This window comes from Ixodes scapularis, unplaced genomic scaffold (genome assembly GCF_016920785.2).
Source record: "Ixodes scapularis isolate PalLabHiFi unplaced genomic scaffold, ASM1692078v2 PGA_scaffold1__304_contigs__length_218370807, whole genome shotgun sequence".
NCBI lineage: Eukaryota > Metazoa > Arthropoda > Arachnida > Ixodida > Ixodidae > Ixodes > Ixodes scapularis.
Window position 1 is genome coordinate 75,570,827 of NW_024609846.1, and position 59,354 is coordinate 75,630,180.

The following is a 59,354-nucleotide window of genomic DNA, read 5'->3' on the forward strand; positions in this document are numbered from 1 at the left end:
CGAAGGAATGGCGTATGACTGGTCTAACGATTGCGTAGCTTCCGCCGCGGTCTCAGCTTAGAGGTGACCGGAGTATGGTACCTGCAGCACCAAATCTCGCATTCCGTCCTTTTTTGGACACACACTTATAGGGCACAGGGTAAGGTAAAATATAAAAAAAATTGATTTTAGCTTTTTTCGCAATTTCATAAGTTTAGTTCTTTCGGCACATTTTCCATTGCCACAGTGTCCTTAGAAAGTTATATTTCGGGCTGAAAATCACTTCTTCCGAAAGCAAGCAGCAGGTGACCACGCCTTCTTTTGAGATACGCTCCCTGTTTATCTATGAATTTTCCAACGAAACAAATTCAACACCAGACCTAAAAGCTTGTCCGGTAACCGATAATCTAAAAAAAATTATCTGGCGACTATTGCATAGCTTTTCTAGAACCCGACAATCCCGAGACGCTGTACACGTTTTTGTTCAGGTGTGCAATCTGTACATTCAAGCGTTTGTGTTTTCGTAACGACAAAATGGCGGCATTGGATGCTGTTCTTTTATTCAATGGTGGCAGCATCGCACAAGACAATGTTTTGAAATCCTGTGGATGGAACCCTGTGTGGAACACCATCAAGTGGCTGAGGGAAGTTGACGTCACTCGAATATGCTTTACGGATCAAGCCACACGGCAGTTCACAAAAGAGGTCCGGCAAGCAAAGCGATAAGCCTAAAGGCGAAGACATGACTTTAGCGATTCCTTCCAAGCTGGCGGCTATTGCAAAAATGACACCTAGGCTGTTGGTGCCAATAGAAATTTGTTATTGACCAGATTTTTTTACTTTAAAATCAATCATCTCAAAACAGTGTTTTTTAGTACATAGGTAGCATTTTTTCCTCAACCTGACATTATAGAGGGTTGATTTATTATTCCTACCACCTGCATGGGTGTTGAAAAATACTGAATTAAAATTAAAAATATGCACCCAGCAGTTTTTGTGTTAGAAAGTTTTTAATACATGAAAAAAACTAAAATTTCAGTACGAAAATAAAAAAAAACAAAAAAAAAGCTTATTTTAGATTGGTTCAAATAATTCTAGTTCAGTAGATAAAACATAATATTTCGAACAAAAATGATATATACATGACAGGAACACTCCTAATAGTCCCCGAGAAAAATGTTCCTCAACATGGCCTCAAATGCATGGGGAGTATAGGACTTACCCTGTGCCCTTAAGCAAGTATTGGACACGAGGACTGTGCAAGCATTCGGCGTGAACTCTGCTTGGCTTGTAGCGAGAACGAATGCTGTGTCAGAGTTTGGCAAGGACTCTGATGCCATTACAGGCTTCCTGCCCAAGAAATGGTGACCACCAACGTTGCTTGTTGGGATCATAAAAGGGTCTATTACAGAAAAAAACGGCCTTATTTTAATAAACCTTATGCGAAGTTCCTTGGTGGTCTGACAACACTGAGATCGTCGCTATTTTAATGTTAGCCAGTGTTGTCGGTACACGGTGGAGGCATCGAGAACAACCGTACGGGCAGTGTGCGATGGCGTGGCAGCTGTGTTTTTCGGCTTCCAACCATAAAATTTGGACGAACAGTTTAAACAACCTACCGCACCTGTCTGACGAAACGCTAAGAGGCATGTGCCCACGTTGGAGACAACCCACACTGTGTAAGCTTCCACAGCGAAGGCGTAGGACTCGCTCCGCTGCTTCAACGAGGTTGTCGCCAGCGTGCACAGGCCTCCGAGAGTTTCATCCTACAGTCGCGGTAGGTTGTTTGAACTGTTCAACTACATTCCGTGGTCGGAAGGCGGAAAACACGGCTGCTGCGGCATTGCACACAGGCCGAACAGCTCTCTCCGATGCCTCCACCGCGCTTCGGTACCGATGACGCTTGCCAACATTATAATAGCGACGCTCTTAGTGTTGTCAGACCATCAAGCAATTTCGCATAAGGTCTATAAGCCTAATTCACTGGCTGCCATCTTTCTTTTTTTTTTTTTACACCGCATAAATTGAAAGCTTTTGACACAGTAAATCATACCAGGGTGGCCGCAAAAGTAACCGGAATGAATTTCTGAAGTGTGTCGCGGCCGACGTGAGTCCCCAGGATGGACCAGGCTCGCCTGGGGTCCAGATCCGGACGGTGCTCCGGGCAGGAATCTCAGCAGGCGACGATGCCGATAATTAAAACTCTGTTTTATTTTTTTTTATTGTTTTGTTTACATGTCCGGAGAGCAATGAGCTCTGGCCATACAGCAGCTAGCCGCAGCTATTAGTCTTGATCTTGGTAAGCTCCCTGGGCTAGGTGAGCTCAGTGCTCTTGAAGTATATCGGTTGCCATGCGGTCGATCGGCAACCACACTCTAAAAAAAATAGAGCAAAAAGGTAGCAACGTCGCGTCTTCCTCCATTCTACTAACGCGCCGCCAAGCGGACACGAGAAACAGGGAGGAACGAAACGTTTTTCTCCTTCTCCAAGCAGACGGGCGAAAGCTTTCACCCTCCCGACTAATTTTCTTTCGGTTTCCTTTTTCGAGCACGCCGCGTACGTTGTTTTAAAAATGTTGTTGAGTCGATTGAGCTTCAGCGGCAGCGAAGGCCGCCTGTAATTTCGTGTTCTAGTCCAAACGTGCAGAACATTTCGGTTGTATTGACGTTTTTATCACTAATTTTATCAAATGAGCAAACGAAGCCGCTAGAAACAGCGAAGTTCCAGAGCAGTGCCAGCAGCGCCACGTACACTGGGTAGGATGTCCGTCTCCGGATTGCAAGACTCACGTGGCACGGAACTACAGTAGCGAAACCACGCGAAACTGTGTCGACGTTTTCGACGTTATGGAAACCGCAGGAACTGCGTCCAAGACAGGCAGGTTTTGCTGCCAGCTGCCTGGGTGCCTTCCGTGCTGAGTTCGGTTCTGTTTTCCGATGCCGAGTGCAACCGGCGTTCAACATGGTTCTGTATTTGTGCGTGTCAGCAACATAGCTGCAACATCGTGATGGCACTGTTGTGGGTTGTGAATAGAAGACTGAAATTATCGCCGTTGTGACCGTGTGTTCGCGTGTCAGTGGTGTAACAACAAGATGAGATGACGTAAACTGTCGGGCATTGATGCCGCTGGTCGGGCCGTGATCGAGGGGGCGGTGCGTCGCAGGTTGACATTCCGCTTTACATTAAAAAGTTTAAGACAACTTGAGGGATTAGGCACGTGCAGTCGATTGACTTGTGGATAGTCATGTTGGAACGCTGGTCTGAACAGTAAGCTCCCGTCGTAGTGGTCATTGTGACTGTCAGTTGTCTCCTCGCCGAGAGCGATTGTGCTCTGGGGAAAGAACTGAATAGTACAAAATTATGACAGAAGTACGTATCTTTACAGTGTAGAATTTTAGCATTAAACATGGTGTAGCTCCGTACATTTAACACCTGCAGCAAGTCGCCGCTTTGACTGAATTCAGGTTGATCGAAAAGCGATTTCTCTGCCCGTGAAGCATCACTTCCAGCTGAGTGAATATCCGCTCTACAGAGATTAATTCAAGATGGCGATTGCAGCCAAATAGAAAAACAAACGCTACAATAGAAATACAGGCTACGACGTGCCGTACGGGGAAACAAACTAATGGCTTCCAACCGCATTGGAGCGGCTTGATTTATTGGCTTTCAAATACTTACGGCATGATCGATCGTTTACTTTTTAATAAGAGAATCTTCCCCTGAGTCATTCAAAATACTCTCAGGGGTATGACATTGCTGGGGAAAAATATGAACATACTGGGAATATTTTTTATTCCTTAGGGAGTCGCCGAGAAATTCCGTACGTTCAAAACGACCAGTATAAAAGATCTAGAGTTATTTCGTCTATCTAGAGTTATTTCCTCCAAGCGACGTCGTTACAAACCATGGAATAATTCTGAGCTGCGCAAGCTTAGAAATAAAAAATAAACGTGTACTGAAACAATATTGCATACGTATTGACTCCGCGTCATATAATAAACTAATAAAGGTAGGATCTATTTTTAGACGTGCAATAACTTCGTCTCGAGCAAATTATTTCGCAACGTTGAATGCCAATCTCAAACAGAATCCTAAGGAATTCTGCAAGTTCATTTGGCCTAATCGCAAGGATACTCTCGGTGTTTTGTTTTTGCTCGTGGATGGTAACCTTGCCTCTGAGGGCAACTTAAAGGCTATCACCTTCAACGATTTGTCACTACACTTACTCGGATGTTTCTGCAAGGTATCCTTAAAGTCTCGTTCTTTGCCACTTGACTGGAGGTCTGCAAATGATGTCCCGATCCACAAGTCGGGTCCCAGGAATCCGGTTGAGAACTATAGGCCTATCTCTCTCACGAGCAAATCCTGTAAAACAATTGAGCACATAATTTACAGCAATCTCATGAATCATCTAGCACTAATTAATTTTTTACTCCGGCTCAGCATGGTTTCCGTTCTGGGTCATCTTGCACCACGCAAATAACGGAATTCTATCCTGATTTAACACTATCATTCGATAAAAGTAAGCAGGTCAACTGCAGTTTGGGGGGTTTTAAAAAAGCTTTCGATATGATTCCTCATGCACTCCTCATGTTTAAACTTCAGAAGCTTAATATTGATCCTAACGTTATTTGCTGAATAGGTGATTACTTAGATTCCAGGAAACAGTCCGTGGTAAATATTAATTGCAGTCCCCGTATGTAAATGTTACTTCTAGAGTTCCTCAAGAAGCGGTGCTAGAACCGCTCTTGTTTGTCTGTTTCAATTTTTATTAACGATATAGTTGGAAATGTTTCCTCTAACATAAGATTATATGCCGATGACTGTGTTTTATACAGGGACGTTGCTTGCAACACTGACATATTTGCTCTCCAAAGCGACTTATATAAGATTAAGGCTTGGAGTTCTAAACGGAGCATGTTTTTAAATCTATCCAAATGTATTAACATCAGGTTTACTAGGAAAACTCATTGTTTTGCCTTATCATACTCTATTGGTGCGTCGCCGGTTAAACGTTTTGAGGCAAAATATTTAGGAGTTTTTTTTTTTTTCATCAGCTCTAACTTGCAACAGATATGTTGACTGCATCACTGAAAACGCTATTCGGCCACTAGGTTTCATTAAACGTAATTTTAGGTTGACTTCATTATTGCTAAAAGAAACTTTGTATTTTTTACATGTACAATCTATTATTGATTATGCGTGCACAATCTTGGACCCCTATCAAATAAATTTGGAAGCACAGATTGAAAAAAAATCCAGAATCGCGCTGCCAGGTTTATTGTGGGAAATTGTGATTTCAGAGTAAGAGTTACTATACTTAAGTCGTCGCTGGGTTGGAGGCCTCTGAGTCAGAGACGTCAATGCCTTCGTTTGAAACTTTTATTTAGCATTTTTCACGAAAATTCTTGTATCTCTAAATCAACTTATCTCCTACAGCCTGTCTACGTGTCTGTCAGAAAAGATAATTCAAAGAATATTCGCCTATATAAATGTAAAGCTGATGTCTTTAAATGTTCTTTTTTTCCCCGCGGTCAATTGATGTCTCGAATGAATTACCTAATGAGGTTGTAAAAATTTCAATTCCAGAGCTGTTTTTGACGAAGTCCAGTTGTATGTTTACATCTCATATTCATATTTGTCTAAGATTTGAATTTGTTGTGCTTCTTTTTCGCGTACAACGATGTTTCATATTTGTTATAATGTTTTGATCAATTATACTGTTCTTCTGTGCCTCCCCCCAAACTGTAATGCCTTTTTAAGCGTTGTAAGTATTCAAAGAAATAAATAAATAAATACCGTTTTCATTTCTAGAGAACGGGGAAACGTAGGGACAGGACAACACGAATAGGAAATTCGTGTTGTCCTGTTTTGTTTCCCCACTCTCCAGGCATAAAAGCTTCAGAATTATGAAGGATTGGAAACTTAGTCCGGCACAATTTTAGGACTTCATCTTTCGGTCACAAACTTTTGAACATTTGCATTCATGTGATCACATATTGACGACTATACCGAATCAGTGAGTTCTGCGCTCTAGTCGCTTGGTTTAGTCTCGGCTTTAAGCCAACTACAATACCAAGGTGTAACCTAGGGTATATAAATCTCATTCATAACTATACATAACAGAACAAATGCAACACGAAATCCAGGAAAAGAAGACCCTAAATGTTTTAAAGGAATATCTATCTTAACCCCGATTGTGCGGTGCTTTGACCAGTGTACACAGTAAAAACAGTCAGTGCCTTAGCTTTATTTAGCCTGGTTTAGTTTCGGAACTTTTAATGAGAAGTTTCCTTCCCAATCTTTCTTTGAGTCTCCCTAACGCTTCTTACTCTTCTTCGGTTTCTTCTTTTCTTGCTTCGGCTTTTCACTGGGAGGAGGAGTTTAGACATCAGTGTCATTGGGCACGCTTGAATCGGTTGTCAAATGGCATTCTCCGTTTTGACACAATCCCTCACCACCATCGTTGTACTGAAAATAAGGAAAAAAAGAGGATTGAAATTGCTATTGCGCTTGAGATGTAATTTTCGGTAACGAAACAGTTCAAAGCATGATATCACATAATCTCTTAAATTTACTGCTAAATGTAGCCATGAAATGTGCCGGCTACGTTTAACGTAACAAATACTACTCTAGACTTAGCGGGGAAAAAATCCACGCGATCTGACGTGACGCGACATCATGTAACGTCGTATTTTCCCTGCTACGTTTATTATGAATGTCTATCTTAAATACTTCATACTTAGATGAATTGAAGTATAATACAAGAGTATTTTAAATTGTTTCTGTTTTGTCGATTGAAACAAAAATGGCGTCTTAAAGGACCCAAAAGAGAATGTTGCCTGGTAATAAAAAAATTATATTCCAGCTTTTGAGATTTTCCAGCTGAACGAAGGAAGAAATACTTAAGATAGAGACAAGGAACATACACATTCACTAAACTCTCACAAGCATGAACAACCAATCAGCTCAGTTCTGGGAAATCATGATTGTATTCCAACTACTTTTGCTCACATTTATAGAACTAATTTCTTTTCTGTGGCATATGCACAGCGGTCAAACGAAGCGGTAAACTCAAATTCTTCACTTTTTGTTGGGAGATATCAGACTTGGACGTAGTTCAACTACTCTACTCAAACTACTGTAGTTTAACCACTTTTTCGAGTAACTTGGTTACTTTCAATTACAACTTGATTTGTGTAATTAGTAATTTAATTTAACTACTTTTTTCAGGTAACTTCTACTCAAATTACTAACTACTTTCGAAATTATATAGTGCTAATTTTGCCCATCACGAAAGTTTGAGCGCAGAAATGAATAAGACGCCGGCAGATAAAGTGGCATTCCCGAACAAGGGGTCCCCTTGTTCGGGAAGGCGTCCTTGGGCCAAGGTGGCGACGAGCAGCCAAAATATAACACCGGCACGCACGAACGCAGGAAGAGATGCTTAACAAGCCTTGGTCGGGTATTGGCCTAATCCGGTAATGCACGCAGGCGCCGCGTTTCCAGCTGCAACCCTGAAAGACGGGGACACTCCGAGAGTTGTTGTTTTCGTGTTGTCTGTCTTTAGTGAGTTCCGACTCAAGCGTCCTTCCGACCATCCATGCCTGGGAGACCTCCTCTCTGTTAAAAACGATTTACTTGTCAGGCGTGTCAGGCGCATCAGAATATTGTAGTCGCCGGCGAGGATTGCGAGTTACCCTTAGGAGATCATTTTGTTGGGCCCGGCGTCAGCGGCGAAGTATTTTTTTCAGCGGCGTAGCACTAGCACTGCAACGGGACGCGCAGTCGTCCGGATGATCTCATCGTCGTGGCGCGAGACTTGAACCCTTGACGGTCTGGTGCACTCGCTCAGCGTACTCTCAGAACGACTTCGAAATAAAGAGGGGCCAGTCATAACAATCTCAACTTGACCAAGAAAAAAGAAGAAACAGGAAAGTTTGTTATAAAAGACCCTCTACCCGATGCAAACCTCACGTGTTTAGTCATGGACACCAAAGATGCCGACACTCGCTTACCCGACCCTGCACAGCCTGTTTCTCAAATTCAATGCTGCCGTTCCATCCAGCCCGTCGGTGGAACGTCTATTTAGCTTGGCTGGGGACGTCTTTAGAAGGAAAAGGGTAAAACTCTCCTATCAAGAACTTTGAAAGTCAATTGCTTCTGCGAGCGAATAAACTATTTTGGCGAAAACGCAAGCCATAAATAGACTGCATTTATTTTAGGCTCGCAGGGTTTTTCATCGATCAAAACTGCTGTTCATTTTGCTACCACAAAAATAAAAAAAAGTAACTTCGAAAGTAACTTCAAAGTAACTCGCTACTTTTTACAGTACTTAGTAGTTTACTCAATTACTATTCCAAATGCGTAATTTCTACTCTACTCCAATTACTTTTGGCGTTGATACTCAGTAACTTAACTTAACTACCTTTTTTGAGTAATTTGTACATGTCTGGGAGATATCACCTTCATTAGCCGCAAACAGTTTGGTTTGGAAACTCCTGTCAACGGTATAGTGAAGGATATCATGACTCGCAAAAATAGAATAAGAAGAGCCTTTGGCTACGTTTAGCGGGAAATCACACTTTCATTTAACAATGTACCGTCATGCGAAGCAACTCCCAGTTATATATGGGGGGGGGGGGGTACCTTTAGCTTCCGATAGTACAATAAAACAAGGACACGTGACGTCACGGGATTCTGCAGCGTCACATGACGTTACTGGAGCATGTTAGATCATATTAATGGACGTCAGTTTCACGCTCCCTCACAGTATTACGTGGCAATATAATTTCTGCTTCTTTACCAACTTCAATTTTAGAACAGCACAAGGTACAATCATTTTGTTCCGGCTCAGGGAAAGAAGGGAATGTTTAGAGCATATAATATTTAATTCTTTCGTAATTTTGAACAGTTACCGCCCATATCCGAGATGGTGGAGCAAAGATGTTTTGACTTGGAATTATGTTCATATAAATATTATAGTACCATATCATCTTGAGCTGCATTCTTGTGAGGGAATCATAAGACAAAAAGAGATAACCTTCGGCATAAACATGGGAGTATAGGAACTAAAGGAACAAAACCGCATATACACCTCTTGGTGTTTTATATTCTATAGACGCAACTGTGAATATGTTTCACACTAAAAGGAATTACACTGCATATCAAAAAGCACACACGTAAAACATATGACCCGCATGCGCGGGAGCCCGTACGTGTGGTAACAAGATTAGATATGCAACTCACAAAGCATCGTTCTCCGTTCCCGAAGAAAAATTTGTCCCATGATTTGGTCTCAGCGTTCCAGCAGTAATAGTCACAGCCTTCTCTATTTTCCTCCTGTAAAAATAATAAACCGAATGAATAAATTGAAAGTAATATTCGCAAAACCTTGTTTACAAAGGGTGCTTCGCGGGCACGATTTACGAAATTAAATAATAGTTTGCGGAAGCATTTAATTTTATCAAGTACTTCAAAAACATTTCTACAGAGAAGCGGCCTACATAGACTCGTTGACTTTGTTTGTACTTCAGCACACGAAATGGTTTCAAATATGTAATGAAATAATTGTTACCGAGGCGGGTCTCGTTCCATTTTGGCAATCGTGGGCCACAGCGCTTGCGAAGAAGGCCAGCGACACTGCAGGCAATGAAGTACAGAAAATCCTATTTAAGTAAATCCATGCTTAAAAGTTTTATCTAAGAGATATTTGCCTTTAGCGCATGTATCGAAACTAATAATGTAAGAGTAAACAAACAAAATAATTAAGAAGTAAAAATTTATTCAGGGGCGCCAAGACACCAAAACAGTATGTCGAAGCGGTTCTTTAAAAATAACCTTGCAGTCTAATATTAAGGCCTCCTCTACTGCGAAGCTGATTCATGTTCTGAGTAACCATGCTCATGGCTCTTGTTATTTATTATGTTTACATCTAAAACACAGTTTTAATCAGGTGTGCTGTTGAAGAAATTTAATATATGGTTCGATATTCAATTATCATAAAAAGGTGGCAAGAATACAATTCTGAACATGGTTTTTATTGACATGCAGAATAGCACGGAAAAATGTCTATACATGTCAAAAACACGATGCAAAAGTTCACTACGCAGAGTTTTGTACATATCTTTTTTACCCAGGAGACTCGAAAGATAATAAACCATTCTTGGAGCGACCATGCAGGACCCCAGGCGCAGGCTGCTATATGTGATGGTGTTATACGAAATATATCTTCACAATCTACTGCGTAATATAATTCTTTCGTGCTGGTATGAACAAAAAACGAATATCGCAATTGTTTCGAAAGGTTAGTGGAAATGCGTATTGAAGCCTCTCTATGGTAAAAACGTTTTTGAAGGCATGGGCCATAAATGAAAAAAAGAATTTGTTACATTCAATGTGTTCATAACAAATATATGCCTTTTGAGCAAGCGTATAATAAAATTAATAAGGGAATTTATTCGCCGTATCTATTGTAAGCGTGGTTTTTCTCAGAAAGCTTCGTCTCTAATATAATGCACGTAGTATACATTGTATAATGTCAAAAAGATTGGCAAGATAGGGAAAAAAAGACATCCCGTGTCTCAACAATACTACCAGTCGTGGTTTAGTCTTAAAACTCCTATACTTTTATTTACCACAATCGTGTGCAGTGCTGAGGCTATGTTTTGAACTCTATATATTAGGTTGGCGTAAATTTGGTAGAGGTGTTGTCTAAAAGGCACAATATAAAATCGGTGAAATCCTTATCAATCAAATAAATATAGTCTAATCTTCACTAAAAATAATGAATTTACGCGTACTGAGGTCGAAAATCTGAGCCTGGAGTACTCCATTCTAGTTCCGAGATTGATACCGGCTGAAATTGTCGGGGAAATCAGGTAATGAGCACTCTTCATTTAATTACAGACCAATTTCATAACACATAACAATTTTTCTTGCAAAATACTTGAGCATAATATTCATCATACCCTCGTTAATTTCTTGATATTCATCATTGACATCATTTCAGCAAGGTTTTGTAAAAATTACTGCTGTGAGACTAAATTTTCACAATAACCTTTTTCATCTTTGGACAGTATTAATATATGAACTGCGTATTTTTTAACGTTCATTATTTTTTATTAACAACTATCTGCATAAAGCATTGTAAATATTGACTGGAACATCATCGGGATGATCAAGTATTTTCTAGATAATACAACCCAATTCGTAACAGCTAAGGACTTCGAATCCCCAACTTCTCCGATTGAGTCTGATGTACCGCAATGCTCTGTTGTTGGCCCCCTGTTATTTCTCATTTAGATAAATGATCTATCTTAATCTATCACTTCATCAATAAAGATGTTTGCCAACCATCGTGTCATTTTTCGTACTATATCCTCTAGTACTCATACCTCCTTACTTCAATCTCATCTAAACAAAACTTCCACTTGGTGTAGCTCGATGAAAAGGCGTCTTATTAATAAGTGTAAATTAATGCGACTTTCAGACCAAGTAGTCAGTGCTATCGGTTAAAGAATATTTCATGTTCTTTTGTAGATGAGGTGACGTCATATAAATACCTAGACATTAATTTAACTGCACAGCTCCTGCCAAACATACGTCAATATTATAATTAACAGCGCTAATCAGATGTGTAGGTATTTACGGCGTAACTTCGTTATGGCGCCGTCATCTTTAAATATTCAACCCTATAAAATTTTCGTTCGTTCTAGTCTTGAATATAGATCATCAGTATGTGATCCAGGCGGCTAAGTTCTTACTAATAACATATAAGCAGTAGAAAAACGTAGTGCACGTTTAATTTTCTGTAACAGCTATTCTTTATCGACTGTGTCATCAATGAAAACCAACTTAAACCTTCCTCACACTTTCCTAAGTAGAAATATGCCACGACTAACTCTATTTTACGAAATTAACCATTATAATCAGTTATTAAAAGTCCAGCTTTATTTTTGAGCCATCATAGTTGCCCTCTTGTACAAGTCACCACCAAAAAGTGCGTGTTCCTCAGTGTCCTGAACAGTGTTGGCGGTACCGCGTTATAAGGAACAGCATACCGCTAACCCCTTACTTTTTCTTGGTAGCGCAGTAACAGTCGCTTCCTTTTTAAAACAGTAGCGGGTAATATACGTACACTTCTTATTTTGAGTAGTGGCTATCGTAGTTACGCTACTAGTCACTTATTCTTCCCAAGACGTAAAATAATCACACTTCAATTTTTTTCGGGTTTTTAGGCGCCAAGTTATGGGGATCTTAAAAGTTTTGCGTTTGGCTCTAGGTTTTTCATCTTGAGTATTTAGGAGAAAACATAAAAAAAAGGATAAAGTGCTTATGTTCAGTTTCTGCCTGAATATAATGCTTCTTGAAATATGGCGCGTATGCATACCTGAACCGTCAAAACATTAAACCGTGTTAATTCAGAATTTAAAAAAGTAACACTAGTAACGTGTGTTAATTTTTATCGATAGCGGTAACAGTAATGTTTTTTTTTTCATTCATTAATACCAAAGACCAGCACTGAATGGAACCACCTGCGCACCTCGATTACCGCAATGACCTAGGCATCAGTTTTCAAACTTGCCATTGGAGCTTAATTGTATTGTTTTTTTGTAACCTACATATGTTGTTCCGTTGTTGTATTTTGTCACTTTCACGTATATTTTGTCTGCTTTTCACTTCCTTCCGTAACGCCATCTGCGCCTCAAAGTTAAATAAATAAATAAAATAAGTTGAGCGTTATATACACAAAAAGAATGCTTGACAGTTTAGGCAATCACATCTTCTAACAAAGAAGAGGACTGAGCTAGTTGGTCTATAAATTAAACATGGTGTCTGTGTACCCTCGCGTATTAACGTTGTTACGCGGCGTTACACCTACACCATGTGTAGATTCTCTAAATAATTTAAAAACTCACCCAACACCAGCGTGATCTCAGTCAACCTCATGGTTTGTGTAGTGCTCTCAAGGAGAACGTGAGTGCTTATGCCCTGAAAGAGGTCCATTATATAGTCGTGAAAATTCCAGCTGGTTATTAATTTGTTCTCTATTTTTTATCTCGACCTCAGACCGTTTTAGCATTTGCAGTGTTCTTTCGTGCTGGATTACGTAGCAATTCCTTTGTTCTAAACATTTTGAGCTTGATATATTTGTGTAAAGAAGCTGAAAAGACAATTGCACGATGACGCATCTACTTGTTAAATACACTGTGAGTACAGGTGACAACGTTGTTTAGAAGAAATGCTCCTGACATTTAAGTTTCGTTTCTATTTTAAGCTCACCAGGGAACAATGAAAAACGCTCGCCGTACTGTAGCTAATAAAATGTGATCAGTCGTTGTATTATCATAGTTTGTCTTCAATGCAGAAGAATATTCGAAGGTCGTCGATTCTAAACACATGCATAGTATACTTAAGGGTTTTTGTGTCACGATAAAATTGTAAAATGTCCTGCTGCACAGTGTCTGATTTATACAAATATATTTTAGTTGTTTGAGGACCGACACGTGGAGCTTTCCTAAACGAAATATTTCTATGCATTCTAATATATTAAATGTTGGGTTTCAAAACGGGGTTCATTCTTTTCAACTCACGTGATTGGTTTCCTTGTATGCGAAGAGTTTCCTTAGCGCCAGTCGTTCATTCAATATTTTCGTTAGTCTATTCTCTTTTTGATCCAATGACGTTAGGTATGAAGTGTTGGTCTGATTTCCCAACCGATGAAGCTGTTTAATCCGGCATGAGTATTTGGCGACGGCTCATTTTAGATTCTAAGTGCGAAAAGAACAGTCCACTGTCAAGGGACCCCGGCTAAGGTTTATTTAATAAATTGATCACACACTGAATCGTGTTTGAGTAATTAAGATAATATTATTATTAAGACCAATTACTTCTGTAGCATTTGTGAATATTGTAGACATTAGTACTGATAATCAGCAGTAAGAATATTTATTAGCTGGCTTACACTGATGATTTTGTGTTTATGTACTTCGAAGTGCTTAGGTTTATTATCTGAAGGAAACAGTACTCAACTGGATTAATAATTGAAAGATCATAAAATATCTTATCAGATGCTTATAAAAGCGTGTTAGGGCTAGCATGGGATTAGGACTGTGCTGTTCGCTACTGGCGATACTCTTCAGTATTCGGCAACGCTGTGAAGATAATATGGTCCCTTCCAGCTCACAACGACCTGGTAGTATTTTTATAAAAGAGCAATGTTCATATTCTAAATAAATAAATGCTTCAATCTAGAGAATGCAAATCCGAGAAATTAAAACATGTGTTTCTGCTAAAAACTAAAACCCTAGCGGCATTAAAAAAATGGGGCGCTTACATTTGCTTTTCGGTACTATGTAATAACTTTCCTGCATACCATATGTGCGCATCTTTGGGCAAGGAGAAATTGGCTAGGCTCAAGCGTGCCAGTGTTTAACATAATGCGGCATCACTAATATTCTTCGTAAATTATTCGAAATATCTTTATAAAGGCGAAACGGCGGTCCATATATGGGAACGAGATGCATTATATTTTCAGTGAGCATCTCAGCTCACTTCAAGAACATCATCTACTCTATATAGAATCCGTAGTCATTCCGGAATTTGAACACTGGACAGGGTGGCAGTGTGCGCAGCAAATATCTTTATATTTTATCACCTTTCAAGTTAGTTTTGTACCAAAGTTGGAAGAATATTAAATCCAGGCCCATTCCGTGCGACGTCGAATAGCCCATAAGCATATGATTCACTGAGCATTCAGAGCGGCTCTAGAAACATATTCTAGCGCTTTTATTGCTGGTTGAAAATATACAAGTATTTTGGGGACCTCTAACGTCAGCAAGCATTATAGTGTTGAATTGTTATTTTATATTATATTTTTGTGTTCGTTACAGCTTGAAGAAATTTGTTAACTCATTCACTTAATCGTGATTTTTTTGCTTATGAACATCTGACGGAATTGTAATATTGCCCAAACAAGGAGATTAAAAAAATTGACAGCAACCATTATACCCAAGCATGAAATGCAGTATTCAAGGAGTGGTCGTTTAAAATATATCTAGAAGACACTAAACCATCGTTTCAGAGAGAAAAGAACCTTTATTTGCGTTAATTTTTGATGCTACATTGAGCGGAGAAACCGGTTGCATAGGTCACGAGGCGTCGATTCCCCGCTTAATTTAGGGTGAAATCTAAATTCCTATATGGGTCACGTAAACCCACTCTTCCTGCTAGATCTTGCGGGCAAATGCTCTTGATGCATGTGTCAGATGTAGTCAAGTTACGTGACGTTATTTTATCCGCTAATGATGGCGGGGAATTTGAATTTGTGCATAGGTCTCATGAGGTCAATTTCCCGGCTAAATTTACGGGGGAAAATGTATTGATCTATATGTCAAGTTTGGTAACGTTACGCGACATAAATTTCCTCACTAAATTTAGCGGGGACACTGAAGGTGCTTAGGTCACGTGACGTCGATGTTCCCGCTAAATTTGCCGAGGAGTCTAAATTAGTATATATATGGTCAAGGACATCATGTCCCGAAACGTCAATTTTGTGGCTATATTTACTGAAAAATTTATATTGGCTTATAGGTCTCGTGTCGTCATGTCCTTTAACATAAAATTTCCCGCTACGTTAATTTTCACGCCGAAGTTATGGCAGCAGAATTCGTGTATATGTCATGTGACATCAAGTTCCCGACGATTTTGTTAGGTAAACTTAATTGATTCATAGATCACGTAACATAAGGTGACGTCACATCAGTTGGCGTTACGTGACCTATACACCAATTCTGTTTCTCCGTTAAATTTAGCGGGAGATGCTCGGACGGGTGAACGGACGCACAGCGTTTCGGGATAAGGGGGTGTAGTTATTATTAAACGAAAAAAAAAGAACTCTACCCAAAGGTTTAATTAACAGTAACTAGATGTTCCGAGACCATTTAGGTCCCTTGTTCACGGGTGAGTGTCGGAAAGAACACGCGTAGCTTAAATGCACACGCGGATGTATGGAGTTTTGCTGACGTAACGCATTCCCAAGACGTAGCTGCTTGGTAGGGAGCTCGAAGAACGATTCACTGCTGGGCGGGCTCCAAGAAAATTGAAGAAGTTGTTCCGCTAGTAGAGCACTAACGCCACTGTGAGCAAAACGAAACACGACTGCACTGATTTAGTAGCTGTTGTTGCAAACTGCAGAAGTATAAAAAACGACGTCAAGGAACTTGCGAGTCTCATGAGTCTGTCAAAGTTGATATAGTATTCGGAACAGAATCATGCCTAAAGCCATCTATCTCAGATATTGAGGTCTTCACAAAAAAATCTCTTGCTTATAGAAAATACCGGTTTAACCTTAGCGAAGGTGTGTTGCCGCTAATCCATTCTTTCTTACAATCATCGCTACTAGAAATCGGTTATGGCACAATTGAGTGAATTTAGTGCAATGACTCCTTACATTTTCTATCCTTATGCCGGCTATTATACCATGTATGCCCTCAGTAAACCGTTACCTCAAAAAAGTTCACTGGGATCGTCCTATATCCGCCAGACACATTAATGTTTCAACGAGCGGGCATGGGAGCGTACGCCCGGCAGAACTTTCTGAAACCGATATGTTTGTTTTTGTACAGTCCCCGCTGGCATCCATTCTCATCTGCCTTCATTCGCTCGGCCTGCCGGCAGCAGCCCTGTAGCTTCACCCAGGGATGGGCAAAATACATGCAAATATGTATCGAAATACAAATACAAAATACTTCGTCAAAAATGTATTTAATTACAAATCTATTTACATTTCCAAAAAAAAAAGCATTTAAGTACAAGATACAAATACGACCAAATGTATTTGGTCTCCTCCAAATAATTTTTCAAATACATTCCTCAAAATTTGCGTCAGCGACTTCAGGGCACCTGCAACATGTTTTTGGGTATCTCATTTTAATTTTTTTTTATCGCACAGTCGGGATTTAGTGTGCGAGGCTCTAGTAACGTAATAGAAATATAATCACGAAAAAATTTAATCAGCTTGGAGGTAATAGGTGAAAAAAGTGCAGAGCTTCAAGCAGCTTATTTTGTCGATTACATTTTGGAATAGTCCAACGAAGAACCGAGACGACCAAGACGCGCAGCACTAGCTAGAGAACTTTTTATTGTTGCCACTCGCACCAGTTGCGAAAATCTGGACGACCCGGGCATTTAGAATGCAGGCAAAAATATGGATGGAAATCAGGCTGGAAAACATCACAAGTTGTCACAGGCACATATTTAGCCAGTGTGCCTGTGAACGTCGATTTCGTCACTATTCTTGCCCTGGACTAGCACCGTAATCACAAAGTCACTAAACGCGTGTACTTGATCGAGAGAGACTGCATTCGGTGCAGAACGTAGTTTTCTTCCTTTTCTGGACGGTGCCTTTAAAATAAAGTCGGAGGAGACAAAGGAAAAAGCCCCATGGCAGAAAAAAGGATGGAGACTATATCTTACAACCACATGCATAAAAACAAAATGTAATTTCGCCCACAAAATTGTATTTAATTACAATTGTATTTGAAATACCCACGTTTTAGTATTTAGATACACACATCAAATACATTACCCAATTTGTAATTAAATACAAATGCAAAATACACAAAGTATTTGAAACACGTATTTCAAATGCTTGCATGTGAAATACTGCCCATCCCTGGCTTCACCTATTTCTCGGATCTACATTCAGCATGACGCAGAGCATCTCAACGCCTATCAACTTTCGGAGAACCACAATCGCTGACTACGTGACAGCAACAACGCAATCAAGATACCCATGATGCTTCTCGGCGGCCTATAAAAGGAACTGCAGCGAGGGCGGCCACTTCAGTGGCCATAGGAGCGTACGCCCGGCAGACCTTCCTGACCTCGGTATGTTTGTCTTCGAACAGGTATGTAAATGGTACCCTTTACGTAAAGCGTAAAGTAGCAATGATTACTTTCTATTGCTCCCGTACCCCCGGGTACTTTTTTATGTTGTTCGTGACTGTGCGAGTGTACTTTCGTCCCTACTGTCACTATCGGGTGACATTGAGTCCAACCCAGGACTTATGACCACTCAGCAAGCAGAGCAACTTGCTGCAGTGCATAGGCTCGTTAGGCCACTCGATGCTAGGTCTTCAAGACTTGAAGACCGGCTGGTTACTCTTGGAACTGATGTCAAAACTGTTATTGATAAACAAGTGCTCCTAGATAACAGTATAGCTTCCCTTGGTAGAACAGTTGCTACTATTCAAAGCGAGCTTTTATTCGTTACCTCGATCAAAAAAGGGGTTGCCGATGTGAGCAGGATCGTTAATGACCAGCCAGCCGCTTCGTCCTTCTTGGTCCCTCGTCTGGATAACGCTGAAAATCGCTCACGACGGTGCAACCTTATATTTTTATGGTTTACCAGATACTGCGGGTAAAACGTGGTCAGAATCAGAACATAAGTTTGTTAGTCGTGTTAATGAGCAGCTCGGCATTATCCTTGATGACTCCCACACTAAGCGCGCCAACAGGATAGGTACGTTCAATAGAAATAAGACTAGGCCTGTTATTGCCACGTTTTCTTTATTAAAAGAAACCAAGTCCTTCTGAGCCCACTTAAATTTAAAGGCTCACCGTTTTCTTGTGTGAAGACTTCTCGTTGACGACGCGAGCAGCCCTTAGCCGTCTCCTTGCGTATGCAAAATCCCAATCGCAACCGTACAAATAACGCTATCATAAGCTGCACATTGGTGAGAAGACTTCATTTTACGACCCCGAACTACAACTGTTAAATACCAGACTAGATAGAATTGCGCGGGGAGTGCTTGTTCGGCTTACGCAGTAACAACAAACACCACTGGAATTAGTGTTTTTTATGAAAAAAATACTGCAAGTGCTCGCGTCCCTTGCTCTGTAACAGCGAAATCCACGACCATCAGCATTCCTATGCAAACGGTAGAAGTATAGTACCCAAACTAGATTGTCCGTGTTGTTTAATGAGCTTATGTGAAGCAAGAATTGTTTTGATATCGAAAACATGGCTTTCTCCTGATATAAGTGATTGTGAAATTATAGATGATAATCGTGAATTTAACATTTATCGTTGCGACAGGACATGCCGGTGTAGTGGTGGTGTCCTTGTCGGTGTTAAGAAACACATTCCAAGCCAGCTTATCTCAGTATGAGGTTTGCTAAAATCAGTTTTGGTGTGTTTAACGTTTCCCTTTAAAAGAATATTGATAGGTGTTTATTATCGCCCCCCCCCCCCCCCTGACGCACTGCCGTCTTTAACTGATTGCTTACAACGTGACTTATCAGTCTTGTCATGCTCCTATCCTTTTTGCCCCAGGCTTATCTACGGGGATTTTAACTTCCCCTGTATAAATTAGAGCGGTACTGCGCCAAGTGATGTTGGAGAGGCAGGCGCCCGTGCATTTCTAGATGTGTGCTCGACGTTTAACCTCACTCAGCTGTACATTTCGCGACTAGAGTTGTAGGCAATTGTTCCAGCACCCTGGATTTACTTATTTCTGATTACCCTGCATCGGTTCATTCAATCTCCTGCCTAGAATCCACAAAGCATTACACTCTTTTCTCGATGTTCTAACCCCCAAGTGTGTGAGTGTTGTAAAGCAAAATGCGTTTGTACAATAAGGCCGATTTTGATTCAGTGCTGGCGTGTCTGTCAGATTACTTTCCCCTTTATAATTAGAATTTTGATTCGAGAAGTGTTAATGATAATTGGTGTTTAATTCGTGGCAACTTGCAAGACCTTATAAAGGTCCACGTTCCTTGTACTTTGACCAAATCTATACTGTCTCGAACCTATAGTTTACTCTTTCTCTCCGTTCTCTTTCTAACCGAAAGAAATGACTCTTTAGTACAGCCAAATCTGTCAACTCGCCTGAATCTTGGTTGCGATACAACGATTGCGCCAGTAAGTATGAAATTGAGCTACGTGAGCGTAAACATATGTTCTTTTATGATACATTGCCTAGTATTTTACAAAGTAACCCTCGCCAATTTTGGTCTTATGTGAATTCTAAACCGCATTCTTTCTCTAAGCTAGTTAACGACTCTGGCACTCCCATTCCGGATAGCGAATGTGCATCCCTTTTTAATAATGATTTTTTAATGTTCTTACTGATCCTACCTGTGTCAATCATATGCCTTCCTTATCTCATGTGATTACTTCCCAATGAGCTTTATTATAGTAGATTTTATCAGAATTGTTAAAATCATTGATTCTCTGAAAATACCTTCGTCCTGTGGCTTTGATAATATAAATTCTAAAGTACTTCGTAGCACACAGTTGACATCTGCCCTTTTTCTCTGCAGAATATTCCAACAATCGCTAGAGACGGGGAGGTACCTAATGACTGGAAATTCGGTAAGGTAGTCCCGGTTCACAAAGGCGGTGCTAACACATCCCCTCTCAAATATAGGCCGATTTCCCTAACTATCATATCTTCTAAAATTCTGGAGCATATCTTCTCCAAACATCTTCATACCTTTCTGGATTCAAACAGCTTTTCTGTATCTCCCAACATGGTTTTCGCAAGTGCCTATCCTGTGTGACCCAACTTACCTGCCTTACTGACGACGTCTGTCAGAATATGGACTCCGGTCATTTTTCTTGATTTTGCCAAAGCCTTTGATAAGGCTCCACATAACCTTTTATTTTATAAATTATCTACTTTAAGCATTGACCCTCAAGTACTGGCGTAGATTATTTCTTTCCTATCTGATCGTTCTCAGTCTCTTTATGTTTAAACACAACTTCCACTGCCATTCCTGTTACTTCTGGTGTCCCTCAGGAAACTGTCCTTGGGCCTCTCCGTTTCCTATCATTCATAAGTGATCTCCCACTTCCCATTCTTTCCTCTCTTCGTCTCTTCGCTGATGATTGTGTTGTCTACAGAAAAATGACAACCCCGATGACTCCCTAACATTACAGACAGCCATTGTTAAAATAGCCGACTGGTGCGTTACGTGGCAGATGACTCTTGACATTGATCAATGTAAATGAATGTGTTTTTCCCGTTCTTCTTCTTTCCCCCAGCCGAACCTCACTCTTCACGCTACAGCCCTTACTTATACTAATGAGTATAAGTATCTAGGTGCTCGCATTACTTCTGATCTCTCCTGGCATACTCATATTATTACTATCATAACATCGGCTGACCCCAACTTAGGATATTTACGCCGCAAGTTTAAGTCTGTCTCTCCCGTCCTTAAACACCTCCTCCGTACTACCCTTGTCCGCCCTAAATTAGAATATGCATCTTCAATTTAGAGTCCTCATCAACTTATTTTAGCAAACAAAATTTAATCTGTCTAGAATTGCGCCGTCCGTTTCAGCCTGTCTCATTTCTCACATTTATCCAGTGTGTCTCCCATAAAAGCCCCGCTTGACATCCCCAATCTTTCTGTTCGTCTTAACACTTCCCGTCTTTGTCTTCTGTACAATATTTATTACCGCCCAACCTTACATCCCTCCCTGCTTCACCCGCATATTCACGTCTCTCCGAGGTTTGATCATCCCTGCAAGATAGCCCGGCCCAAGTGCAGCTCACCGGCCTGCCTTTATTCTGCCCTTCCGGAGCCCATATTGAGCTCAAACGGCCTTGCAGAGAATACCGTCACCATCACTGACGGCATCTTGTTTCGGAGCGTTATACCTAATCGCCGTACTAACCCCCCCACCCCTCTGTAATGCCTCTGGCCTTGAGGGTATCCGAAATAAATAAATGAATAAATAGATCGGGTACCTTAACATGCTGCAACATTATAAAGCAGGGGACACGGAAACAAAAATGGCGTACACAACACCGTCTCAAGATGCGGCAGTAAGGACAACATTGTCGGGACATCTCTCTACCCAATGTAGCAGTTGCTATTTCCCAGTTATTGAGCGACGCAAGTTTCAACGCGGAAGCGTTAAGGAGCTCGCGTTGCAGAAAACCCGGCATCGGTGGCGTGCGCTAACGTCCAATTTTGATCGATAGGGTCATGGCGTCGCAGCCACGTGACCTCGCGTAAGAATTTCAAACAACCCAAAATGCTCCCGTGAAACGTGACGTCACGCGTGGAATGAAAATGATTAAAAAACATGACCTGTAATGCGAATTAAAGGCCGCGGCATGTATGAAATGATTTCACCTTATAAAGTAATATAAAAATGTTTTGAACAGTTTTAGGCGGGATTCGAGCCCACGACCCCTTGGTTGCGACCCATATATGCTGCAGACTATGCCACGCAAGGCACTTTTTTTAGACCATATAAGCAACGCACTCACATTTAAAAAAAAAGCGCGAGTTTTTATGTTTATGTGTTTCACTATCGCTTTCCACTCTTAAAGGCGAAGCTTAAGAGTCCTCCGACCTTTTTGGCAGAGTGTATTTGCCAAAAGAATAGCAAAAGGAACACAATGTATTTGTGACATTTCAATTTTCTTTTCAGATATGGAGTAAGCTTTCTTGGAACGGGGCTACTAAGACAATAATGATGACTGGGCCCCTTGTCGAGGATATATATGGGATTAGTTCTTCAAGAAATGTTAGTTGTGAGAGCAGCCACTGTTGTCCAACTTATTTCGTCCTCGTGTGTGTGTGTGCGTATGTGTGTGTGTTTGTGTGTGTGTTTTTGCGCATTTTAGGTGACTTGTAATTCTACCTAGGAACAAAAAATGGCTAATGAAAAAAAATCATCACTCTTGTAATAAAAAAAAACAGTCTACAAAAATGCGATTAAAATTAAGAAAATATTACATTTATACAAAATGTTTTATTTTAATTCAAACAGACCATTTAAGAATGGGGTTACAGTTACATCAGGTCCGTCTCAAATTTTTTTTTCAGGATTGGCAGACACGAGCTAGGAAGATAACCGCAATTAACAGTACGCGAATTATCTGAAATCAGTTAATTAGACATTCTCAAAATTGGGTTAATGGGTCATGTTTCAATTACGGAACTTGACAACCTTTGATGGATCCATCGAAACAACCTTTGATGGATTACTCCTGTGACAAGATTTTCATAGTTAAGTTACACATAGACTATAACATCGGCGTTGCACGTTTGCACTGTTTATTTGAGAACAGCACAAGATTGGAAGGCACAGAAGTTCCACATAGCAGCCCAGTGATTTCAGTATTTTGGGAAAAAATATTTGTATCGTTAAATAAACTGTACAGAGTCGTTTTAGCAACTAATGCTCTTTTTTTACAACACTTCGTAATACTTCTTTAAAACTTATTTAATCCTTATGCGGTTGGAAGTATATTTATCATTCGAGAGCATCTCAAGCCTCTTCTGTATTTCACAACCGCGTTTAATTTATTCATATATTCCGATATTCTCCATGCCCGGTGTTGACGCGACCTTTATTTATTTTTTTTTCTTGTGACAAAAATTTAAGACGTATAGGAATTTTAGCTAATGAGTATAATATTGTTTGGGGTTTTAGGTACATTAAAAAAATGTTAAACATAAATTTAAGAAATAAAGTCCAATAGCTTTAAAAATAACGTTTAAAAACTGATTGTGGCAGCCTTCAAAATTATATCCCCCAAAAACATGACCACGGCCCCTCGATCACGGCCCCATTGAGGGGCCGTGACATGACACATTCTGAGGCGTTTCTTTTTTATTAATGTGCATCATATGGGTTTCACAGTTTATTACGAATATATCGTACTTTTGGAACGATGCAATAGATCCTTTCCGAAACTCAGCCTTGCCACCTCGATAACTATCATCACCCAAGTCATCTTTACATGCTAATGACTGCCTTGTGATGGGTGATGAAGCAATAATTTAAGAATAGGAAACGATGCGGAGCCTAAACATTTAAAACGTTCATTCGCTGTATCGTTGGATCGATTTCAGTGACCAGATCTGTAAGCTGAGCTTGCTAAGCCTTTGAGGGTGTCATGTTAACCCTTGTAGTTCTCGGCTTCGGCACGCCCAGATGACTCAGCATAACAAAATGTGAATTTCATCATGTGAGCATCTCGTTCAGTGTTACTTTCCCGAAACTATTGAAATAGAAACCAGGGATGGGCAGTATTTCAAATACAAGTATCTGAAATACGTATTTCAAATACTTTGTGTATTTTGCATTTGTATTTAAATGCAAATTGGGTAATGTATTTGACGTGCGTATTTAAATACTAAAACGTGCGTATTTCAAATATAAGTGTAATTAAATACAATTTTGTGGGCGAAAATACATTCCTCAAATTTATTGTTACTGTCCAGAGCAGGAAAAAAACTACGTTCTGCACCGAATGCAGTGTCCCTCAATCAAGCACAAACGTTTAGTGACGTTGTGATTACGGTGCTATTCCAGGGCAAGAATAGTGACGAAATCAACGTTCACAGGCAGACTGGCTAAATAAGTGCCTGTGACTACTTGTGATGCTTTCCAGCCTGATTTCCATCCATATTTTTGCCTGGAACATTCTAAATGCGCGGGTCCTCCAGATTTTCGTAACTGGTGCGAGTCGCAACAATAAAAAATTATCTAGCTAGTGCTGCGCGTCTTGGTCGTCTCGGTTCTTTGTTGGTCTATACCAAAATGTAATCGACAAAAAAGCTACTTGAAGCTCTGTACTTTCTTCACCTATTACGTCTAAGCTGATTACACTTTTTTGTTATTATATTCCTATTACGTTACTAGAGCCTCGCACACTAACTTCCGAGTGTGCGGTGCAAAATTAAAATGAGATGCCCAGAAACCTGTTGCAGATGCCCTGAAGTCGATGACGCAAATTTTGAGGAATGTATTTGAAAAAGTATTTGGAGGACACCAAATACATTTCATTGTATTTGTATCTTCTAATTAAATGCTTTGTCTGGAAATTTAATTAGACTTGTAATTAAATACATTTTTGACGAAGTATTTTGTATTTGTATTTCGCTACATATTTGCATGTATTTTGCCCATCCCTGATAGAAACTAACAGCAAAAAAGGGAATCGAGAGCGAACAGCACCGTACCTTTCGTAGGCATGTTGTTGATTAATAGATACTATATTTTAAGACCCATTATTATACAAAAGTTGAGACTGCTATTTGAGCAACTAGATGGCACTGAATTTCTGAAAAGGTTTATTGCCCTGCTTTCCTTTTTTTAAAAATTAATGAAATCACATTTTGTTTTTTTGTAAATGTTTTTCTGAATTATTTTATCGCCTTAATCTCAAGCTATATTTTTATGTCTACGTTCCGATGCGACCTTTGCGAGTTTCTTCACTTAATTTCTTTGTCAGATCGTCTCAATTAGCACCATGACCCGCACACTAAATTTTAAAACACTGTGTGTGGCGGATATTGACGTATCTAACTCAAATATAAGTTTAAAGCATGGAAAACTTTTAACGGAACCCCTTGAAGGTAAACGTCCGGCAGCCCTCTGCCTGGTTAGGAATACCCATCAGCGAGAAAAAGGACTCTAAACCAAAGCTTAATAAACGGAAACCTGACGTTGCAAGACCAGTTCGGGCGTTTTAATGTTGAGCGAAGAACGAACACGCGTTGCTTCAATGCACACTCGCGTATGTATCGCGCTTTGCTGACGTCACGCACTCCCGAGAAGTATCTGCTGGGCAGGAACCCCGCCCAGCAGTGAATCGCTCTTCGGTCTCGCTGCCCGGCAGCTACGTCTCGGGACTGCGTGACGTCAGCAAAGCCCCATACATCCGAATGTGCATTCAGACGACGAGTGTTCTTTCCGTCACTCACCCGTGAACAACCCAGGCAGCACACTTGCTTGGGCAAGCTGGGGCCAGGATTGGGCCTTGGTCGTAATAGACTGGACCGGGGCCGCCCAGTGAATTCGGTAAACTGCCAGCCTGGCACTTCGCTGCTATTTCTGGGCCCGTGAATTCCAAGGAACTGCCAGGGAAGCGCTTTCCTTGGCGTTCCTTGTTTTTCCGTGGTCCGAGCAGACCAATGTAGCCAGACGGCCGCCAGCGTTGAAGGTTCAGTGGCGCTTCATTGTATTGCCTGGCCCTAAAATTTCTCGGACCTGCCAGGGAATGGGTTTTCTTGGCGTTCCCTGTTTTTTCTTGGTCCGAGCCGACCAATGTAGCCAGACGGCCGCCAGCGTTGAAGGTTCAGTGGCGCTTCATTGTATTGCCTGGCCCTAAAATTTCTCGGACCTGCCAGGGAATGGATTTTCTTGGCGTTCCCTGTTTTTTCTTGGTCCGAGCCGACCAAGCCGAAGCCGACCGAGCCGAGGCCGAGGTCCGAGCCGACCGAGCCGAGGCCTTCCTTGGTGTTCATTGTTTTCACTTGGTCCGAGACAACCAGTGTAGATAGCCACCGATTGAGTACTTTATCAAGCAATAGCGCAAACAAGCGACGGAGATTTTTCACTGTCGCTCGTGGCGTCGCTCGGTTCTGGATCCGTAGTGGTCGCTTGCTCCCGTCGCATAAGTTTTGATTAGCGATGTTTTCTAGACATTCAGAATCCAACCGTCCAACGACGCACGAGCGACAGAAACCTCGATTTGGCAAGCAACGAAGGAGGGCGACGAGGACCCGCTGTCGGTCGATCAGTCGCTCGACGAGGCAAACAGCATGAAAGCGACGGGAGCAAGCGACCACCAAAGCGATGAGCGTTGTCTAGAAATCCAGAACCGAGCGACGCGACGAGCGTCCGTGGGAAATCTCCGTCGCTCGCTGAACCGCTTACAAGGGGTTCAGCCTTGACGCGTATGTACTTACTACACCGAGCCCATGGTCTCACCGCCACGACCGGCGCCAGTGGTCACCGGCACATGAGTCGAACTTCCCGTCCACTGAGCTCAGCCAGGCTCGGCGACCGCCGTCGGACACTCGGCACAGTGAACTCGAAGTGACCCGGGCCGGCGCACGGGCGAGGCTCGCGTCCCGACGCATGTAAGCGATTTCACGAGCGACAAGTGACGGCGACCCGCTTCGCTGTTGCTCGGTCAGTCGCGCGGCAAAGCAAACCGCATGAAAGCTCTGGCAGCGAGCGACCAAGGCGATGAGCTACGTTTTCTAGAGATCTAAAAACCGAACGACGCGACAAGCGACAGTGAAAAATCTCCGTCGCTCGTCGCTGACTCACGTAGCTTGTGCCGTCGCCCGTATCGTTGCTCGCAACTCGCATACATGCGATTCATGAATTGGACTGGCCACTACGCATCTGGTCTTAGGTGCTAATTGGAAGCTCTTACTTAGAAATCAACTTTGCAATATCAGACGTATACAAACATATAATTAAGAGCTTAAAGGTTGAAGATATTATATAGGTACAACTTGAAAAGAACTTTGTGAAGGCACAGACAGACGCAATGTTTTGCAACTTCAAACCTTCAAATTAAGTAATTTAGAAAGACATCCAGAAACTAACGCTTCCAGAAGGTTCATTTTCCAAAGACGTACTGCTCACAGACAGTAGGAGAAATCGCAGAAGGCACTTGGCAAAGACCAATTGAAATTCAACCACTGCTACGAGAGCCACCGCAACAAGGACTGACTAATAATGACGTGCGGCAGAACGCAAACATACTTGACAACTTCATGCAGGGCAGTGAAATGAACATATGATGTGGAAATTTAGCCAATTCTCTGTTGCCAAAAAGTCAGTCATTGCCACAAAACAATACTTTGCTGCTGTATGAACACAACAAACTCATGCTTGTGTGAAAACATTTATTTCCACAGCCCCCAGACCAGTGCAACGCAACTCGCAACACTTTTCGCAAAAAAGGAGAAATGTCCAGCAGGAACTTCTTGCTTTAACCAAAAATCAAAGATAACTATTCCAAAGACTCGGTTCCATGCACCGGTCCGGTGCATGGAACTCAGTCTAGCAGTAATTATGAACAACGCCAGTTTGAGAAAAGTAGGCCGTCACTCATTATGTTCACGTTGCTTTTTCGTGATTACGTCTTCGGCCTTTCTTTCTTTCTGGCGGACATGTCCACCAGGAAGTTCTTGCCAGCCAAATGTTGCAGCCAAACAGGCCCAACACTCAGTTCCACACAGAGGAAAGAGGAGACAGCCACGTCCGCATGAAAGCAGCTTGCACACCCACACACTGATCAACAACCATGCACGCGTTGCCGGGAAAGAACTTCTAAGCAGCCGCCAACACAGCCGTCGACAGCCTCTATGACAGGTTTCAGCAAATGTCCGGCAGAAAGTTCTGGCCAGCCAAATGTCGCAGCCGAACAGGCCAAACACTCAGTTCCACGCACCAGTACGGACTCCAGAAAAGAGGAGACAGCCATGTCCACACGAAAGCAGCTTGCACCCCCACACACTGATCAGCAACAATGCACGCGTTGCTGGGAAAGAACTTCCAAGCAGCCACCAAGACAGCCGACGACAGCCTCTACGACAGGTTTCAGCAAATGTCCGGCAGAAAGTTCTGGCCAGCCAAATGTCGCAGCCGAACAGGCCAAACACTCAGTTCCACGCACCAGTACGGACTTGAGAAAAGAGGAGACAGCCATGTCCGCAGAAAAGCAGCTTGTACCCCCACACACTGATCAACAACCACGCACGCGTTGCCGGGAGAGAACTTCCAAGCAGCCACCAAGACAGCCGACGACAGCCTCTACGACAGGTTTCAGCAAATGTCCGGCAGAAAGTTCTGGCCAGCCAAATGTCGCAGCCGAACAGGCCAAACACTCAGTTCCACGCACCAGTACGGACTTGAGAAAAGAGGAGACAGCCATGTCCGCAGAAAAGCAGCTTGTACCCCCACACACTGATCAACAACCACGCACGCGTTGCCGGGAGAGAACTTCCAAGCAGCCACCAAGACAGCCGACGACAGCCTCTACGACAGGTTTCAGCAAATGTCCGGCAGAAAGTTCTGGCCAGCCAAATGTCGCAGCCGAACAGGCCAAACACTCAGTTCCACGCACCAGTACGGACTTGAGAAAAGAGGAGACAGCCATGTCCGCAGAAAAGCAGCTTGTACCCCCACATACTGATCAACAACCACGCACGCGTTGCCGGGAGAGAACTTCCAAGCAGCCACCAAGACAGCCGACGACAGCCTCTACGACAGGTTTCAGCAAATGTCCGGCAGAAAGTTCTGGCCAGCCAAATGTCGCAGCCGAACAGGCCAAACACTCAGTTCCACGCACCAGTACGGACTTGAGAAAAGAGGAGACAGCCATGTCCGCAGAAAAGCAGCTTGTACCCCCACACACTGATCAACAACCACGCACGCGTTGCCGGGAGAGAACTTCCAAGCAGCCACCAAGACAGCCGACGACAGCCTCTACGACAGGTTTCAGCAAATGTCCGGCAGAAAGTTCTGGCCAGCCAAATGTCGCAGCCGAACAGGCCAAACACTCAGTTCCACGCACCAGTACGGACTTGAGAAAAGAGGAGACAGCCATGTCCGCAGAAAAGCAGCTTGTACCCCCACACACTGATCAACAACCACGCACGCGTTGCCGGGAGAGAACTTCCAAGCAGCCACCAAGACAGCCGACGACAGCCTCTACGACAGGTTTCAGCAAATGTCCGGCAGAAAGTTCTGGCCAGCCAAATGTCGCAGCCGAACAGGCCAAACACTCAGTTCCACGCACCAGTACGGACTTGAGAAAAGAGGAGACAGCCATGTCCGCAGAAAAGCAGCTTGTACCCCCACATACTGATCAACAACCACGCACGCGTTGCCGGGAGAGAACTTCCAAGCAGCCACCAAGACAGCCGACGACAGCCTCTACGACAGGTTTCAGCAAATGTCCGGCAGAAAGTTCTGGCCAGCCAAATGTCGCAGCCGAACAGGCCAAACACTCAGTTCCACGCACCAGTACGGACTTGAGAAAAGAGGAGACAGCCATGTCCGCAGAAAAGCAGCTTGTACCCCCACACACTGATCAACAACCACGCAGGCGTTGCCGGGAGAGAACTTCCAAGCAGCCACCAAGACAGCCGACGACAGCCTCTACGACAGGTTTCAGCAAATGTCCGGCAGAAAGTTCTGGCCAGCCAAATGTCGCAGCCGAACAGGCCAAACACTCAGTTCCACGCACCAGTACGGACTTGAGAAAAGAGGAGACAGCCATGTCCGCAGAAAAGCAGCTTGTACCCCCACACACTGATCAACAACCACGCACGCGTTGCCGGGAGAGAACTTCCAAGCAGCCACCAAGACAGCCGACGACAGCCTCTACGACAGGTTTCAGCAAATGTCCGGCAGAAAGTTCTGGCCAGCCAAATGTCGCAGCCGAACAGGCCAAACACTCAGTTCCACGCACCAGTACGGACTTGAGAAAAGAAGAGACAGCCATGTCCGCAGAAAAGCAGCTTGCACCCCCACACACTGATCAGCAACAATGCACGCGTTGCTGGGAAAGAACTTCCAAGCAGCCACCAAGACAGCCGACGACAGCCTCTACGACAGGTTTCAGCAAATGTCCGGCAGAAAGTTCTGGCCAGCCAAATGTCGCAGCCGAACAGGCCAAACACTCAGTTCCACGCACCAGTACGGACTTGAGAAAAGAGGAGACAGCCATGTCCGCAGAAAAGCAGCCTGCACCCCCACACACTGATCAGCAACAATGCACGCGTTGCTGGGAAAGAACTTCCAAGCAGCCACCAAGACAGCCGACGACAGCCTCTACGACAGGTTTCAGCAAATGTCCGGCAGAAAGTTCTGGCCAGCCAAATGTCGCAGCCGAACAGGCCGAACACTCAGTTCCACGCACCAGTACGGACTTGAGAAAAGAGGAGACAGCCATGTCCGCAGAAAAGCAGCTTGTACCCCCCCACACTGATCAACAACCACGCACGCGTTGCCGGGAGAGAACTTCCAAGCAGCCACCAAGACAGCCGACGACAGCCTCTACGACAGGTTTCAGCAAATGTCCGGCAGAAAGTTCTGGCCAGCCAAATGTCGCAGCCGAACAGGCCGAACACTCAGTTCCACGCACCAGTACGGACTTGAGAGAAGAGGAGACAGCCATGTCCGCAGAAAAGCAGCTTGCACCCCCACACACTGATCAGCAACAATGCACGCGTTGCTGGGAAAGAACTTCCAAGCAGCCACCAAGACAGCCGACGACAGCCTCTACGACAGGTTTCAGCAAATGTCCGGCAGAAAGTTCTGGCCAGCCAAATGTCGCAGCCGAACAGGCCGAACACTCAGTTCCACGCACCAGTACGGACTTGAGAAAAGAGGAGACAGCCATGTCCGCAGAAAAGCAGCTTGTACCCCCACACACTGATCAACAACCACGCACGCGTTGCCGGGAGAGAACTTCCAAGCAGCCACCAAGACAGCCGACGACAGCCTCTACGACAGGTTTCAGCAAATGTCCGGCAGAAAGTTCTGGCCAGCCAAATGTCGCAGCCGAACAGGCCGAACACTCAGTTCCACGCACCAGTACGGACTTGAGAAAAGAGGAGACAGCCATGTCCGCAGAAAAGCAGCTTGCACCCCCACACACTGATCAGCAACAATGCACGCGTTGCTGGGAAAGAACTTCCAAGCAGCCACCAAGACAGCCGACGACAGCCTCTACGACAGGTTTCAGCAAATGTCCGGCAGAAAGTTCTGGCCAGCCAAATGTCGCAGCCGAACAGGCCAAACACTCAGTTCCACGCACCAGTACGGACTTGAGAAAAGAGGAGACAGCCATGTCCGCAGAAAAGCAGCTTGTACCCCCACACACTGATCAACAACCACGCACGCGTTGCCGGGAAAGAACTTCCAAGCAGCCACCAAGACAGCCGACGACAGCCTCTACGACAGGTTTCAGCAAATGTCCGGCAGAAAGTTCTGGCCAGCCAAATGTCGCAGCCGAACAGGCCGAACACTCAGTTCCACGCACCAGTACGGACTTGAGAAAAGAGGAGACAGCCATGTCCGCAGAAAAGCAGCTTGTACCCCCACACACTGATCAACAACCACGCACGCGTTGCCGGGAGAGAACTTCCAAGCAGCCACCAAGACAGCCGACGACAGCCTCTACGACAGGTTTCAGCAAATGTCCGGCAGAAAGTTCTGGCCAGCCAAATGTCGCAGCCGAACAGGCCAAACACTCAGTTCCACGCACCAGTACGGACTTGAGAAAAGAGGAGACAGCCATGTCCGCAGAAAAGCAGCTTGTACCCCCACACACTGATCAACAACCACGCACGCGTTGCCGGGAGAGAACTTCCAAGCAGCCACCAAGACAGCCGACGACAGCCTCTACGACAGGTTTCAGCAAATGTCCGGCAGAAAGTTCTGGCCAGCCAAATGTCGCAGCCGAACAGGCCGAACACTCAGTTCCACGCACCAGTACGGACTTGAGAAAAGAGGAGACAGCCATGTCCGCAGAAAAGCAGCTTGCACCCCCACACACTGATCAGCAACAATGCACGCGTTGCTGTGAAAGAACTTCCAAGCAGCCACCAAGACAGCCGTTGACAGCCTCTACGACAGGTTTCAGCAAATGTCCGGCAGAAAGTTCTGGCCAGCCAAATGTCGCAGCCGAACAGGCCAAACACTCAGTTCCACGCACCAGTACGGATTCCAGAAAAGAGGAGACAGCCATGTCCACACGAAAGCAGCTTGCACCCCCACACACTGATCAGCAACAATGCACGCGTTGCTGGGAAAGAACTTCCAAGCAGCCACCAAGACAGCCGACGACAGCCTCTACGACAGGTTTCAGCAAATGTCCGGCAGAAAGTTCTGGCCAGCCAAATGTCGCAGCCGAACAGGCCAAACACTCAGTTCCACGCACCAGTACGGACTCCAGAAAAGAGGAGACAGCCATGTCCGCAGAAAAGCAGCTTGCACCCCCACACACTGATCAGCAACAATGCACGCGTTGCTGGGAAAGAACTTCCAAGCAGCCACCAAGACAGCCGACGACAGCCTCTACGACAGGTTTCAGCAAATGTCCGGCAGAAAGTTCTGGCCAGCCAAATGTCGCAGCCGAACAGGCCAAACACTCAGTTCCACGCACCAGTACGGATTCCAGAAAAGAGGAGACAGCCATGTCCACACGAAAGCAGCTTGCACCCCCACACACTGATCAGCAACAATGCACGCGTTGCTGGGAAAGAACTTCCGAGCAGCCACCAAGACAGCCGACGACAGCCTCTACGACAGGTTTCAGCAAATGTCCGGCAGAAAGTTCTGGCCAGCCAAATGTCGCAGCCGAACAGGCCAAACACTCAGTTCCACGCACCAGTACGGACTCCAGAAAAGAGGAGACAGCCATGTCCGCAGAAAAGCAGCTTGCACCCCCACACACTGATCAGCAACAATGCACGCGTTGTCGGGAGAGAACTTCCAAGCAGCCACCAAGACAGCCGACGACAGCCTCTACGACAGGTTTCAGCAAATGTCCGGCAGAAAGTTCTGGCCAGCCAAATGTCGCAGCCGAACAGGCCAAACACTCAGTTCCACGCACCAGTACGGACCTGAGAAAAGAGGAGACAGCCATGTCCGCAGAAAAGCAGCTTGTACCCCCACACACTGATCAACAACCACGCACGCGTTGCCGGGAGAGAACTTCCAAGCAGCCACCAAGACAGCCGACGACAGCCTCTACGACGGGTTTCAGCAAATGTCCGGCAGAAAGTTCTGGCCAGCCAAATGTCGCAGCCGAACAGGCCAAACACTCAGTTCCACGCACCAGTACGGACTTGAGAAAAGAGGAGACAGCCATGTCCGCAGAAAAGCAGCTTGTACCCCCACATACTGATCAACAACCACGCACGCGTTGCCGGGAGAGAACTTCCAAGCAGCCACCAAGACAGCCGACGACAGCCTCTACGACAGGTTTCAGCAAATGTCCGGCAGAAAGTTCTGGCCAGCCAAATGTCGCAGCCGAACAGGCCAAACACTCAGTTCCACGCACCAGTACGGACTTGAGAAAAGAGGAGACAGCCATGTCCGCAGAAAAGCAGCTTGTACCCCCACACACTGATCAACAACCACGCACGCGTTGCCGGGAGAGAACTTCCAAGCAGCCACCAAGACAGCCGACGACAGCCTCTACGACAGGTTTCAGCAAATGTCCGGCAGAGAGTTCTGGCCAGCCGAAAACAACAAACGAGGGAAAGATAAGGAGTTACTGCATATGGAGGAGTGGAAAGGCAACATGGCCGGACTTGGAGGGCAAAAGAAGACACTGTTGGGACCCATGAACATCTGAGATCTGCAATCTCTTGACTGTAGTGTCCTGGCCATCGGTTCTAAAAATGTCTAGGGCAGATGATTTCATCGGAACATCGAAAAAGTTCCTAGCATTTGTTAATGAAGCGACTTCGCACGTGCTTTGAGACACCTCTAAAACGATGACTGGGGATTTCCTGATCAGGTAGCAGTCTCCTTTGTTGATGGTGTGGGTGACTCGTTTTGCAACAGAGAAGCATGTTGCTCCCGCATGTTCAGAAAGCCTGCGGCTAACTTGCGCCAAAGGGTTGCTATGTGTTCGCAGCAGGGGCTTGAGTTTTCCGAGAAAACTCTCGAAAGGGAATGCACTAAATGCGTCAAGCGGTCCGTGGACAAGGCACTCCTCGGCAAGGTGGCTCAATGTGTGTACATTGTAGGTTAAAAACCGTGCTCCGTAAAGTCCTACGGTGCCATACTCCTGCACAAAAAAACGAAGCAGGTCTCTGGCATAGGCGTTATGCTCAACGTGGTGAGCTGGTGATGCAAGAATTCTTATGGCCACATGCAAAAAGAGAAAATGTTCGTACTGGTGATCTGGAAGCAGGCCCCTCAGAACAACAGGTCCAACATACAAGAGGAAGGTCCGGAATTCTGTTGCCTTCCACCGGTCGACCTCGTCCACACCTCTGGGCTTCCGTTGGAAGTGTCGGGGGAATACTTTGGCACACGACTTTAGTCTTCTGTTGAGTTTTTCTTTCTGCGTGGTCCTCAACGATCCACGCCCCCTAACCCACGTTTGAAGCAGGCGGCGCATCACACCTAGACACACTAGATGCATGTAGTCTAGGGGGAAAAGTGAAATTATATCATTTTTCAGCAGAGTGAACGGCGAGTCACCCACGTGGTGCAATGGGTCCTCTTGGTCACGAAATGACTTGTCAGTTCGTTTTGGTGCTTCAAGTTCCGGGAATGTCATCCTTCCCTCAATGTGCCGACCCTTCTGGCAGCACCTCTCACAGCCATGATACCCAGTATGGCCCTTGACCTTCTTAACAAAGCTCCTTGCAGGAGCATCGCATATGACGGCTGTTAAATGGACGGTTAGGCACGAACCTTTGTAAACGAAGCCGTTGGCTGTCATCTCTTGAATTTCCTTCAAGAAGGGGTCAAGAAAACTTGAGAGGTCTGGAGGCTTGCCGCTGTCGCAAAACATACTGACAACAAAAGGGGTGCTTTCACCACAGTTTGTCAGGCGACAAAGGATTGGCCAAAAGCCAATGTTTGAACTCTTATAAAGAGGGAGCCCATCAATGTTTGCTTGGAGGAGAAGCTCCTGTGGCACTGTTTTCCCTTGCAGGGCTTGCTCGATACCTTTCTTCAGCCCAAAATGAATAAAAGTTCCATCCTGCTCCAGCGGGGCCTTCCTCTCGGTGCCGAGAATAGTTCGGGCATCTTTAGGGACGTCGTGGCCGAGTCTCCTTAACGCAGCAGCGGTCTCATTCACTGCTTCATGTGTGAAGTTGAAACGACGCGCTAAGATAGCCAGTTCCTCCGTGGCCGTGCGCGGACAGTCTTCCGAGGTAGCTCCGCTGACCTCGAAACTTGCGTTGCATGGCTCGTCTTCAGATGCAAGCGCGTCTGCTGGGTCGCAGCCTGTCGCAGGGTCAGCTCCACTTCCGTCAGTTGTGCTGCTTCCACAAGAGCCGGGGCAAGGTTCGTCATCGCTTGAAGCGCTGCTTGTTGCGTCCCTTGAAGAGTCGCTTGAAGCGGCGTCGGCGGTGGATTTTCCGGCGGCGGCCGTAGCGTTTGCGGCCGCAATCCTACTTGCGATTTCATCAAATTCCTTTCGCAATGTTCGTGGCTTTTTCCACCTCGAACTCATGCTGATCAGCTTGGTGAGGGGAACAAACGAGTCAAGTAAATAAAAAGAAAAGCGGTCGCCCGTAAAATAAAAGGAGCGCAGGGCCTGCGTGGGCCTGCGGAAAAGACGAAGGGTCGGGGGCGCGGGAAGGCACCTGAAGGAAAGAGTTCAGAACATACAGTACTCGAGAGGCTAGGCCGCGAGCGGCTGACAACGAGGCATTGTAGTGAGCCACTGATCAGTGTAGTGAGCATCTGATCACGTATAGGTGCCTCCAACCGAGTAAAGCCAAGACAGAGCCACCACCAGCCACGAGTAGCCTGTGCCGCTGTAGCAGCTGTGCCGCTTATGCCCTTCTTGAGATTCCTCCTGAACGGTGACATCTGGGCACAACAGCTACAGAATTTTTCGTCGTTTTCCTATAGTAAAATTAAAGCTTCTGTCTTGCACATAATTTTACAAGAGCATGAGCAACTCAATGTCGAGCAAGCGGTGCTGCTCTATCGGGTGCTTACAGCGTCTACGTTAAAGAAGTGGTTTATTAAATCGGTCGTAATTCCATCGCTACGCAGCAGGGTCCTTCAACCCTGACTTTGGGCCTTGGGGTGGGTGGCCGTCCTGGCTACGCGGTCGCTCCAGTGCGAGCTTCCTACCTTCGATAGCAATCGGGCGTTTCGCGAGCCTCGAGCGTGAAAGAACTCCCTGCCGGTGTAGAAGTTGCTAGCGGGAGCACATGAAAATCACTTTTTTTTTTTTTTATTTATATTGTCTCACTTTCGTTAGAGGACGTGAGAATGAACCCCAAGTTGGAGCCACACGCTCGAGCCACCAGCTTTATCAGTATTGTACCGAGGTTGTACCTATGGCTGTACTATCAGTGAGTGGGGCACAAGCGAACGTGAGCACTTCGCTTGAAAAGATGCACCGATGACATGATTGTTTGCTTTATCACGTAAGCCAAAGGACCGTGTTTTTCAGCCCAGGTAAATAAACTATAAATCACAGAAAGCTCAAACTCCACGAGAATGTACGCTAGCGGTTGGGATATAACGCGGAAGTTTGACAACATAACATTGCTTGGATCGGGTCACATAAGCCTATTATGTGGGCGCCAGCTGTGGCATCTATTTCCAGCGGGGGGAAAAAAAAACTTCTCACCAAGAACGAAAACAATATTCTCTTTCATTGACAAGTTTTTTTGTTTTTGTTTTTTTTTTTTTCTTTGATATGAGTCCCAAAATCGTCCGCAATGTCAAATTCTGTTTTTACGATATTAGGCTTAGGTGGACGTGTCGGCTCGTAGAGAAATTCATTTTCTCTGTCATTTTTTTTATTCAGATATCGTAACGTTTTCAAACTTCCGCGTTCTATCCCAACCGCTTGCATCACATTCTCGTGAAGTTTGAGCTTTTCGCGGTGAATATTTAATTTATCCAGGCCGAAAAACACTGTTCTTGTTTCTCGGGTGCTCCCTTACAAGTTCCAAAAACAGTGGCCTGTGACCACTCCTGGCAAAACCTCAAAACAGTGAGCTTTTTTTTTTGCCTCAATAAAAACACAATAACAATAGACTATAGCACGTTCGTAGTCAAAAATGCTCCCAGCCGTCTTAAAACCCGAGACCGTGAGCTTTGTGAACTTAGTGAACCACCAAACTCCACATAAGGCTATTTGTCTCTCGTTACAAAAGCCTGAGTTTGTCATATGGGTGAGGCTTGAGCGCAGGATCCCTGGGCTTTGTTTAAGCAGAATGGCTGCCATGTGCTAAAGTGTGCTAACCTATGACAATACAATCCGCTGGGTACCTCAGCAGTTCTAATTTCAGCTGTGATACATCTTCGGTTTCTCTCAATAAAATGGCATCAAAGCAGTGCCATTGAGCATAGAAGATCTCGAATCCCAGACAGGAACTCACCGGACAATTAAGCTCACCGGATAGACGCTCCCCCCACCTCTTCCCACTTTGTAGATCGAACGCTGCAGAGGAGGCGACCTCCCCTCCACCATTCGCTCCACTAAAGAGGAAAGGGGTGGGAGGAGCTTCCGCTTCGTTCTTGACCTGTCACCGGCTATAGGCTCATCACTCCAACATTGTTGTAGTTCTTTCGATGAATATTTTTTACATGAACGGGCCGCTTCAACAAGTTTCCCGTTCGATTAATTCGCCTAGTGCGAACTGTCTTATTCGACGAATTGTCCGTCTACCAGTTGTCTGTCGGCGAATGGGCTTTTGACGAATGGTCCTAGACCCTGCCTCTTATGGGCTTTTGACAAATGGTCCTAGACCCTGCCTCTTATGCCTAGTTTTGACAGTCATGTTCAGTGCTATTGAAATGACTGCAATGGTAGAGGCGTTGGTTCGCCGTTGAGAATAAAGTAGCTTCGTGAAGTAATCACGAGTCATATGGTTGTCCAGGTTGCCTCAATCGACGTTCGCTGCGCTATGCCCGCAACCGACGCAAATGTCTGAACTAGTAGCAAGACCTGCATTCACCAGTGAAATGTGCAAAACAATATTTTTGTTTCACGCCCCTCGATGTGTTCGCGTTTGAATTTGATCAATTCAAACGTTGCGTTGTGCTTGTTAACAACAGGGGTGGATCCAGAACTCCCTTTTTGGGGGGGGGGGGGGGGGGCAAAAAATTTGTAAGGATACTATTCTCCCATTCTTTCGTCTGCGCACCGGGGGGGTTCAACTAGGTAAAATTGCCTTCCTAGATGAGGGGAAAGGGGAGGGGGGAGTAGACTGTCTGGGGGGTGGCCGGCCCCGTCGCCCCCCCCCCCCCCCCCTGGGTCCGCCCCTGGTTAACGCGGCCACCAGATGCTAGGCAGCTCGCACGGTGCGAGCGGTGCGAGAAAACAATGCTCGCCCACTAATCAACGACACCTAATATTTTTTTGTTTTTTGCCAGATGGCGCGAGTTATCGCCCAACGCAATTTACGATTGTTTCCCTACATCCCTAGGTCCCTTTTCTCCCTCGGTTTCCGTGATTCTACAAGTCTGTCCCCGTGCCTCCCGAGTCTTCTTCCGAGCACGACGTACCGCACCGAGCAGCGCATTTTCTTTGTTTAATATTATTTAGATTTCGTAGATTACGTTAGTTTTTATATAGATTATTTCGTTTTGTGTAATTGTATTCTTCATCTGTGTCCCCGTGTTTCCTTCCGAGCACGAGGTTCCGTATTGAGCGACTTTTCTTTGGTTCGTATTATTTAAGTTTCGTAAATTTAGGTCTCCTTTCGGGCCCGAGGTTTTGCACTGAGCAGCTTTTCTTTGTTTTGTATTTAGATTTCGTAGATTTAGGTTTTTTTTTTTAGTACTATCGACTATCGTTTTTGTAACGATTATTTCGTGTTGTGTCCCCGTGTCTTCTGAGCACGAGGTTCCGTAGTGAGCAGGTTTTTATTTTTGTATTTAGATTTCTTAGATTTAGGGATTTATTTTTTGAGTACTTTCGTTTTTCGTATCGAATATTTCGAGCGGTGTAATTGTCTTTTTGCTGCAACGACGCAACAAGCTCAACGTCGACGATGTCCTGGCAGCCCGGGTAAGTGACCCCTTTATTACTTGACTTTCGAGCACGGCTGAAGTTTTAATGCGGAACTATGCGATTGGGCGTACTGACAGAGCAGAGAGCACAAGAGTTTGTCGAAGTGTGATTGAGACGGCGCAGTGTGTGCGTCACCGCGTTCCGTGCATCTTCGTCTCTTGAGCGCACAACGATGTTGCTGCTCGAGCGACGCTCGTTGAGAAGCTCGCGCGCTCAGTTATCCCGCTATTACTCGTGAAGTACCGTACGCTCGAGCTCCGCTTTGCTAGGGGGAGCTCGTGCCGTCATTTTGAAGCATGGGTTGGGCACGCTATCTCTGGGCACGCTACCTGAAAGCGTACGGTCTACCAAAACACCCTAAAGCCTGGTTCAGACAGTTGCGTTTGACTGCGTTTGACTGCGTTGCGGCAGCGAGAAACCAGGACATCCCTGCTGCTTATATCGCGTGCTAAGATAATTCCTTGAATTGGAATCCACGCTTCATACGAAGCACAGATGTGCCGGTGACTCGCTTTCCGTTCTCGACGCAACGCAGTCAAACGCACTCAAACGCAAGTGTCTGAACCGCCCTTAAGGCCCGCTTCACCGCTCATTCACACTGAAAGCGGATCCGCGTTCGCAAAGCGGTTGCGAACGCGGTTGTATAAAGATGCAGTACAATTGCACGCGCACTCAATGACATCAAGTGCGCGTGCTATTTCGCCCAGTGCGCGTGCAATTTCGCCCAGCAACTTTACGTCGCAACACCAGCAGCACGGACCTCCCGCATTCGCACGCAGCAGCCGAATTGCTACGACTTGCCATCATCATCAGGAAATTTTATTTTCCTTGCACTATTTAGACGCACAGTTACATGCTAAAAACATGTTTTTATATCTTTAAATTGCGTTAAAAATACAAACTCATCTTTCTGAAACAGTTCATTTCCAAAAGCGATTAATTTCAAACCAGAACCAAGTCTTCAGTTATCATAAAAAAAAAAAAAGCAAATTGGGTTACGGGGATATTTATTCACCGCATTCGGTGGGAGTTAGTACCACGAGGGCGCCACAGTATTTGGTGCCCCAGTAGACTTCCGGTAGTGTATTTATTTCTTCAGTAACACACAGCGATCGGAAAATAAGATTTTCCTTCGGAGAGGTACCTGTAATAGGTTTGTAAGAACCTACGCGCTTTGTAGAACGTAGTACAAATAACAAAAGGATGTGTGGCAAGAGGAAAAGAAGAGGAAAACCGGAAGCGCGCAGGGGTCCGCCGATAGTGGGCGGCAGCGAGCTTGTTTGCAAACAAACATTGGTGAATACAGCCTGTAGTTGGTCAGCAATTTAAAGTTGCGACAAGTCACTTGCTGTAGATGAGCAATTTAGCCAGTGCTGTACACCGCTAGCGTGGGGTCTTTAACGTGCACCACGCAGTAGTGATACACGACCGCACGCTGGTACGATGCTCATCGAAATGGGCAGGGGTGGGGCTCGAACCCAGGATCCCTGGATTCTGCAGCGTGAGCTTTCGCTCCACGCGCGTCGAGCTGGGTGTGCGCTTTAGCCCACTCGTTACAGGGGCCGAACCCGATTTCAGCAATTCGTGTCGATCTAGGGAAAGCTATGAAACAACCCGCCAGCAACCCCGAAAGTGCTTGAAAAGTTGCCCCGTCTGAAGCGGGCTGAATGGGTAGTATCCGTACAGTTGTCAGCCTAAATAAATATTAAGAATAAGTTTTGCATGCTCCGAAGTGGTAAGTTAGCGCGAAGATGTGACTCTTTAATGCCCTACTTGGTCGCACTGTTCAGTGCTTGGTGCTCTGATCAGTGCTGATCAGTACACTTATCACCAGTAGACAATGCTTGGTCGCTGCAGCATGAGTGCGGCCACCGAAAGCTTTGTATTTGCCATCTTGTGCCCACAGGAAGTCAGCCTTTTGAGCATTAGGCTAGATGGCATCCGTGCTGGAAAACACATTCTTGTTTGCCATCATTCGACAAAAAATTTTCTAAAACCCTGTGGTTACTATGTTATCTTCAAGAGCATGTGGACAGTTTTACGAAAGTGCAGCATTGCAGGAAAAAGGCAGAACTCGTCAAATGCAAGTCTCATGACATGATCAGAGGACATGCCTTGGCACGCCGAAATGCTGCGTCCTTGCCTTCGCACGCTTGGACACTGATAAAAAGTAGACGTCGTGTGAATGTGTTAACCATTCGGGAAGGTTTTGAAGGTGTGTCGCTTTTTACATGTCTTTGTTGCATACATATCACTCGCAGATCTCTGGATAGTCCAGCAGTTCTGTTTGGTTGCACTATGAGTGGTTGCTATCATGCGCTATCGGCAGTGTTTAAAATGTACTCGTATGGATCCGAATTACTCATGTCACCTGAAAACAGAGCAGCACAGTTATGTATGGGTTACAAATCACATTGACGCTTTTGAGCTATGCTATCAGGGGTGTCGGAAGTGGGAGATGGGGGAATCGAGAAAGATAAATTTCTATTCCCTTCCACATATTTGGTTGCTAGAAATGTCCCGGAGGCAAAGAACGATCTTCTCCGCCGCTGTGTTCTGTCGGCACAAAATCAACTAATTGCTGGCCCACGAGTGCTGCAAGTTACAAATACAGTCTTCAGAGTAAAGTAAAACGCTGCTTCAGAGGCACATAAATCTTCATACACGACAGACCTTCAGCATCATCTACACGATTTCAATGCTTGTTCAGTATGCCCAAGTGTGCAAGGGTGGAGATGCAGCACTTCAGCATTCCAAGGCATGTTCTTTGATCCCGCCGCAAGACATGCATTCAATGAGTTGTGACTTTTTTATGCCGTGCTATGTTTTCATAAAGATTTCTATGTGTTCTCAAAGGCACCTATAACCAAGTACACAAGGAAAAAAAAAAAAAAAAATTCAGCGAATGATTGCTATTAAGTTGAAAACGTGTCTTTTAGCACACTGCCGCCCAGCCTCTTAAAGGGATACTACAACGAAATTTCGGCGCTTATTTCTTGGTCTATTCGTGTTCAAGGGAGCAGTATCACATCAGACGCACCAATCTCTTGTTGAAAAAGACACAAAAGGAATTTGAAAACGAGTTAAACGATTAGCAAAGAGCACCCGGTGGCTGCTGCTAACGCCTCCCCGAGAATATATTTTGTGTGTCCCAAAATGCCGCTATTGTTCCTCTACAAGATTATAGAAGATTAACCCGTCACTCAAAATTCGTATAAAAGCAGCCGCCTCCGTGGCTGGAACGTCTAGGACATCTTCTCGATGTCAGCCTTGACGCAGCTTTGCTCATCTCGAGACAAACTACGTCACGATTGCGGCGGAGGCCATGTGCTCTCCGCTGGCTGCTCTCCGAGCACTTGCCAGAGTGGGCCGTTTATAACGAAAAACACAGCCATCAGGCTCAAAATACAGACGTTTTATTGTCATTTACGGATATTGTGGATCATATTCAGCCTATTTGTGAACACGACGGGTATATTTCAAATTTCGTTGAAGTATCCCTTTAAAACGCTTTAACTGGTCAACATCCCGTTGGTACATGATGGCCGTCTGGTGGCTGCATTCGCGGAGTGGAGAAACGTGATCTAACAATTGTCATAGAGATCAGTAAATTAATGCATTTTTTTTTAAATATCAAATAGCAAACTTAATTTAATCGTAAGTTACAACAAAAATATGAAACTCTTCTCTTTTTTTGGGTCAGTATGCACACCTTTTTGTGTGAATTTAGGAAAAAAACAAAAACATTTGTGACATTTCATTTAACAGGCATAGGTAAGAAAAGAAATCTGATTTTTCTCTCATTTTTTTCCCCAATAAAATGCTCTGATTGCCGGCCCTCAGGAACTCTATCTCATTCTTAGTCGCTTTGTTAAACCCAAGGTACATTGTGCAGTATTTAAAAATAAATAGTGTGGCACACCACGAACTCGGTGTGCCACTTACACGGGCTTGCACTTGAGCCCGTGCATTGCGAGCGCTTGCCCGTGATCATAGGTCAGTCATGCTCAAACCTTTGACGGAGTCGGACGTCTTTCATTATTGGCGGGTCTGCTGGGCCGCAGAAACCGTCCATCTTCAGTTCCACGCGAGTGAGCCCTCATCAACTTATTCCGTGTCCTCTTAGGCCCATCCTCCCTTTCTCAGCAGCACGGCCCTAATCTTGAATTATTACCCACTGCTAATCAGCTGTGGCTTTGCCTTGCAGTAACGAAAATGTTATATTCATTACAGAAAGGAAAACCGCCCTTTTTGTGCGGTTGAGTTTGTCGGGGATGACAGCGTGGCCGCTGTTCCGACGGCCTGGCTCGATGCTGACAAGACGATGTGTTCTTGGCCAAAAAACGTTCCACCGGCATCAGTGATAAAACTGGCCCAGTCTCAGGCCCCACCTGGGAATGAAGAGGAGTGGCCCCTCCACCCTGTGCGGGTGTTCTCCTATTGCAGTAAGTGGTGTTTGTATGATATCCTCGTGGCTTCAAGTTGTGAAATCTTTGCACATACCTAGGGGCATTAGTCATTGATATGATCATGTAGTATATCTAAAGGTAAACAATGTTTAGATTTGGACTGAGAGTGTAGTTTGCACATACAGGGATGCCTCGTTAATATGGACACCTCCGTTCCTTCCTAAGATTGTCCATAATGTAAGCTGGCCACATTAATAAGACAAAGGTTTATCTAGTATTTACCCGATTCGATCCCGAAAACTTTGTCTATATATATACACAAATTCAGCTCTGTTATGTCATGGTGCGGTGGTGGTGCGTCAGGCACACTTCCGGTCTGGGGCTGTGGGTGGAAGTCACCATGCGGGGCGTGCATGCCTGTGTTGTTTTAGAAGAAACCAGGCAAAAACTTGCCTTCTCGTCAAAATGCAGCAACTGAGGCTGTACCAAAACAGTTGCGAAAGGTTTGAAGATCAGTATTCATGAGTTTTCTGCCTGCTTGGTTCATCCAAAAACATGGACAGGGCTAGTGAAAAGGAAAACCAGATGGCATTGGACCACGATTGCTTGTACAGAAAGCACTTTGAGTTGAATTCGCGGATACTTATGGCCATCGAATTCATTTGTTTTGTTCCAACATGAATGTGAAAAAAACGGCCAAGTTGTTTGGACCACCCGCGGACTATGTTTAGTGTGTCTTCAAGTTCGGACGGCTGCCTGATTGTTCAAACCGTTGTCTGCTCTTCCAAACGTTCCTGCTCGTTCAAACGACAGCGGCCCGTAGCGAAAACATTGACCTGGTAATTGCAATATGGAGTACGCGCAGGCCTTCAAAAGACCTTTAATTTTGAAGGTTGGTCAAGGTAAGCAGGCTCAGTGTAAACAGTAGATACAAGATGTTGATAATTGTTACTAGTTGCCATCACCGACTTGTTATGTCTCATTCACTTGGACTGATTCTGCTTGCAATTTTTCGTATCAACGTCAACCATCTCCGCTACAGTTCATGCTTTTGCAGCTGGAGCGACATAATGACTGAAAATAGCAAGCAGAATCTCATCCTGCGAATCAGGCTTTAGCGTCCATTCTGCGGCGTCTACGCGGAATGAATCGCCACATGCAGTGAAACAAGCCTAGTTAATTTTGCTTAGGCTGCTAAAGTAGTCTGACTCTGCCAGGAGGACATAGAAGCAAAAATTGCAACATAGAAAAGAGCATGGGGACACACATCGACGCCAAAAACGTAGCATTCCAATGGTTTGTTGACAGACGACGGCAAGCTTGTATTGATCATATCATGTCGTATTGCACCTGAGACTGCGGTGGAAGAAATCGGAAGAACTTTCAGTAGAAGGAACAGACACAGAGAACGTCTCAATCAGAGAGAACGTCTCAAACAGACACAGAGAACGTTCCTTCTACTGAAAGTTCTTCCGATTTCTTCCACCGCAGTCTCAGGTGCAATACGACATGATTAGCTACCACCAGCTCACGTGCTCTCTCACCGTCTTTTCACTAATTGATCATATGACTGCTTTGAGTAATTTTCACTAATTGATCATATGACTGCTGATTCCAGTCTACGTCCGGCAGTAAGACCAGGGACTACGTCCCTGGTCTTACTGCCGGACGTAGACTGGAATCCTCGTCCAGCACCAGAGCCTTCACAGCCCGACAAACCCGCAGACACGATCAAAGATGACGTCTCAGACAGGTCAGACAACCAGAGAGCCATTCGGGAGTGACCAAGAATCCCCCATTTATTGGTGCAACCATAAATATAGACAGATGAAACAAATCATATGACTTGTGATAACAGAAAGGAAAGAGTAGCTCGGAGCATTATCACAATGACATGAAAGATGCAGCACTTGATCTGTTTCAGTGCTCGATCTCACTGTGATGACTGCGAAATGCTAGTGCAGGTGCTTTGATTATTTTAGATGGTGTTGAGCTAGCCCATCGAACCTGACAGCAGCATCAGAAACTTGACTGGTAATGAAATGCGAGCTCTCTGGGAGTATGATTGCAATTGAAATTTCATAGTCAAAAATATGTATCATGTGGCGATAGAGCAGAGCTTTTACGTGCACGTTTACCCTCACAGTTGCCATAGCACTGTCAGCAGCCAGTGTAGGAAACGAGCGTGAGCCTGGAGTATCTCTGTTCTTCAAAAAGCCGTAGTCTTGCACTGCACACGCACGAAAGGGAGCGTAGCACTTGCTAGGTTGCCATGTCTGTATTGAGTGACACACGTTTACATGTTCCGGCTTATAGGTCTTATGAAAACCCGTTAACACACAGATGCATTTGACTAGGACCGACTGAGACAAGACTGATTTTTTAAGCTTCTTGCGAAGGCCTATGACCAGCAGTCCAGCAATGGCAGCCGGTCGTAGGCAGTCGCAAGAGGCTAAAAGCTGATCGTGTCTCATTCATTCGTAGTCAAATGCAAGTGCGTGAATGGGGCTTTACATACAATGGACAGATTTGAAGCTCGCAAGCAGCAGCTAAAGTTGCTTCGGCTGCTCCTAGTGCACGCCATTTCAAAGTTGCACTCGCCCTACAAATGAAAGTGTCACCTTATGCGGCGAAAACCTGAGTGAGAGGAGAAGACGAGGTTGGATGGGGATGTCAAAACGCTGAACTCTGGTTGGAATGATTGATGCGTAGGTCTAAAGCTAGCTATCTTTGTCTCAACTGCACTTGTCGAACACATCAGAATGGGAATGCCAGCGTCCGGCATTGGGCTTTCAAATTCAAACACGTTTGATGAGTGCAGTGGAGATAAAAACAGCTAGCTTTATTTCTACCACTAATCATTCCAACCAGAGTTCAGTGTTCCGACGTCCCTGTGAGCTCTCGTCTTATTCTCTCAGTCATTTTCTCAACACATAAACCCCAATACACTACTAAGTGCTTCAGTCATGGGTGTTTATTCTCTCGGCATTGCTGCTTTTTGAGCCAAAGTTAATTTTGCTCTGTGTAGATGTTTGTGGAATCGCGACAACTGATTGTGCAGCTGCAGATGCTTTGCATTTCTTCTGACCATGACTGCATATGGGGCCTTTGCATTAAATTTCAGAATGATGCAAGCAACAGTGCGCTTCTCATGCTAGCAGCAGACACCACACTGTGCTGTACATAAAAAAACAAGTATTTGAAGCCTTTACAAATGCTGATCTTGAAAGAGTGCTGCTATCAGGCATTGCCCCCAAATGCCGGTTTCCCGGCAGAACACTACAATAATATATCCTTTTGGTATTGTAAGCTGTGAAAGGAACCATATCTAGAAAATTGTAAATTGGTTTTAGTGATTTTTTGCTCTGTTATGGGTTGGCATTGCAGTATTGTAAACCAGGTTTTGCACGAGCTAAATAATTAGTGGGTCTGTATCAATTTGCTTTCTCTTAAAGAAACATACAAGAAGGCCAAAAGGAAGGCCACCGAGGGGCTGGAGAACTCGTGCTTGGAAAGCACAGATGTCGGGGAGCCCGATGATGGAGGTATGTTGATCATAGCAATTTAACATTTTCAGCAGAAGAAATGGTTCTTTGTGTAACCTAATTTTATTCTGATAATATGTCTGTTCTAGCCACTGGGAGAGACAACACGGCCGACGCTCCTGTGCGTCTCTCAGTGCCCATTCCACGTGAGTTAGCCTACAGTAAAGAAAAATATATTTCATCTTTTTTTTACCTTGCGAGAGACACTGACAATGTATTTACACTTGACATTGATTTTGCAGCTACTGGCCTGGGAGGTGCCTGTGCAAGGGGTAAGTGTCCTTGCTTTATTTCCACATGTTTTACACATGAGAATCTACACGTTATTCATGAAGGTTCAAACCTATCTAGAACTGTAAAAAGTGATTCCTCCATTTGACTTTAGAAAACAGTTAATTTGAATTGGGATTTTAAGATTTTGTTATTTGAAAGATGCTCGTGGATACAAAATTCCTCTTTTATGTGAATATAAGCAAACAATAATTTATGAAATTAAAGAGAGTTTGTTTTAAAATCACGCCTAAACCTTTCTGATGTTCCATTTTGGCAGTATGGCAGCAAGAAAAAAAAGGGGGGGGGGTTCATGCCTTTTGCATGCATTGCATTCTAAACGAGTAGATAAAAGTTGTCTAAGATTTTAGAAAGAAAAGGGGCACTCTGGCCAAGCCATAATTGCCCATGTGGAAAGTAAATTGTGATACTTTTCTCCAGCCCCTCCCAAGCGCAGGGCCCCAGACCCTCCATCCAGTAAGGGGTGGTCCAAAGAAAGTCGGGCTCCTACATCTCGTAAGTTTCACAGTCGGCTCTTTCCAATGATTCACAGATAATCTAGACTGACATAGGAAAGTTGTATATTTAACCCGCTTGTTTGTATTTCTAGAGATATCACATACAAGGTTATCAGCTATTTTTTAAATGTTCAACAAACTGTGGCTAGCATTAATCTGCTTCGCTCACTGATCTCTACGATAATTGCTGGATTGCGCTTCCCCGCTATTCGAATGCGGCCACCGGTTGGCCATCGTGCCACAGGTAATCAACCTTTTGGAGCGCAGCGAGGCTGGGCGGTAGCGTGCTGAAGATATGTTTCTGCTCGTTCGTTATCATTTGCCGGAGAATTTTTTGAAAACCTGGTGTAACCGTTGACAATTACCTTTAAGAACGCGTGGAAAGTTTTACGAAAGTACAGCACTGCAGGAAAAAGGCACAACTCGCCAAGTGCAAGTCTTGTCGGTGTCGCAACGTGATCAAAGCTTCCTTGGCACGCCGAAGTGCTGCATCTCTGTGCCTTCGCATCCTTGGATACCGGTCAAGCTAACAGCTTGGTGCTACTCAAAGATCAGACTTCACCGCCAGGCAAGGCGGTTTATAGAGCACAGCGCAGGCCTAATCATAAGATCCAGTAACATTCATACTGTAATTTTCATGGGTCAGTAAAGAGTCTAACCCGGAAAATTTTTTTATGTGCTTCATTATATAACAAGCATAAAGTGTTGCGTTCATTGGAACTGCTGAATGCCTCAAATAGCACACTTTATTTTGTTTATAAAAATAATTGCATATATACTTACTGCAAACTGCTCTATCGTAACCTCATGCGATTACTCATGAATTCCACCACCTCGGTAAGTGCCCACAAGAAAGCCTCCCTTCAACCACCGCTGCCGCCCCCCCTCGTCCGTCGCCACTGCATCAGACTTATCTGGACCACGAACGCCGCAATTTACAAATGCCGCCGAGACCGGTTATAACGAAGTCAACGGGAATCGAAAATCACTTCGCTGTATCCGCTATTTCGTTATAACTGACTTTGGTTAACGAAGTGTGAAAGGGAATGGGAAATCGAGATTGCTTTGATGTAGCCGCTATTTTGTTATAACCGGTCTCGACACTACAGTCACCACAGTAAAGTAAAACGCTGCTCCAGAGGCACATAGATTTTCACGCACGTTGCACATGCAAAACACATCAACACGGCGTCGATTCTTGATCGCTATCCACGTGTGTGAAGGCACAGAGATGCAGCAGTTTGGCATACCAAGGAAATTTCTATCATGCCGCTAGACCGGCTAGACTTGCTTTCAAGGAGTTGTGCTTTTCTCCTCTGGTGCTGGACTTTTGTACAAATTTGCTCATGTTCTCGAAGGCCAACGAAGGTCACCATTTACGCCAGGTTTTAAACAACCTCTACGACAAATGACAATAAGTAAGCAGAAAACGTGTCTTCAGCACGCTGCCGCCCACCCTAGCTGCGCTCTGAAAGGTAGATTTTTTGTGGCAAGGTGACTGTGCGGTGGCCGCATTTGTGCTACAGCAACCAAGCGGGGATGCGCGATCCAGCAAATTGTCAGAGATCAGTGGCTTCACTCTTGAGCTGCTATACCTCTTTCACTCTGCATGTAAGGTTCTTGTAACAATTGTAACTGTTGGAATTAATGATTTGATGAGCATAAATGAGACAGCTGAGATGTTTCCCCTTGTCCACCGTCTGATACAGCCAGTGTTATTAGTTTAAAGGGATGGTGAACCGAAATTTGGATTTCAGAAAAAACAATGTAGGAAATGTAGGCGGGACGCTACAATCCCTACACCACTACTCGTAAGGCGATATCTCGAATGGATGGCCGCATTTTTGGAAAAAGAGGTCCAGATTGAACTAGGCCGACGAGGCGCGTGACATCACTATACCGAGTTTCCTCCTCTCTCCGCTTCGCTCCCTCAAGGCTGTGAGGCAGAGAAGACGCGAGGCCGTTCCCTCTCCTTCTCGGAGAAACATGGCGACATCATCTCTCTCAAATGCGCCTCCTTTTCTTGAAAAATTTGGTCATCCGTTCAAGATATCGCTGTATGAGTGGTGTTTTGGTGTTTGTAGCATCCCATTGCACACTTTTACCGCGTGTTTTGTGTAATCAAAATTTCGGTTCAGCATCCCTTTAAAGGGGTACTGCAGCAAAATGCCTAGTCTATTTTATGGTTTAAATACCAAGCACATTTTGGCCACACCACAAAGATGCCAATTTTTAGTTTCAATTGACGCCAAAAAACTTTTTAAAACGAAAAAAAAAATAAAAAAAAAATTTATTACCAGATTACACCTGGTGGATGCTTCCGAACGTTAAGTAAAACTTCACATAAAAGCAGTGCCACTCCCTAGAGGTATTGTGCTAAGCTCTGAGCGTGCATAGACTGTTAAACTTGGCGGAACTGAACTTCCCTTCTCTCCCTTGGCGGAACCGAACTTCCCTTCTCTCCCGTGCCTATTCAACTTCTGCGGGAAGCGGGCCTCTTGAACCGCCAGATTGTAACATGTTGACACTACCAAGTGGCACAGTTCACAACCACACCAGCCTCCTTGTAGCCTTGCCCGCGAAGTTAAACCTTACATCACGAGCGCGCTGTAGGTGCTGGTTTTCTCAAGAAGCATAGTGCTCTCCGACAGCTGCTCTCGATGGAATTGGCTGTTTGGAACGAAAAATATAACCATCTGTTAAAAATACTAATGTGTGATTGTCATTAGCTGACTTCAGTGATTACATTTAACTTCTTTCTTAACGTGGGAAGTATATTTTAATTTTCATTTCAGCATCCCTTTAAAAAAGGCTGTCTATACCGGCATTTGTGATGACACGTTTCACATGCACATTTTTTTGGCAGACTGCAGAAAATTTGCTGTCGCCTCCAATCTGCTGCCTCCGGTCATTCATAAAATTTTTTGCTTGCCTCGAAAACCGTTTATAAAAGAAGTCACCAAGCTTAAGCTTTGGACACCTTATGCTCATTTTGGAAGTGGAGCTGACAAACATACTTTGCCTCCCAAAAAGGTGTGCATTTGAAGCGTATCTGTCAGATTTCTTGACATTGACTGCCCTTGAGATGTTGGGCAGAGATGGACACTGGCTGTGCCAAAATGGCTGATATGTAGTTGCTGAAAAGTGTGAATGACTTGTGTGACGAGTTGTAAGTCCTTAATCTGAGACTAAAACATACTTTACCACAGCCCTGGCAGAGCGGCAAGCCCCCAGGAGGCGGAATTTGGAGGCAGCTGAGGCAGCTCAGGTGGTTGAGGCTACCATGTCCCGTAAGCATACCAGATGTTTCATTACGATCACTGCTTAATATTGACCTGACCAAGTTTAGAAGACTGGCACAATCACATCTGTACATTTCATTTTTCCAATGCCCTTAGTATGGCATTAAATGCCCATACTCTCGATATAGTTCGACCACCAAAACAAAACCTGCCCATCACTCGTAATGCTCTGTTTTACATTTCAAGAATGAGATGTTTGATTGCCTGTTAAGAACAACATGTTTGACATCTTTACATGAACCGGTCATTGCTGATATCTACATAATCTCACTTCAACATGAATTGCAAGTCCCCTTGCTTTAGAAATAGGCCTTGGCTGCATGAATCCTTGTGCAGCAGAAGCACCTTTGAAACCTTAACGTGAATGGCAAGCCTTCTTGCTTTAGAAAATGTGCCTTGGCTGTATGAATCCTCGTGCAGCAGGGGCACCTTTGAAACCTATCTGTTCATACTTCTAGCTTTGTATGAGACCAGTTCTGCCTTTTGAACATTGATGCTTGTCATGATGGCAGTTGCACTGTGGCACCGACAGGTGGCAGCGGTGGGGGTCTTGTTAAATAAACGTTTTGAGGCCCAAGTCAGGCACTCGGTGCTTACACCAAAACAGGAGTGTTGGACATGCCTCGACGTGGCCTTGCCATAAGTCTGCAGTTATGGCAATACTCCGTATACAAACGATCATACTCCAGAATCACAAATTGAAGACCTCTCATGCTCCTAAGCAAAAAATAAACAAAATCGTTATGAAAGTGCAAGTATTGCCAACCTGAGCAAAGTGTACTATCGGGGAAAAATGAAATGCGAACAGAGGAGCGCGTGGCTCGCGGTACAGGCTGCGCCGCCTGGAAGTGAGCCTCGGGGCGAGGGTGCGTGGCCTACTTCGATGTGTTCACGCCCCTCGATTGGCGCTCGCCCAGCTTCGGCAGTGCGCCTCTCAGTGCGCTGAAAGCCGTCACCGCTATCTTTGCCTGCTCGGCGAGTGCGGCGAGCTTCTTTCCACCGCTCGCGCTGAGCCAGCAAAGATAGCGGCGATAGCTTTCAGCGCACTAAGAGGCGCACTGCTGAAGCTTGAGGAGCACAGAGGGAGGGGCGTGAACACGTCGGAGTAGGCCACGCACCCTCGCTCCTAGGCTCACTTCCAGGCGGCGCAGCCTGTACCGCGAGCCACGCGCTCCTCTGTTCGCATTTCATTTTTCCCCGATAGTACATGAAAGCATCCTAGTTGCGACATGTCATTTCATCAACTCTGAGATAAAATAGTTTTCCATATGTCCAACGGTTGCGACCTCTTTATCAGTGGCATTGATATCAGTATCTTAAGGAACCCCAACGTCCGTCGGTATCAGTGCCTTGAGGGACCCCAAAGCAGACTTTGTACACATGATGCCAGCAATCGCTTACATCAGTAAAAAATGTCGGTGACTGTGCAAGTAAGCACACACATAGGGCAGCAGGTGGCACCATTTAGCCGGCAGTAGTGGTGGCGGAGAAAGACCTGCGACCTTAACCCCTCCGCCACTCTGGGCTAGGTGGGGCAACCTGGTGCCCATAGCTTGGGTTGATTTGCATGTTCAAGCTAGCTGTTTTATTTTAGAGCGCAGCTCTTAGGGGCCCGTTTCCAGCCTGAGCGGCGTCGCCGTTGGCGTCGCCGTCGCCGTCGCCGTCGCCGTCGGCGTCGGCGTAACCGCGCCCCTCCCTCTCCTCCTCCTCCCTCTCCTTCTCCCCCTCCTCCTCCCCTCCTCCTCCTCCCCCTTCTCCCCTCCCCTCCTCCTCCTCCCCCTCTTCCTCCTCCCCCTCCTCCCCCTCCTTCTCCACCTCCTCCCCTCATTGTCCGGCTTGAGCGGCAAGGAGGAAAGCAGTGCGAAGGTGGAGGAGGGGCGAGGAGAGACGAGGAGCCGGAGGCGAGGGGGGGAGGAGCTTGAAGGGCGAGGAGGTGGTAAAGGAGAGGGAGTGGGAGCGGGAGGCGAGGAGGACTAGCAGGCATGATCACGAGGGAGGAGGAGGAATATACCCTCCACTCCTCCTCCTCAAGAGCTGCGCTCCAATTCGGCGTTACAGGAAGTTGTAAACGGCTTTCACTTTTTTATTATCAGTGACAGCTGTTTTATTTTTATTATTCAAATATCTAAAAAAAAACTAGTGCCTGATTAAGAAAAGTGACTAATGTTTAGCTTGTTTTAAGAAGCTTACCTATTGTGTTGAAATCTTGTGGAGTGATGAGGCTGTTTCCTATGCTCTATTTCACCTTACACAAGACAGTAGTAGATGCTATAAACCATAATCACCAGTCCAGTGCCACAACGTATCATGAGGCTGCGCACCTTCAGTGACGCTGTGCCCCTTCCGAAAGTCTTGTGACGAGAGGTGAACTTAACATTTTGCCACCCTAGGCCTTCAACAGTGCTGCCCTCAAACCTCACCTCCCCCCCAAACCCTGCTTTCCATGGTCACTGGCCAAGGGGAGTGGTTGGGGGGGGGAGTAGCTAAATTTGGGGATATCATTTTCAAATATAGCTATACTCGTTTTCACCTTAAGAAAAAAATGAACTTTTGCACATTACTCATACGCTGCAAGTAGTAGTTCTCATACGATTTCGTTGTCAGAGGGGGCAGCAATGCTTTTGGCATTTGAAATGTGTACGGCTCCATAAGATAATATATATTTGATGTAAAATGTGCCTGCATGTATCTTAATTCTCTACATAAAGGGGGAAATTAGTAATGATCCGCTAGGAGCCGGACTTTTTTTTACTGTGGTCCTTGAGGTGATAACGGGTACAGATTTGGAGCTGGAATTTCTAAAGTAGCTAAATTTGAAGCTACAATCACGTCTATGATTTGTAGGTTTCTGGTCTCTCGAAAGGTGGAACAAAATATAATTTATTGCTTGGACGTAAACAATATGTGCGATGAAAGATCCACTGGCAGGACGGCCTACATTTGCTGCCATCAATTGCATAAGGCTTAAAAATATTTTTTTGAGCTATAATTTTTTTTATCATTGTTTTTTTCTTTTTAGTCTTAGGTGAAGTGTTGTTTTCAGCACGTTTCCTTCGTAGATCTCTGACCACAAGAATTTTCTTTGCCTCTATTTTAGCCTTCCAGTCGGAGCTACTGAAGGTGGTGCTGGATGTGCGGCACGAGGTGCACCTTCTCCGCCAGGACACGGCGCAGGTCCTGGCAAACCAGGAACAGCTGGCAGTGCGCATTGCTCAGCTTGAGCGTGCGAACTGCCCGCCTGATGCCCCAGTGCCGCCAGCGGTTTTTATTTTACCGCTGGCGACAATGGAAGATTTTGAGGCAGCAGAGAGGCGCCTCATCAACCCCCCTGATCAGGCTGTCCTGGTGAATATCAAACTTTTTTTCACTATATGTTAGTGCCTTGTGGCTCAACCGGTTTGAGAAATGGAGCGACGGCATATGTTCAACTGCTTCGTATCTAAACTTTACCAAAATGTTAGCTTAACCATTATCTCTATTTAGTCACAGACAGCCACTTATTAAGGCAGCATTACGATTGAAGATATGGCCTTATTGTTTTCACACCTCTACATACTTTTGAGTCAAGAACAGGGGCATATAGAATGATTAAGGGCAATCAGTGCTCGCTGGAAAGTATAAAATGAAGGGAAGAAGGCAACAAGAACATCAAGAACAGCAGGGGCCAATTACCTGATCTATTAATTACTTTCAGTAAAAGTCTGGATCGATCTTCAGTATGATGATAATGCAATAATTGCAGAGGTGGAAGCTAGCTGGACAATAACAGTAGTAACTCTGGAGAAAAGGTATGGCGACAAAAGACAAACACAAATCTCCAAATGCAGCTAGGTGTGTTTCGAGATATGTGTTTGTCCTTTTTTTTCCCTTGCTCCCCTTCTTCAGGGTTTATTTTCATTAGATCTTCCGTACTCTCTTTTATATAATAGTGTAGTAAATACTGTCAACAGAGTTAATGCAATTTCACATTACCTTTTCACTTAGGTGAGATGGATGCCATACCATAGTCAGTTTTCATCTTACTCATATTAAATGAACTGTGATTCTTAAAGTGCAATATTTTTTTCTTTTATTCGTGTAGAAGGAGCAGCTCTCCGGCCTGGGTGGCAACACTATCGCGGAGGCTGTGCGGCGCACCCTGGAGCGGCTCCTGCGGAAGCAGGTGCAGATGCACTTCAGCATCTGCGGCCGCAGGGGCAACAAGCGGCCGTTCAGGGGCACGCAGCTCTGTGCCGTGGCCGTTGGTAAGGTGTTTTCATTCCACACCTTCATTGCTAATTAAAAATGATGGGAACTTTTTTCTTTTAATTTGTCAGCTGCCAAGAATCTGAAGAATTACTGGATCAGTTTTAAGCAAAATTTGTGGTTTGTAAACGTGCGCGTAAAGTGGCAAGAGTATTTTCATATAATTCCTGAATAAGTGTTTATAAAGCAAGCACTTTCTTTATCATCATGGTTAGTCATTTCCCCTGATTTTCTAATCAAGTCGAGGCTTTTCCCTTCTGGCTAGTGATCTTAGGCGGTGAGCTGATGTTTCAAGTAATGCACCATGTTAGTGGTATTGCTATGGAATCTGGATTATGAAAAACTTAATCTCTCAGGGACTCTAAACAAATTGCACTGAGTTGAAAATTATACTTAAGATTGAAAGAATAACACGCAAAGGACAAACACAGGACAATTACGAAAGAACGTGGTTGTCCTGTGCTTGTCCTCCACATTTTATTTTATTCTTTCAATTTTAAGTATTGTTTGTATATACGGTAGAGCCTCATTCATACATTCCCAGTTAAAAATTATTTCGGCTGTTACAGTCGGGAACTGCAGTCCTGTCGAACTCTCATGGGGTTACCTGTTTTAATTGTTTCTTATGTTTGCCTTTTCAACTGTTACACCTCTTTTTCATTTTGCCTCTTCATCTCTTTGTCCAGCACGCATGCTCTCTTCTGTCATTCACAGCGGCTTAGGTCCCCTGGTCGCACAAATTTAATTTCACATGGAGCTCAGAGTTCATAATCATGCACTGCCGATGGTGCGCGTGCATGAAGCTTCATTGCTTTGCAGTGGCTGGTGAGAGCAGCGTCTGGGTTCTCTCAAACGGGGAATACATTAGCTTATTCTTAGGTTAGTTAGCAGATTAATATTGGTGTTGAAATAACACTCAGCACTGCTGTCAATGCCTAAAGCTGGCTCTGAATTGTGTGTGAGCAGGAAAAAGTGGGGTCATATGCAGTGATGCCATTATAGGGTTGCGTGGCCCGCCATGACACCCGCCCCCGAGCGCTGCACCTAAGGTGGTGCCCCCCCCCCCCCCCCCCACCTTTTCCACTTGCGAGTTGTGAATGCGAAAGCATGCAAGCCACTCGTCTCGTGCACTCCCCCCCTCCCCCACCCTTCCCTCTTGTGACACCACTGGTCATGTGCAAAGTCGGTGCTTTTCACTGAGTTGGTGCTGTGATGTATGTGTGAACAGGCCTTTGTAGACGAACACATTGCTTTGATGCCACGCCACCGCAGTGACGCTGTTGTCAAAATCGTGCGTGCACAAACGCCTCACCTCACAGGAAGCTCATTTCCGCGCATGCACAGTGCCTACATTTAATGTGGCCAAATGCAGGCTTGTTTAAAACAGTGCATTGGTCTATAGGTCGACCTTGTTTGGTTATGATTACAGATCAACTCCTACTGGTAAAGAACAGTTTCCAGCAAATGGTTAACCTGTTTAGAATAAATATGGTAATTCTTTCTCGGCAGCCCTAAACTCGACTTGGAATAAATTACTGCACGAGAGTTTCCCCCTGTTTCTATAGGCCCCTAATGCATTTTGTGACTTGCTTTGTGGCGTGCATAACATTCGCTTCTGCTGTTTTTTTGTTTTCTTTTTCTCCAGCTATAATCCGGAGCCGAGTGGGAGGCAGCGTGGTCGACGTGGAGCGTGCCATTGGCGACTACTTGTCTGGGGCCCCGGATCGCGAGGGAGGCAGGGCTGAGAGGATGGCCAAGAAGATTCAAGACGCGGCCATCCTCTCAGCCCAATTCGTCACTGTCCTGCCCAGCAGCCTGCCAGAGGGCGACTTTGACGTCAACGCTGACATCTTGGACATCTCACAGACGTGATGTCAAGAACAAAAACGAAAATTGAAAATATAGAAATAAAAGAAAAAACATTGTTCCGAGTCTTCTTTCTCGTGCATTCCATCCACAAACTTGTAGCAAAATTGAAATGGCAGACTTTAAATTGTTTTGTTCTGTTGCGATTTAGCAACTCATGAGGACATTGCGAAAAATCGAATTGAACTAGGTAATTGCAAATGGGTTTTGTCCACTATCATATTTCTTGATGCAAAGACTCATGTAATGCAAGCTTATCAAAGGGTACAAATTGGGCCTCCCAGGATGGTTGCAAGGTTTGCTCACAGCTAAGTGAAATGGGTCCTTGGCAATGGACCGTGTTTATACTAAGCTCGTTCAATTTACCTGCACCTTTTGCACTGGTGCAGAAAAGTGTAGGGCAGTGCTTCTGGTGTGTGTATTGAGATACCACTGAAAGCACCACCCTGCACTTTTATGCACCGGTGCAGGTAAATCGACCGAGCTTTACTGTACAGCTGAGATTGGCTGACGACTGAACTGCCACCCTGGCCCGAGCTACATTTTCACCGTATTGCCAAGCTTGGCTGACTGCTTAAATGCCATCGTGGCCCAGGTTGTATTTACTCCGTTTGGCCAAGCTTGGCCGACCGCTGAACTGCCACTCTGGCCCAGTCCGTATTTACACAGTTTTGCCAAGCTTGACTGACCACTGAACTGCCAGCATGGCCCAGGCTGCGTTCAGACCGTTTTGCCAAGCTTGGCTGACCACTGAACTGCCAGCCTGGGCCTGGCTGTAGAGACGCCATAGAGCCAAGCTTGGCTAGACAAGGAACCCCCACTGAACTGCCAGGGTGGCTAGCCAGGCTGGGGATAGCTTGCCCCTTGGAGCAAAATGGTGCTTGGGCCGGGGAAACTTTCCCCGGCTGCCCAAGCGGGCTCAAGCTTGAACCAGGGAATTGTGCTGCTTGGGAAGGTACCGAACTGGTCTCGAAACGTCGGGTTACTGTTTATTAAGCTTTTGGTTGGAGTTCCTTTTTTTAAAATAATAATAACGAAACCCCAATCCAGAAACTTTGTCTGTCCGTCCAGCCGTCCGAGCATCTCCCGCTAAGTTTAACAGGAAAACAGAATTAGTGTATAGGTCACGTAATGTCAATTGATGTGACGTGACATTCCGTTACGTGGTCTATGCACCAATTAAGTTTAACCGCCGAAATCGACGGGGAACTTGATGTCACATGACGTATACACCGAATTCCCTCCCCTTAAACTTAAGCGGCAAACTTAACGTAGCGGGAAACTTTATGGTACGTGGCCGGCCGACCTGAGACCTGTACGCCAATATAAAATCATCGAAAATACAGCAGAATAGAAACTGACGTTTCATGACATGATGTCACGTGAACATATATATACCAATTTAGATTCCCCGGCGAATTTGGCGGGAACATCACCGTCACTTGACCTAAGCACCATCAGCGTTCCCGCTAAATGTAGTGAGGAAATTAGCGTAGCATGATCTTACCATACGTAACACATACATCAATACGAATGCCCCAGTAAATTTAGCCGGAAAATTTACGTCATGAGACCTATGCTCGAATTCAGATTCCCCGCCATAATTAGCGGAGAAACTAACGTCACGTAACTTGACTACATGTGACAAATGCATCAATAGAATTAGCCTACGAAATCTAGAAGGAAATGTGACGTT

The 59,354-nt window shown here is 44.9% G+C and overlaps 3 protein-coding genes across 3 annotated transcripts; 1 reads left to right on the forward strand and 2 right to left on the reverse strand.

Annotated features, from left to right (window-relative positions):
- Positions 1–6,212: 6,212 nt before the first annotated feature.
- On the reverse strand, positions 6,213–12,930 carry LOC120840205. The gene is made up of 4 exons (XM_040210616.2): positions 12,900–12,930; positions 9,557–9,621; positions 9,229–9,321; positions 6,213–6,450 (listed from the first exon to the last, which is right to left on the reverse strand). The coding sequence occupies exons 1-4, from the start codon at positions 12,928–12,930 to the stop codon at positions 6,364–6,366; spliced, it is 276 nt and encodes a 91-aa protein (XP_040066550.2). The 3' UTR covers positions 6,213–6,363.
- A 21,018-nt stretch (positions 12,931–33,948) lies between these two features.
- LOC115318723 lies at positions 33,949–35,303 on the reverse strand. Its single transcript, XM_042290235.1, has 2 exons — positions 35,204–35,303; positions 33,949–34,933 (listed from the first exon to the last, which is right to left on the reverse strand). The coding sequence occupies exons 1-2, from the start codon at positions 35,301–35,303 to the stop codon at positions 34,047–34,049; spliced, it is 987 nt and encodes a 328-aa protein (XP_042146169.1). The 3' UTR covers positions 33,949–34,046.
- Positions 35,304–38,974: 3,671 nt separating this feature from the next.
- On the forward strand, positions 38,975–57,697 carry LOC115318721. Its single transcript, XM_040210586.1, has 10 exons — positions 38,975–39,500; positions 43,737–43,948; positions 47,368–47,457; positions 47,547–47,603; positions 47,700–47,729; positions 48,169–48,243; positions 51,455–51,535; positions 54,645–54,892; positions 55,629–55,791; positions 57,438–57,697. Exons 1-10 carry the CDS (start codon positions 39,484–39,486, stop codon positions 57,662–57,664), a joined length of 1,200 nt encoding a protein of 399 aa, XP_040066520.1. The 5' UTR covers positions 38,975–39,483; the 3' UTR covers positions 57,665–57,697.
- The last annotated feature ends 1,657 nt before the right edge of the window (positions 57,698–59,354 follow it).

Bases quoted from the DNA above. Each gene is read 5' to 3' on its own strand.
- LOC120840205 (XM_040210616.2), bottom strand. From the start codon at position 12,930: ATGAGGTTGACTGAGATCACGCTGGTGTTGG. The intron at 9,622-12,899 runs GTGAGTTTTTAA...CATTGCCTGCAG, and splicing joins TGAGATCACGCTGGTGTTGG to TGTCGCTGGCCTTCTTCGCA. The intron at 6,451-9,228 runs GTGAGTTGCATA...CCTTATTTTCAG, and splicing joins GGAACGGAGAACGATGCTTT to TACAACGATGGTGGTGAGGG.
- LOC115318723 (XM_042290235.1), bottom strand. From the start codon at position 35,303: ATGTTTTGCGACAGCGGCAAGCCTCCAGACCTCTCAAGTTTTCTTGAC. The intron at 34,934-35,203 runs GTTCGTGCCTAA...TTTTCCCCCTAG, and splicing joins CAACGGCTTCGTTTACAAAG to ACTACATGCATCTAGTGTGT.
- LOC115318721 (XM_040210586.1), top strand. The intron at 51,536-54,644 runs GTAAGCATACCA...CCTCTATTTTAG, and splicing joins GGTTGAGGCTACCATGTCCC to CCTTCCAGTCGGAGCTACTG. The intron at 54,893-55,628 runs GTGAATATCAAA...TTATTCGTGTAG, and splicing joins CCCCTGATCAGGCTGTCCTG to AAGGAGCAGCTCTCCGGCCT.